Source organism: Cottoperca gobio, chromosome 5 (assembly GCF_900634415.1).
Source record: "Cottoperca gobio chromosome 5, fCotGob3.1, whole genome shotgun sequence".
In the NCBI taxonomy this organism is placed as follows: Eukaryota; Metazoa; Chordata; class Actinopteri; order Perciformes; family Bovichtidae; genus Cottoperca; species Cottoperca gobio.
In genome coordinates, this window is record NC_041359.1 from 22,948,196 (window position 1) to 23,019,906 (window position 71,711).

A 71,711-nucleotide genomic window follows, 5' to 3' on the forward strand; every position below is an offset into this window, starting at 1 on the left:
GGAGATCAATGTATTTAAGTTAATGTAAGAACATTTCTATCCTTTCTGTGTTTTCTAATATCAGGAAAGTTATTATTACACATTAATTACAAGGACATGATTCCATTTTTATTCACAATTCAGGACCTTGTAGTGGAGAAATACATCTTTTATACATTTCTTCAACAAACTATATTCTTGAATCGTTCCTTTGTTCCATATAGAGCTGAGTATCAAACTTTAACAAAGTACCAACAGCTGGCATTTAAGCTACATTAATCAATTATTTATGTCTTAGCAATGGAATATTTTCTGTCTGCTCTGAGTGTTTTTGCATCTACCAGCTCATTGTTTTGGTTTTCTGGTCAGCAAAGATCTTTTTCATCTTGTTTCCAGGTGCAGGGCAGCTGTTTCCAGCAAAAAGCTGTGACAGGCACACGTTACATAACAAGCATCAAACTGCAGACGCACAAAAATGAGCATCTCGATGGTGAACATTTGGTGGCCTCAGAGCTAAAAGGAGAGAGTATTGGATTTACATTCATCAAAACTCCAAATTGATTCTATTCTGATTCTGATGCAGCATTAAGAAAAAGAGATGTAAAGCCCGATGGACACTATGTCTCACTGTCTGAGTGTGTGTGTGTGTGTGTGTGTGTGTGTGTATGAATGAGCATGCTTGAGTGCTGCACAGCTGACACGCCTGAATGCACGCTGCTGTGGGTTCCTGGTCATTGGTAAGTACTGGAGAGAATGTGCACACACTCTGTACCGAGTCACAGGGAACACACTTGCATACATGAGCTTGAATGCACACATATACACACACACACACACACATACACACACACAGACGCAGGACACGGCAAACAGTCGGCTCCGCAGCTGGTCCGCTGTGATACTGTAGCTGCAGGCAGACGTGAAGAATCCAGGTTGAGGTGGGAGATGGGGGAGGGGAGGGGAGACCCCGGGCTTCCCCTCTCCTCTCGTCTACTCGCTGTCCTCATCATGCCAACATTCACCACATGAGAGGAGCGATGCCTCGCAGCAGCGTGCTACCTCTAGTGATACCCAGCGACTGCCAGGAGAAGTGGCGCTTGTCATCCTTGAACTTACCACCGGTGAAGAGAGGAAGGCTGAGCCGCTGCATTCATTCACAGCTCTGCACATGTTCCCTCCTGCTCTGATGGTGTTTTTATATTGTTCAGTATTTGCCCTAAAACTGTAACTCAGTGTTGCCAAAAATATAAACCATGAGACGTATTGACATTATTTCTGTGCGTGCCATTCATCCATCTGCTCTTCAGAGAACATGGCTCTCTTGAGGCTATTCATAAAGTTCATTTGTCTGCATCAAGACTCTGTTCAGGGCTTTCATTGAGAGAAAGGAAAGCCAAGACAGCGTGTCAGAGATGGCATGTATCCCTCCACTGAAGCTAACAAGACAGTTCACTACCAGCAACATATGCTGGGGAACATGTCCGAGGTGTGGAACAGGAAGAAAATAATTCACTCATTTGACTTTTTATTTGTCTTTTACTAAAGCAGCTGACTGCAGGAACATTTAAATGGCTTGTCATCATGCTATAACTTTACCTGAAACCTCCCAGCGGCATGAGAGACGCTGTGGCCGTGATGTCAACACCAGGGCTCCTCCCACTGCTGCCCTTAGAGATGGTTTCCGTAGCAACCGCATGAGGCTGAGCAAAAGATTCACCCAGCTACAGTGACATTGCTGACTTTGGACTATTTCTGCGGTGCTTTTTAGGCGCTTTCCAGAAGTCTGTTTCTCTTAACCTTGACGGTCAAGATTAATGTTTGAGGGTAAAGTCAGATGCGTGTGTGTGTGTGTGTGTGTGTGTGTGTGAAGTTTTGGTTATGATTCAAACTGCAGCCCTGGCTCATCCCTCAGGTGTCCTGTGAGAGCTGCTGCGTCGACTGCAGACCACACTGCTCCATGAGTCTGAGCCAAATATGTTGGTTCCTTGAGTCACTGGAAAACAAAAACCCGAGGATTGCATCACACAGTCGCTGTCACTGTAAATCCCACAAGTCCCATAATGTGAATCTGTGCTGCAGCAAACACACGCTGCAACTACACCTGAATATTCATAGTGCTCTTTTAATGCCACATTATTTTGTGCACTTTGTAAAACATGAAAAGGGAGCAAAACCAGGATTTGCTAAGAAAGATATTCAGGGGTGGAGCGATATGCTGCAATAAGTCACTGCTGCATGCAATGCATAAGTCAACCGCTTCCCAGAGCCTCGCTGTGCATACAAAAAAGCGTATTGTTACAGACACACAATCGGTGTTATTTTTGTCCTCTCGCCCTCATACAGTATAACAGTATCTTATTACCAGCATGACCTTGGTGTAATGTAACCTGAAGTGTTCCTGTAGGAAGCACTTACCTTGACTTGAACTTCCCTCACTCATACAGACACATTGTGTTATGCAGCATAAGGGTATCCCTGCAACAATGACACTGACTCACTCACACACTCATACTGTCGTCCTTCTGTTCAGCATCAGCGCAGCTCTGTTTTTTTTCTTCTGTTGCAGCGGTCGTACAAATAAAGGAGCCGTATTATAAAGTGTGTTTCAGATAAATGCTGCATGCTGTAACTTCTGACTTGCAGATCAATGGGTTTTTCATTTCCACAGGTAACTTACTGGCATTCTGCAAACCTGCGAGTTTAGATAATGAGCTCGTGCAGCGGGTGTGTGCTGACTTCTGTGAGTTTATCTGGGAGAGCGAGATGCAGCTTGGCAGTATACCGCAGTGGACCAGTGTGTCCTTGTGTCTCTCCTGGCGTCTGGCTCTTTTCCAGTATCTGCTCTCAACCTGCTGGGCCTCAATCTGATGAGCACGACCCTCCTTTCCCTCCCTGTTTTCTTCTCCTCTCCTCTCTTTGCACAATGTTCTCCCTTCCTTGTCCTAACCCTTCTTTATCTCCATCTCTTCCTGTCTCTGCCTAAGATGTATTGTTAGCTCCAGGGGACACAGAGAAGGACACAGGGAGATGCATTGCTTTATGTTTGAGTACCTAAGCCACTTTTTCTTTCATTTCCTGCCTCCACTTTGCGAGCCAGGTCCCGTAGATGTACTGTATGTATAACCTTGCCTCTTTGCAGGGCACCACATCTCTGCTGAGGAGTGAGACTGGAATGACTCATCTCCCAGAGGGTTAAATAAATTGAGTTTCAGTGACGATGCATTGGGGAAAAAAGGTGTTTAGCATTAAGGTTAGATACCCTGAGGTGTGAAAGAGACAATCGTCAGAACAATGTAGGATGAGATGTCTTTAGCATACGATACTCATGACGTATATTATGTATCATAATAGGATGATTTTACATTTTCGAATTGAGTAAATACACGCAGGAGAAAGTTGCATCATGCGATCTAGAAGCAGAATGCATTAGTATATCAAAGAGTAAGCATGATATGCAGAGCTCATCTGTTCCATCGTATTGCATGTGGCCAGTGAAGTCGCTGGTAACCGGAGGAGCAGAGTCCAGTTGAGTTTTTGTTTGCAGCCTTTTTCATACTGTGGGTTTGTGTGTGTGTGTGTGTGTGTGTGTGCTGGAAACCTGTGGCTACTGCAATGCAGTATCAAGGAGCAAGGAAGTACAGCAGATCTCTAGAGTTCCTTATAAGAGCACTGCACTCAGGGGCTGAACAGCACTGACACTTGACAGTCAAAAACAAAAGGCCAGGAAGCCAAAAGAAGTATTCAAATATTGCCAATTGTAGACTATTCTTTATGCAAAATGTCTCTACATGTCGCTTATTGTGATTAAATATCAAACATCTGAGAAGTTACTCTTCTTTAATTAAATAAAAAAAGGCTTTTGTGAAAAAGAAACATGTTTATGAGTAAATCATTTTAAAAAGGAAACTTCAGAGATCAGGATTATCTTGAGTCTGACTGCAGTAAAACTAGAGGGATGTTTTACCGCTGAGAAGTTAAGATGGGATGCGTCAAGCATCTTTTTGTTTGCTTAACGTCTTCAATCATACAATAGGATTCAAATAAAACCTAAACGCTCCTACCTGTCGAATGAATGAATGGACAGCAGAGTGAAGGAATGACCTGTTGTTCTCGTGGATCGGTGATAATGACCCTTTAGTTACTAAATCCTCAAATGTATTTGTCTTGCACTCTTGTTCCTGTGCCAACACAACATCTGATGGAGCCCTGAAATCAATACCTCTTGGAAACAAAATCATCATTGACACCCTCATCTGCCAACGTTCACAATAACCCATTTTCCTGTCCCCATTTGATTAAAACATGCGCTGCATTTAGAGTGCTGGGACCCTTCACTTTTAATTAAAGCAAGTCAGCTAATGCAAAGTGTACTGAGGCTTAGAGCCTGCATTAACAGTCTTTGTAATGGGCCCCCGGATCATAAATAATGGCTGTGCTGTCATGAGGAACCTGGGAAATCCATTAGGAGATAGTGAGAGGTATCCGCATGTGTGGCAGCAGGCAGGCAGACCGACAGAAGGGTCGAAGGCTGGGAGCCGCGGTGGTCTCAGGTCTGCCAGGAGTAACCTTGGCAATGCCGAGTCTCACATAAATCATCCCGCTGGTCACCCCCCCACCCCCGTTTCTCCTCGTTCACCTCTTCCCCTTCACAACCGAGGAATTCCCGCTGACCTTTGGCTTCTCGGGAGGTTATTTCTGGCCACGGTGCTTTCCTTCCCGGCTCCAGCGTTGATAGCAGGGAGAGGATTTACTGTGGATCAGTTTGTTCTTCATTCTAAATAAAAGGGAGCACAATGATGGAGGTTTTGCTCTATTTTAGTCACCCTCCGATCTATTATTGATGAAGTGTGTTGCCAGGTAAAGGAAATACTGATGAAACCAGAGTTACAAGACAGAAAGTGAAGTGCCTTCTTATAATTCCAACAATTCATCTCAGAAAAGACACCTGAATGAGAACGACGTCCCCTCACACATGCATGTTAGCTAGATTGTTTGTGGGACAATGCTATTGGATGAACATCCTGAAATATGTACTGTTACTGTACTAAAATAGTTCTCCTGTTGGCCACTCAACCTTATAACAGTCTGATATTGCTATACTACAGTAAATGCTTATGCCTATATTTGGCATTGCAGTTTTAAAAAAAAAATGAACCAGCTGACCAACAGCAGTGCTGCTGAACAATGCTGGAGATGTGTACCCCTTTAAATTGTCCACACTGCAGATAAGGTAAGGAGTGGTAGGCTTCAGTGCGGATGGAGAGCGCGGTGGTTTTTTTTGTTTTTTTTGCCCTTGCCTTCTCCATCACACGCACGTCTCTTGGTATGCACAGCAGTGCCTGCATGCAGGTTTGACTAAGCTTTACACACCAGCGGCCACTTGCTGACTCCAGAAATCTTTCACCTCAAGAATAAACCCTCGCACCACCTGCCGAACTGACACCATGCAGGACTAACAATAAAGGCCGCTTGATTTGCATGTGGGGCTCTAACTCAGCGTAATTGCATAATCTTGTAGCCCACTACGTAGGGCGATTCTTTCATGCATGTCGTTGCAAGTCAGTGTCTGAAGACTGCTCACCGTGTAGTGTATTAGAAGAGTCACAGAACTGTGTCTGTGCACTAAACGTTGGGACGCACTTGACTTTGCGTGAGCGTATCTGCAGCGCAGACGCTTTGATTTGGTGGGTGTTGCTGTTGCATGTGGCGAGTGCATGGCTCAGTGAGAAATAAACATGGGCATTGTCTGAATGACGAGTGGTAGATTTATTCTCATACTGACATGAAAAGATGACTCATTATCGATGCATATGTCCCAGAACGCGTCTAATTCTTAAATCGTGGTAATAAGAGTATCTTTGTTCAAGACCTCTCCCTCCTCCTCGCCTCGCCTCGCTTTTTCCCCCTCCCTCTGCAGATGTTCACTCTCTGAGCACCTTATCAGGACCGTTTACCTTTGCGGCTGTCTGCAGCCACATCTCGTCACACAGTCACGCTGGCGTGGAGGGGGACAGCGGAGGCAGATCATTCTGCTGATCCCAGCACCTTTTGGTTATTAAGGGAAGCACCAGCACCTCCTTGATCGCGTCCCTCCTCCCTTTTTGCCCATCGCCATCCCACAACAGCCGGAGGAAAGGAGTCGGGGAGGGGAAAGCGAGGACACACCCGCACATACTGTACCCGGTGTACACGGCGAGGATGCTGCAGACAACATGAGGTGAATATCATCGACTGCCCCAAATTGGATTTTTTTTTTACCCCCTCTAAAGACGGAAGAGCTGATTGTCGCAGCTGGTTATTCACCTTCCTGTTCACCAAAGTCCAGATGTCTGCAGGTATGTATGTATGTATGAAGATAAAGCAGATCTGATTGTATGTTCTAAAGTCTTGGCGTTTTGTAGTTAATGCACTGATTTTCACTTCACTGGAAATCGTGATTATAGACAATAAACCTGCAGTTATAGATTTGATGTATGTTTCATACATCATTCTCCCACTGTGAGTGGAGATGATGCAAACAAGAGATACAGTGTTTCTCTTGGAACCTATTTCCTTCTATGGATAAATTATTTATAGATGTTTTTGAATATTTCAGAGACGGGCACCATTTCAAGACTAAAATGCTCAAACAAAACTAAACTGAAGTCAGTTAATGTGAGGCGTGTGTTTGTTTGAAACAACAGTAAAGCTGAGAAGCATTATGTACGTTTCTGTTTAGACTGCAGTGGTTTTCTATGATATTCTAGACAGGATGCTGTCTGTATGAATTTGGTGCCTGACTGCTGCATTGCCATATTCATGCATGGCTTCACTGCAAAAAGGTAGTCCCACTCATTACAGTGGATTTTGTCCATTGCAGCAGATCGGTGTCCTAATTTACGAGTGTCTATATGTTTTATATGCCGGTTAGCCTCTGAGTTTACCTGCATTGAAGCAATTTATATGCAAGGGGGATGGCTTATGCATATTAATTTGGCCGAGTCAGGGGCAGGAGTGTCATGAGCTGATTCATTATTGCATCGATTGCCTTCTCACGACAGTATAACTTTAAATACCTCATATCAAATGTACTGACATTGTTTCAGAGGGTCGCTTCAGTTTCGTCTATTTTCAGTTGTTTTAAAGCAAATTCCTGACACCTCTGGACAATACGAAGTATTGAGTGCTGAATCATGTCTCCGGTTTACCTCACCTTGTTGTCTGTCTTTGCTCTGTCTGTCCTGCATGCAGTCAGATCCTAGGTGACATCCTGTGGCCGTCAGGACTTTATGGTGTCGAGCCCCCTCCCTCTCCTGGCCCCTGCCTGCAGTTCTCCAGGCTGCAGGACCCAGACTCACTGAAAAGTGCAGGCCTCCTCCCCCTGCAGAATGACTGTTGCCACAGGCGACCCCTCTGACGAGGCGGCTACTCACCCGCAGGACTACGACCCGGAGGCCGACTATGAGTGTTGTGAGAGGGTGGTCATCAACATCTCAGGGCTGCGCTTTGAGACTCAACTCAAAACCCTCTCCCAGTTCCCAGAGACTCTGCTGGGAGACCCCAAAAAGAGGATGCGCTACTTTGACCCGCTGAGGAACGAGTACTTTTTCGACAGGAACAGAACCAGCTTTGACGCCATATTGTATTATTACCAATCAGGGGGCCGGCTAAGAAGGCCGGTCAACGTCACCCTCGATATTTTCTCAGAAGAGATTCGCTTCTACGAGCTGGGCGACGAGGCCATCGAGCTGTTCAGAGAAGACGAGGGTTTCGTCAAGGAGGAGGAGCGGCCTCTCCCTGATAATGAGTTTCAGAGACAGGTGTGGCTGCTGTTCGAGTACCCAGAGAGCTCAGGTCCTGCTAGGATTATTGCCATAATCTCTGTCATGGTCATCCTGATATCTATTGTCAGTTTCTGCTTGGAGACCCTCCCTATTTTCCGCAACGATGATGATGATATGCACAAGTCTGTAGTCTATTACCCTGAGACCAACACCACAGTCATCACCTATACGTCCACCTACTTCACTGACCCGTTCTTTATCCTGGAGACTCTCTGCATTATATGGTTCTCCTTTGAGTTTCTAGTGCGCTTCTTCGCTTGCCCCAGCAAAGCAGGCTTTTTTGGTTATATAATGAACATAATTGACATTGTTGCCATCATCCCTTACTTCATCACTCTTGGCACAGAGCTCGCAGAAAAGCCAGACGACGGTCAAGCAGGTCAGCAAGCCATGTCTTTAGCCATTCTCAGGGTCATCCGCTTGGTACGAGTGTTCAGAATTTTCAAGCTCTCACGTCACTCCAAGGGGCTTCAGATTTTGGGTCAGACCCTGAAAGCCAGCATGAGAGAGCTCGGCCTGCTCATTTTCTTCCTCTTCATAGGGGTCATCCTCTTCTCGAGCGCTGTCTACTTTGCCGAAGCGGACGAGCCCGAGTCGCAGTTCGAAAGCATCCCAGATGCGTTCTGGTGGGCGGTGGTGTCCATGACCACAGTCGGCTACGGTGATATGGTCCCAACTACGATCGGTGGCAAGATCGTGGGCTCCCTCTGCGCCATTGCAGGTGTGCTGACCATTGCCTTGCCCGTGCCTGTCATCGTGTCCAACTTCAACTACTTCTACCACCGCGAGACTGAAGGTGAAGAACAGGCGCAGTACTTGCAGGTCAACGTGGCCAAAACGGATTCAGCCGAGGAGCTGAAGAAGAGCCGGAGCGGCTCCACCGTCAGTAAGTCGGACTATATGGAGATCCAGGAGGCTGTGAACAACAGCCACGAGGACATTCAGGAGGAGAACCTTAAGACGGCCAACTGCACGCTGGCAAACACAAACTATGTAAACATCACCAAAATGCTTACAGACGTGTAGTCGTCTGCTATTTTCCTCCCTGTCACGGCGGGAAATGTGGAGCTGAGCAACTGGACGGGACAGGTGTACAGCCTGTGTGCTGGAAGAATCAAGGCAATAGAATTCAGGATGTTGATAATGATAGACAGTAAACAAAAAAAATATGACAAGACCATCCGCTCACTCCTCGCTCATCCTGACTTCACTTCTCACAACTTGCCCTTAAAACTCCTGATGACTGTCAAAATTTTTGCATTTCTGCATGGAGTTGGCTTTTATTTGTGTGTGTGTGTGTGTGTGTGGCTGTTTTAAAAACATTTTCCTGCCCACAACAGTAGTGCACATAAAGAAAAGATAAAGGGAGAAACACAGCAAGAACAAAAAGTATTGCTTTCAAAAAGAAACAAAAGCAACACAAGCCCTGCTTTAGTCCCCCGTCCCTCATTTCCCAAGGCACGCTGCTCTGCCATGCGCTTTCTGAAGAGCCCTCCTTGCGCTCTACATATGCTGCTTCCTGGAGCCAATGAAACAAAACTGTCTTACCATTTAGAAATAAGAGGATGTGTAAGCATAAAGCAAACTCACTCCAGCGCTGGAATGGCCTGTGGGTGACTTGTGACGAGGTTGGTGGTTAAGTACACCGCGTTATTTCAAGGATGAATGACAGCCATCAGCACTTAGCTCATGGTTCGACACCTTTTTTTCCCAGCAGACATCAGTATCTGATGAATGTCTGAGAATGGCCTTGCCTTTTCACTGCTTTGGTCTTACATGTACTGTATGTATTGCAATGCAAGCTTCCTTCCCTTCCATTCACCCAAAACTGGTCTTACTGCAGAGCTTTGAGGACAACTTGAATGTTTCTTCTTGTTTTGTTTGTTTTTCACAGTTTCACACACACAGACACAAACACAGACACACAGTACTTATTCAAATAAATAGATAGGTTAACTGTGACTTAACTGATAGCCGGTAGGTAGGTGCTGTTAGTAGTAAACATAGACGGTAGATAATTGCATGACATTTTTATCTGAAAGAGAATTTCCACTTGTTTCTTGACTGCCACTTGCTTCATCACACCACTGTATATTTGTCTGTACACTGCCTTCTATACAAATCCACTCTTTTAAAAGGATGCCTGCAGGTAGCTGTTAAAAGAACCTAAAGCTGTATGTTAGAGGATTTCTTAAGGAATAATCATAAGGCTAAATCCTTACCAGGATGTCCTCGTCGATATTAACATTCCATGTAGAAGTCATTGCGTTAAACTTTCGCTAGAAAACAGCTGAGCTGTGATTTCAGGCGTTATCTCACACTCTAGTTTTGGACATTAATCCCAGTTGCAGATGTGATAGACTTGCAGTGCTGTCTTTTTCACAGTTTTGTCACAAGATCACGTCCTCATGATCAAAATAGCAACGTTTAAGGATTCATGTATAGAATAATGCTTCCCCCCCCCCCCCCCCCCCCCCTAAACTGCCTTTTTATCTGGGTTTACTCTAATCTGCTAGTGTTGCATGACCTCACAAACATTCCTAGAAGCATGCATTTAAAATCAAAGAAGAAGCCAGACAAAAAAAAAGTATAATATATTTATTTCTTATATATATTTATATATAACAAATATGTATACAGACAAGACACATACTATACAGGACACATATACTTCTAGTGGAGAATTAAAAAACTTTAAATAGCAATGTTTAAGAAAAAAGGAAGAGTCTTCCACAATGCGCAGATCATTGCCATGTTTTGTTTTTAATGACAATACTAATTGTTTTGAGCACAGTGTTTTTCTGTTTCAGAGCCAAAGACACTCTCTTACTAGCCATTTTAAAAAGCATATTCTTAGCTAGTGAGTTTTAGCTACGAAAACTTTGCTTCACTTAGTATAAAAAGGTCTTCTGTGAACTAAGTGTTGAAAGGCAGGGTGTTGTTTGAAACGGTATCATCCCTAAGCTGAGCCTTGTATCAGAAAGATTTCCATTGATGTTAAATTGGTAAGAATTTAAATGGAGTCTGGCTGTCCCCTGAGATTTGATGCCAGAAGCTCAATCTGTCTTTAAAAGTTGGCATTAGGATGTGAATTAGGTTCTGATTCTAGGATTGTGTCCAGCTGAGATTCATCCACTGTTCCCTCAACACTGCCAAGGTAACGGTTAAAGGCAGTAACGTCAATATGGGGAGTGATCATTAGCAGCAGTCTGTAGTAGATATTGGCTAACATAGGGGTACTCTGACTTCACTCGAGTCTCTTGCCTTTCTTCATCTCTTCACAGATGTCTTCGGTAATAAGAAAGGGGATGGATTATTAGAAGAAGGTCCGTAGCAAGAAATGTCCGCATTAAATCTGTCATGCTCGGATGTCCATCTTTATTCTTAGGGTTTCATTCTGCTCACTACAGTCTTCAACTTGCAGTCGCAAAATGTTTTAACACCATCGCTGCCAATATGTGCTCAGGATGCCTCGTCCAACTGCCTGACACGAGGCTTCTGAAGTTGTCTCTCTGTCCAGATCTGTGTCTGCTTTCATGCATCTTGAGGGTTTTTAGAGAAGTTCAGTCAGTAAACTGGAGCCGTTCTATGTGTTGCTTTCTCAAGAGTAGCAGTTAAAGGTGGATTGAGATGTTAGAATGGTCTGTAACTCGAGGTACGACAAGATTTTGTTTAGCAATATTCCCATAATCCTTTGGTGGAGGGGTCTGTGTGGAGAACAAAACAAAAGAAAGAAAGAATGAACTTTAATGGACCTCCACAGTCCAATCAAGATCTGATTGATCATCAGTTGAGTATTGTTGCGGGTGTGTTGTTGCACAGCTATGTAGGAGTTGTCTGTGCGTGTGTGTGTGTGTGTGTGTGTGTGTGTGTGTGTGAGAGAGAGAAAGAGAGAGAGAGAGAAAGAGAGAGCCACAGAATGTCAGTGTCTTAGCCTGGTTGTACAGCTGCATTTATGCAACAGACATTTGCATATCTGTATATGTGAAGAAAAAAAAACACTCACAGTCTGACCAAAAATATTTGTCTATGCATGCAAATGCATTGTATCTCATTGTCTTCATTCCATTGTTTTGGATATATATATATATCTATATATAGATATATATCATAAAAGTTACAGATACATGCAACATTTATCTGTAATGTATGAAATTGGGCATGTCACTGTACCTCAGACATATTCACTGTAGCAACTCATACACTGGAGTTCACGTCGTAGTTGAACGTCGACAGTTAATTCTGCTTAAAGCACAAAGACGAGTAGAATCATGTACCTGCAGATTTCATCTGTAAAATATTTTTTATTCAGTGGAAACAAAGTCAACTAAAAAGATGTTGTGTTGCTTTATGGGGAGCACCACACCACAGTCATCCCTGCTGAGGGACCCACCAGCAGATCCGCTTCATGAGAACGACGCCCAACAGTGAATACACTGAGAAATCTATGCAGAGAACGATTATTAGCTGGTGGTTGAGAAGGTTTAAGAACGTTATGTTTTATTCCGACACCAATTACATGTTGGTCCTGAGAGCTGACTGCGCGTTGGAAACGAACCCTGCGAGCAGAAGAGACACACTTTGCAATATTCTGCTGCTGTACGTCAAACACTCGCACGTTGGCTGAATGTGAATATGAGCTTTGTGAACTTGTTTGTTTTTGAACTGCGACGTCAGCTCTTTGAGACAAGGCTCCTACATAAAAGAAACTCGTACATATGGGAAACAAGATGATCAATATGCAATCTGTATGCATGTGTGTGTTTGAGGACGAACGCTTTCTTTTCGTTTGACCCGCCCTCCCCCCAAAGAGCCTGATAGTGTGGCGTCCACTGAAACAATATGTGCAGTTGTCCACCCCCTCCCTCCCCCCCACCCCCCATTCCCCCCCCCCCCCCCCCCCACATCATAGAGGCCTGAAAGCATCCATCAACGTTGGTACAGTGGATAATGGATTTTCTTTCTATGAAATGAAATGTGAGAGAATAATGTAAATAACTAATGGATGACGGAGCAAAAACCATGTACTATATACTGTATGTGAAGTCTGGATTTAAAACATAGTATTATCTGCACTTTACAAGACAACAAGGACAATCTATGGACAAGAAAAACATGTGAAATTAAAAATGCATATAATCCTTCCAAATGATCATAACCCTGACGAAGTAATATCAATAATGAAGCCAATAATAATTCAACTGAAATGTTGTGTTCAGTGTGTTTTATTGTGTGTCACTTTTCTTTTGCTTGCAAATAATGTGATTTTTTTTGGTACGAAAAAGAAAAATGTGAGAGGTGTTTTTCAAATGTTTCTCCCGGCCTTCTTCCCTCGCATCACATTGTTCGCAAGGTATTCAGTCAGAAAATGATTTCAGCTGCTAATTTTATCCGAAGAGCGTCTACGCCGATGCAAAATGCCATGAATCGATCAAAGGCCTCTTTGTTGTTATTCTTAGGACATCCAGCGTCTTTGTAGCCATGGGCTGTGTGGAGGACATTTTCAAACGCCTCCTGGTATCTTCAGCTTCTTCCTCCCTTTAAGTGCACGGTATATGCTTCCTGCAGTTAAAAGAGAGAGCAGGGGGTTCTATTAATAGCCTTTTTGTTGAAGAAAGATAGGAGAAGGAGGAGGATGAATGTGAGCAGAGGAGGAGACGGAGAGAAAGGTGGAGGAGAGGAGAGAATTCTTAAAGTGAACTCTTAATGGCAGCACAGTCCATATAAAACATAGAAATTGCCTTTTTTTTCTTACAGGTGTTTATTGTTTGGAAAACATGTTCAGATCCATCTTCAATATGAGTATATATTACTATATAATGTGATATATCATAGCAATGTCTCAGGTGATGTTGCTTTGTTCTTATATGTGTGTGCTCACCTGTCACATCTACACTACATCTGCACTAATTTCGAGGTAGCTGGCGTCTTGTCTTGTGCTGCCGTCTGCTATCTTTAGTCCGCTTGGGGTTTAACTACAGCTCTGCATCGCTAGCGGGAACACTTGGGGGGGCCTCGATGCTTTAGCTACATCTCTGCTGTATTCATTAATCTTGCTTTGATCCAGCGATGCGGCAGTCTGCAGCTCGATCTGCTGAAAGCAGGGCAAACAGGGAGAGGCAGGCAGGCTGGAGCAGCGGGAACACAGGCCTGCTGCAGGTGGCCGCTGCTGCCTGTTGTTGTTGTTGTTAGTGAGGTGTTTGTGGGTGTTTGTCAGCGATGGTAGCATGCCCACAGGAGCACGGTTGAGCAGTCATACTGGCTTGTACTGTGCTTACCAGCTTGTAATTAGGAGGAAAGCGCAGTGGGACTTGTGCTAATCCAACAGGGCTGTCCTGGCACCGGACCACACCCGTTATTAGTTGTTCAGCTTTTTACACTCATCAACTCCTGCCCCGATATCAGCCACCAGTCGTCACCAGTGAAGCCCTGCTTCTTACGCACACTGTAACATGTGACTGGCTTCTGGTTGTTTGGCTTGAAGTGAAGATTCAAAATAATGGAGATAGATGTTCAATTTTATTTGGATCCTTGTTTGTGCAGTGATGAGGACAAATGAAAAAGAAAGCATTACTGCCCTCTAGGGGTGTTGTCGCGGAAATGACACGATGTACCTCAGTTTCTCACTCAGGTAAGGAGTGACACTAAAGAACGGTTTGGTTTTTGCGCGAGTACACTTGAAATCAGTGGTGGAAGAAGTATTCTTAGTAGAAAAGTACAATACAATACAAATGTACAAGTAAAAGTCCTGCATTCAATATTCAATCATCTGTAAAAAGTATTATCAACTAAATCTAAGATGCATAACAAAAGTAAAACTCATAGTATAAATGTGTAAGTATAAAGTAACATGCAATGGAAGTACCTCAATATTGTACTTGAATATAGTACTTAAGTTACCTTCCACCACTGATTTGAAATAAAATCAACCGGGTTATATTCTGCATAAATAATCTGCAGCTTCTCATTGGTCGACTCAGTAACTGAGGCTCTTCTGCTGGTGAGATAAGTAACCGTATCGGTGGGTTTCCAGACACAAAGGGACACATGTCCACGCCTGCTCCCTCCAGAGTCAAATGGACGATCAATACACTTATAGAGTGTGATGGCCACATTGAGTGGGAAACAAATACACACACACACACACACACACACACACACACACACACACACACCCTCCTCCTGACAAATGGGCTGGGTTGAGGTCAGCCAAGCATGCAGCCCATCTCACAGGGGATGGTGAACCTATGAGAGCACACACAGGACAGATGCTCCTGAGCTCATAAGCGCACACAAAACCAGGAGACATGAGTATTACGAAAGAGCAGACCAGTATGGAAACTGGGAGGAAACTGGAGGACAATGCATAAACAAAGTGGGAAGAAGTCAACAGGGTAACCAGCGATTATGAGGCTGCAGGAGTCGATAAGTGTCACCACCAGGTGTCAATGTGTGGTGTGTGCACCGTACACGACGGCCCTCTGACCCGAGGTGAGGAAGGCATTGAGAAACACAGTCTTCCTCGTCGTAGAAGTGAGTTTAACCTGCGTAATGGAGCTGTGTGTGTGCCAGGTTAGAGTTAGTTGAGAAGATTAAAATCACTCTTATCTGTATTTTCAGTATGAAGCCACAGAGAAAGCAAATAAAAAAGGTTTATTCCTTTAACTCTAGACACTAATATGTTATTAGAAAGTGTAAAAATCACAAGCTTGTATTAATGTATTACCAACATCTGCGTTATCTCTATATGTAAAGTATAACCACCAGCGATAAGGATTTCTCCTGCAAGCCATAATTCTCTCATTGATTATTTATAACTGATCTACTGTATAAAGCATTAGTAAATCATTTATTTAAAGCCATTCGACACAACTTATAAACAGGTCTTGTGAGAAAGCAGTACCAAAAGTCTTAGATGAATTATTTTCTTCTTCTTTTTTGACCATTTAACGGGATTCACAATGACTTCCACATTGTGTCTTTGAAGTGAGTCCTGGCTCCTAGAAATAAAAACACCATAAACATAAAACATTCATAAATAAAGGCAGCTCAGAGCATGAAAGCCCCTGAAAGCTTTAAATAAAACCCTTTAAGGTCGTCTGCTCTCTAGTGTATTTAAAAGGACAGATATTCACGTGATGGCTAAAAGATGTAGGTAGCTATGGTAGATTAAAACAACAAGTTAAACTTTAAACTGTACACACTTTGATCTTCTGTCCCCCTAATCTAATGTGTGTGGGATAAATCTAGATGATCTTTGATCAGGAGATAAGTCTCTTGATCACTTGTCTAAAGGTGAAGCTGCATCCTGTCTGCTGGCTTCATCTGGCGGAGGCCATTCCCCACAAGACGACCAGGGAAAGAACGTCAGAGGCTTTAAATATCCTTGTGTTAGTTAATATTTTATCAACATCTCAGTCCCAGGGCCTCTCCCCTTTTACATCCGACTTCCAACTCCATGCACAGGGAGGGGACAGAACATCTGTAATCTCTCCACTGCATGTTGTGTAACTTCATGTGTGCCGCTTGTGTGGCAAATACTCTGGCTTCTTACTGCTCATCAGTGCAGGAATGCATGTTCCCTTTATAGAGAACGTCTTCGCGCTTGATGTGTAACGCTGTCTTATCAGGACGATTGCAAGAGAGAAGAAACGTATGGCAAAAAATGTAATCTTGATGAAACAAGGACATTCAAATGTGCTTGATAAGCAGTTCAATTTAAAGTGACAAACAAAATCACCTCAGCAGCAGAAGGAAGGCAGCGTCACCTCGCGTGCGTGTGTGTGTGTGTGTGTGTGAGAGAGAGAGTGTGTGTTTGTGCTTATGGTGAATGTGTCCCACTGCGCTCACGAAGCGTATTCATTATGTATGCAATGATCTCTTGATGAAGAGCGGGCCTCACTGGGTGGTTGCCGCTGCTTTGTGCTCCTTTGTCCAAATACGCAAACTTAAGATGGAAGACGATGCCTGCATCAGGCGCCTTAATTATGCAAGTATAATAATACTGTTAGCCTTCTCTCACTGACGTGCTTTAAGTTAATCAGAAATGTTTTAAAGAAACCAGCAAGCTATCTTAACTCATTTGGAAGAGAAAACAAAGATGAACGGCATTATTACCCAAATAAAACTCTCCTTTGGAAACATCCAACCATCATACTTGCTGTAGCTGTGCACGCTTCTAGTTTCCCTGTGCTGTGAGGGATCATCACCTGCGCTTCAGGGTGCGTTCACTTTGAGATTTACCTCCAAAAAAAGAAGCGTAGCTAATGTAGGATTGACTGTCATCTTGTTTACCTTTCCTGATCACCTCACTACTCATTTGTTGCCCAATTTCTTACGTATAAAACACGTAATTATCCTTTAAATCGATACATGTGTGTGTGTGTGAGTGACCATAAAATCAAATAATAAAAAGTGAACGTCTGTCTCAGGAAGTGAGACACTGGAGCTGCCTGCTGACATAATGGGGTTCCTGGGTGGAGCGTTCCTGCCGGGGTAAAGCAACAGGGAGGAGAGATAGTGAAGGAGGTTTAGCAGCTTGCCTTCATTCATTATTCATGTTTGATCAAAGAGAGTGATGCAGTAGAAAAACCTCTCGGAGTTGGACAAAGCCTCAACACAAAGGAGGAAATTATGTTTTATCATGCATGTTATTACTACCACACGATTTAAAGTTTTACTTCAAACACAGGAACAAAGCTTCATGTTCTGCAGTGATTTACACAAGAACAGCGAGAACACTTCTTATCAATGCAGAAACAGTAACCACATGTAGTTTATACCAAAGCTTGTAAAGGCATATACAGGCCTCACATTACAAGGGTATGCATTATGTGGGAGGAAGATGGTGGATGTTCATCATCTTTACTATGAATACAACTGTTTATTAGTTTACTATGTTCATTGTTGAATGAAGTCCGTCAGTGTCATCAACAATAAATACCAGTTAGTCCTCGACTGTGGTCATAACAGCCCAATTATTTGTTTTCTAACAAGTCGCATTTTACGTTTCTGCAAAATGTCAACGTCACAAATACATTTCAGCCTCGTGTCACTCTTGCAAAGAGATCATGGATTGAAATGTCAAAAAGCTACAGACTAATGTCATGTGACTCAGTGACGTAGCGTCACATGACGTGGTTTCACACGGGACACGAACAGCCTGTGCTTGTTTGATGAATCCACCTCCCCTCCCACCCTAAAGACATGTATAAAATATAAATATATAAATTCAATGGCGACTGGGCCGGATGTTTTAGTTTGTTGTTTCTTTGTCACCCCTGGAGCCACACCACCACTAGCATGTAAACTAACTTTGTGACTGCTCAACCAAAGAAACGCGTCCATTTAAACTGTGAACACCTGCTGACTTTCAACTAAGACTAAATGAACAAGAGAGAGGGCAGAGAGGTGAACACACACACACACACACACACACACACACACACACACACACACACACACACACTCACAAACTGGCGTGTGACCAATGAATCCTACAAACGAGTGTGAAATCTGATCGAGATCCAAGCGAGAACACCTGGCAGGCAGACGCACAGATTCAGGACTTTACTAGCGATGAGAGAAATGAGCCCTGTGCTGCACAAACAGAACTTCACTTCAGTTTCTGTCTCATTACACTGATGGGGGACAGATGGACGGACGGACGGACAGACAGACAGACAGACAGACGTCGAGGTTTCAAGTGACACACACTGTCCTCATGTGAAGGTCGTGTGGATTGTGTTGCCGTTGATGCATTATTACAGTATTGCAGTTTATTTGTAATGTTATTGCAATTTATTTATAAAAAAAAAAAGGGGATCACTTGCTTCCTGTACAAAAGCTGAAATAACACGATGTGAACAAGGAGCGGCGTGAGGATTTGTCTATTCGCATGTTACTCAGACCGACAGAATCGATAGAAACCCTGTTGTTGTTCAAAACATCTGTCTCCTTTATGGAGTATTTAACTGTATCTGCCTTCTGTCCAAACCTCTCGCTTTGGAGAGATTTACCACTGCTCCTTAAGACTCTGTTTGGATATTTAATCTAAGAGGATGTGTGAGTGAGTTTAGACAAGCTTCTTGCACCGCTGGATAACAAGGTAAATTCAATTTAACGCTTTTAAATAATATTTAAATAGAAATGTTCCCGGGGAGAAATTGAGGCAGTTTTTTTTAATGCATGCTGTTAATTGTAAGATGTAGAAATAATAAAGGAAATGATGCTTTGATTATTCCTGTAGTCACAGGGCTAGTTGTCGTGTTGAATCCGTGGTGGATTACCCACTGTTAAACTAAGTGTCATGCGTCTGATCATCATCGTCGAATGTTAAAAAAGTTTATTTCATTGATAATTCCTCCCTACTATCATGTGTTGTGCTCTACAACAGGCCATATGGGAACACGAGGAGGAGGCTCTGTAAATCTGGAGGCTTTGGATGAGCTCGGCACGTCTGCAGCCATGGAACCTCCCCGTCCAACGGTGAGCAATGTTGTCGAAAATAGCAGGTGGTGCATGGCATTCATCCTCCCTGCGTGGCTGCTGGGTGGAGTGTATCGTCTCACTGCTTGTGGTGGTGCTTTTAAAGAATCCACAGTGTGTTGCAGCATCTACCGCTTGTTGTTAAAGGATGTGTTTAGACGTGCGGGGGAGAAAAAAAAAGGTTTGTAAAAAAGGAGTAATTTAATCAGTGAGTTTAAAGCACTGTGAGGATTGCAGTGTTAAATGTTGTGGCTGCGCTCTGATTGGTTGTGAACGCACGCCTCCTCCCCCATCGTGTCGGGTCCAAAGAGTCACGCAAGATTAGCACTTGTCTTTTGATTAGTGAAGCTGGAAACAATCCAGACATTTCAATTAAGTCTGTAGTATTTAGTCCACACTGTTTATCTGTGAGGGTGATTCTGCGGGCTGATCTCCTGTGTTTCATAATCTCCTTAGTGGAGTCAAAGTCCTCCGAGTCAGCTGCAGGCCAAATCCTCTGTCAAAACAATGAAAGGAACCGTGCGCGCACACAGGACGGAAACACTTTGTAATAATCCAGAATTTACTCACAGACCAGCTGATTAAATTCCCACTCCTCTAAAAAGAAACGTGTTTATTGTCGCTTTACTCTGAAGTTTGCACAAACATCCTTCACACACACACACACACACACACACACACACACACACACACACACACACACACACACTCACGCGGGGTCAGAGTTTGAAACGAGAAGGAAAGTTTCTCTGTCATCACTTTAAATCTGAATTGAAGACGTCTAATCTGGAACTTGAAACCTCCAGTGCACACAGACTGATACAGCAGTTACACTTTTTAAATGAAAAATATTTGATTGGATATATTTCAATGAGGGGAAAGAAGAAGGACTAGATGTGCTTCTTTTTACACTTGTGTCATTGTAGTAAAGCATTTTACAGTATACTGTACTGTATACTGTTAGGTAACACGTAGTTAAAGGACGTGTTGAACTCTCTTCAGGACTTATTGCCTTCATTTAGTGAAGAGAAGACAGGAAATGAGAGAGAGAGGAGGGATGACATGCAACAAAGGTCCACACTGAACTGAGTAAAGGAGCTTTTATGTACAGCACGCTGCTCCAGTTGCCTGCGACCTTCAGTAGTTAGATCTAACACTGCCGACGTCTCTTTGTGAATGACAATCACCGCTGCAGAAACTGCTTGCTCTTTCTTCTGGCTGCTAAAGATTTGACATATTTCAGAATCTTGATTTGTCTGATTGAAGTTGTTTTTTAGTTGTTTGTCAGGGTTTAGATTTCTCTTTGTTGCCTTGTGTTATTTTTAGGATTGTATTTAAATGTTTTATTGTATTGTCTAATTGCATTTTAGTTTAATTCAGACTTTGAGGTATAAGTTGTATCATGGGTCTCCTGCTGTGTGTCGTTGTTGCTGCCTTATCTCGGCCAGGACAGTCTTTTAGAAAGAGATTTTTAATCTCAATGCGGCTTTAAGTAAAAAAGACAGACTCAAAGTGGGGACATTGCAATTACATGGTCAGCCTCTTAAACCCTCAATCCCTCCCCTCCTTCTATGTCCCCATCTAGATATGAAAGTGAACCCACAACCTGAGACGCCTTGATCACTTCCCCTTTAAGTGTTTGACACTGAATCCATATGAACTTGTGACATGTGATTTGAGCTGCATGTGGTCTTCTCTACTGTAGCTGTTATAACCTTGTATGCTGCTGACCCAACCTTGTATGTTATTTCTAATGAGAAGAACCTCTGCCGCAATATATAGGATTACTAGACTGGAATAACCAGCTGCCTTTACAACTGCTATAAGATTACCAGGCTGGAATATCTAATCCGTGCTACCTGACGTGTACTTTGAAATCCTGTCCCCCTTAATGGATGAGCATATGGGCTTTTAAGATAGAATTACTCCGATCATGTGCACGAGATGAGAAGCCCACAGATTGTGTTACTTTGTTACATTTCCAAAGACAAACGCAGAGTTTAGGGAACGCATTTAGACTAAACACCGAACGGAGCAACGCTTCGATCTATCAGAGATCTTCATCAGGCCATAACCAATCACTGTGTACACACACACACACACACACACACACACACACACACACACACACACACACACACACACACACACACACACACACACACACACACACACACACACACACACACACAGGAGTTTGTGCTATGAATTGATATAGTGCTTTCTAGATACACAAAGACGCTTCTTCATCCGTGGACACTGTTTAAAAAAATAAAAGAAAGAATAGAAGATTACAGTTTTGACGGGTTATGAGCAGAGTAACAATAAAAAGGAGAGGAGGATAAACATTATACAGGACACATTTATACTTCATATACTAATTAAACTAAATAAAACATTTAGAATGCAGGACCTTCACCAGTTAAGTATGTTCACAGTGTGTTAATGATACTTTAACTAAATGATCTTGATCACTACTAGAGTTTTAATTTCCATAAACACATATTCCTATCAGGCGTCCATGACTTAAAGTCCTCTGCAGCATCAGTAAAGTTAACGCAGAAGCACGCTGATGGAGAAATTGCTTTGTCAACACTGTTAACGAGGAAAGGTGACGGTGTTATCGGGGGAGGGCTGGACGCAGGGAGGGATGGATGATGGATGGAGGATGGACTCTCTGCTACCCTGTCAGGAGTCCTGAGACGATGTGACACTGCAGTAGCTGCAGTCCACGCCATCCTGTAGCTCATATCTCCTCCATTAACCTCCCCTCTCCCTCTCTTACTGACACAAATCGTTTAGCTGGGGAATGGATCGATTATTTACCCTCTCAGTCTGACTCGGGCAGTGTATGATCCCTCCCTCACTGTCCGTCTTCCTGTCTCTCTTCGCAAATTCTATTATGAAGGGTTTAAGTGTCGGGTCGTGCCTCAGCTGACTGCGTTCTCAATGACATGTCCAGGACATTGCGGGATCGCACAAGGAAAAGATCCCTGTATATATATCGTGCATGTTGAGCTGATGTCTGTGTGTGCACATGCACGTCGCTGCACTCCGCGTGCACAGGTGCAAACCTGAATGTACAGTATGTCTCAGGTATTCATTGATGCACATGTGCATGACGGTCCTGTGAGGACACATAATGAGATTCCTGGAGGTGACTGTGTGGGATGATGTATAGCAAAGTCTTAAAACAGCCTTCTGTGACCTTGAAGCCATGTGCCCGCGCCTGCAGTGGTGCTGCTCACGCCGCAATGTTACAGGGGACCAGCAGGCAGCCAACTTCAGGCTGCAGCAGGAGGAGAGTGAGATGAAGGAATGATTTCTGACTTCAGGCAACTGGTTCTCTATCAGGTAACACAATATTCAACCTATGTTGCCAAATTGGCCGCCCTTCTGAAAAAGTAGAAGATTAACTTTGATTAAAGGTTGTGCTCCTCGAGAGAGGACTGTACTAAACTAAGGAGGTTAATTTGACCTTTTAAATAGGCTTCTTACATATGTTTCAAAGCCACACAGCTGTTTTAGTTTACGAACCTTCAGCAGCTGGCAGGCGCAGAGGTGCTGGAGTTGGCAGGGACAACAGGAATGAGAAAACACTTCTGCAGGTATTTCTTGGAAAATGTTCACTACACTATGAACGGTCTTACAAATCTATACCTCTAACACCTCTAGGGGAAATGTGTGCCCAGAATAAATGACCTCAGTGAAAACTTCAAGTATTTATCAATGAAATTGATTCTAGTGTGCTGCCTAATGCTTGTTTTTCCAAAGAAGAATTGGCATGTGTTTTTTTTTTGGCGTACAGGACTGTTCTCTCAAAGAAAAGAAAAGTTTGATTGAGATCTCAGAGAGCTAAAAATGTCACAGATTATCGGTATCACTAAGAGAAAGCTGAATCCACTGGGCAGATGTGTGCGGCTGCAGGTATTGAGAGCTATGAGTGCTGTAACAGGAAGAATTCAGTATAATCCCCAAGGTGAGGGTGGATTGGATGATCCTGCATGTGGATGCTTACTCTGCAGGAAAGAGGGGAAAGAGAGGGTCCCACTCTCCCCTCGCCATGTCTAAACAGCGATTGGCTCCTGCAGGGTAAATCTCCTATCAGACAGCCACCTATAACATCCTCACTTATCCAACTGACGGAGGAAGGAGCAGGGGGAACAAAGCCAGGTGACCCCCACATCCAAAATACAGTGAGTTTCTTGCGTGTGTGTTTGTCTCTGTGTCCACGCGTATGCATGTGTACGTTTTTGTAGGTGTGTGTGGTTACCTCTGCCATCTCTGGTTTCGTGTAGGGTGTTAAATTACCCAATGGGAGCTTTAATAGAGCTAGACACACTCTTGATTGTGAGTCTGGATGAGGGAGACATTGAAGGGAGAAAGGTGGAGCAGAGCGGAGCTGCCAGGCAGGATAGAGAAGGCACAACAACTTCTGTAGAGCCGGGGACACGGGTGAGTGGTGCGGACATACGCACGCAGCTGGATTTACACTTTACACTTAAATGAAAGATATATTTGCATGCGTTTGTGGGTGCTTGGATAAAGGTAGTGATGTCAGTTGATCTGTTATCTGTTATTGCTGTGTGACATGAGGCTGAGTTAGCTCAGCAAGAAGTTGCTTTTAGAAACAATTAGTGTCTCAGATGAGTGTAAGATCCAACAGCACTTTTCACTTCTCTGCATCTTCAGCCGTCCTTTCTGTTGGACTCAATAACACCTCTCTGCTGACATGGCACAATCGATACATTTATTTTTTGCACTAACCGTATCATGACGTCCTTCGATACGAAGATACAATCCCATATCCTGGACTGTTACGTTATCTGCTTCAATGGAAATAGAACCAGATGAGTCTCTCTGAGTGCGCAGGGCCCTCGGTGTCAAGTGGACACAGAGGTCGCAGCTTTAAAGCGTGTGTCGGGATATGGTTACCTGTCTGAATCACAAATGGAATGATAAACAGCTGCTTAGAGATAAAGTAAACGTGATGCAGATAGACTACCGCGAGCAGGGATTAACCAAAAAGTGAGTTGTTAGACGTAAACGTGAGGAGTGTCTGCATCCAGTCAGAAGTGAAAGCTCAGATGTTTCCATTAGGAAATCAAATGTTCAGCAATAATACTACCTATACCCCATGTAAGCACTTCCACAGTCGAATGTGCAGTGCTTGTGTTTTTAGTTCATGGTACAGAATTGGGGGAGAGACATACCTGTACAAGCACAGTGTCAGATCATTCTCTGCTGATGCAAACTCCAGCGGACAGAAAAATCTCTCTACCAACATTTTGACGAAATATAACATAACTCTGCTTTCCCCCCCCCCCCCCCTCTTCTACAGATTACACCGAGGACTGACTCCAAACGTAGCGCACGGCTGCCTGAATGATAACCTGCCAGGATCTTCAGCGTGGCACTGGTCGTGGTGCCCCCTCCGTCTCCTGCACTCGAACCAGGCTGATAGACGGAGCTGTGGCTAGCGACAGGACGGACGATGGAGGTGCCGCTTGTAAATTTTGAGAACATGGATGAAGTCGGCATCAACCTGGGTGACCCGAGTGACTCCGGGTACCCGACTTCACCCCCCTCAGAGGCCCCCGATCACAATCTTTTAATCCACCGTCTGAGTTCTCCTCAACAGTCGCCACACAGAGGACGACGTAGGCATCAGTCTGCTCACGACGGGCTGTCGCCGTCCAGTCCTCCATCTCTGACCGCCAAAGCAAACTCCAGCAGTGGCAGTTTGATCTCTAATCTGAAGCTGCTGATCAACAGTGAGTCTCCCACTGACAGCGTCTTCAGTAAGATGGCGAAGGATTGCTACGAGAATGAAGATTTATTTGAAAGACATTGCTTTGAAGAGAAAGACGAGAAAGTTGTCATCAATATTTCGGGCCTGATGTTCGAGACCCAGCTCAGCACCTTGAGTAACTTCCCAGAGACGCTGCTCGGTGACCCCATGAAGAGGATAAGATACTTCGACCCGATGAAAAACGAGTACTTTTTTGACAGAAACCGCCCGACTTTTGACGGCATTCTGTACTACTATCAGTCAGGGGGGAGAATCCGCAGACCGGCCAATGTTCCCTTAGATGTTTTTGCTAATGAAATCGTTTTCTATGAGTTGGGTCATGAAGCGATGGAGCAGTTCCGCGAAGACGAAGGGTTTGTCAAAGAACCGGAGGTCCTTTTGCCCACCAACGAACTCCAACGACAATTCTGGCTCCTGTTTGAATACCCAGAAAGCTCCAGTGCAGCCAAATCTGTCGCTCTGGTTTCTGTGTTTGTCATCGTCATTTCCATCGTCATCTTCTGCCTAGAGACTCTGCCAGAGTTCAGAGAAGACGCTGACTTTCCCCCGGGTTTAACCCAACTCATCAACGGGACCACAGGCGGCTCTGCTCATCCCGCCGTTAAAGACGTGTTTGCGTATTTAACAGACCCCTTCTTCATTGTGGAGACTATTTGCATCATTTGGTTCTGCTTTGAAGTCGGTGTTCGTTTTGTGGTGTGCCCCAGCAAAAGGGATTTCTTCAATAACATCATGAACACCATTGACATCGTGTCTATTATTCCCTACTTTGTGACCCTAGGAACGGAGCTGGCTACGACCCCTGACGAGGATTTGAACTCTAGTCAGAACATGTCCCTGGCAATCCTGAGAATCATCCGACTCGTGAGAGTTTTCAGAATTTTTAAGCTCTCCCGACACTCGAAAGGGCTTCAGATCTTGGGGCAGACCTTGAAAGCCAGTATGAGGGAACTTGGGCTGCTCATCTTCTTCCTTTTTATAGGAGTCATCCTATTCTCAAGTGCCATCTACTTTGCAGAAGTGGATGAGCCCCAGACGCAGTTTGTGAGCATCCCCGACGGCTTCTGGTGGGCTGTGGTGACAATGACCACTGTGGGGTACGGAGACATGTGCCCCATCACAATGGGAGGCAAAATGGTGGGCACCCTCTGTGCCATTTCTGGTGTCCTGACCATCGCCTTGCCCGTCCCTGTCATCGTCTCCAACTTTAACTATTTCTACCACCGTGAGACTGAGCAGGAGGAGAAACAGGTGATGGATGCAGCTGCAGAGGCTGCCCTGAAAATGTCAGCTGCAAACAAGTATGGAAGCACACCATCACTAAACAAAAGTAACGGCACCTGGCAGAATGAGAAAAATGGCACACACTGATAGAGAGAATATTTATACCCATCAAGGGCATGAGAAGCACATGGACAAATCAAACATATTCAGTAGTGAGAAGCACTGCGGGTTATCTTTCTTGCTTTTTTTTTTATGGCAGCATTTGTGCGAATTCTGACAGTATTAGTAGACCCTGTGTGGTGGTTACACAAGTTGTCTGTCTGCTTGCTGATGTGTCAAAGTGCAATTAACACAACTCAGCAACTACTCTGTAAGTTAACTTTGTGTAGAAGACCTGAAAGGTATTATTATCATCTTTCATCCAGTGCAATTTGAAGACATTCACCTTGGAAAAAGGAGACTCTTGGAGTAAACAAGTGAGAAGTCAGTTGTACATTTGAGCAGAACGTCCTTGTGGGTCTGAATGACGGTAAGTTTATACCTCAAAAGAAAACACCGTTGTGATAATCGTAGCATTTAGACTGGAAGTATACTCAGAGCTCATATTACATCACATTTACTCTTTCGTATATTCAGCAAAACCTAGATAGAACTTGGCATGATGTTCAAGGTCAGGCAAATGCATCCAGTGTAAGGCATGAGGACATTAGCGCACACATTGTCTTATCAGCACATCTGAAGTTGTGAGTGCTCATGACACAGCGTAACAATATCTGTGTGGTAAAAGTTGGCACGTCTCTTGTAGATAAGCTGCAAAATATAAATCTGCATTACCACTTACTGTATTATAGTGCATGCAGTAGTTGCGTGCAGCTTTTCAAAATGAGAAGTTATTTTTACCTGCGTAGTTTTCATTTTTATTATTTCGCATTTGGCACCAGACTAGAACCTTCAAACTTATTATCATGTGAGTTTAAATCTAAAAGAAATCTAATCAATTCATTGCACTGAAAGATTTGTTTTTCCACTTATCTCTTGAGCTTTACACCAAAAATAAAACATATTTCTTAAAGTGTTTAGAGATGTGACATAAGATGTGAATCGAGGAGACAGAAGAGCAACTTTGTATTTGATCATTTCTCCAGTTACACATGTTCTCTCACTTGTATTGCATGACATAAGGTTTAACTCTTATTATCAGTAACTGAAAGTTTGACATATTTAACATATTATAGTCTTGCAATCATATAGTGATGCTCATTATATTCCATGTGAAAGGGAAAGCCAATACTTTAACTGGATTTGTGAAATGATGACGTGTGTCTGTCGTCAGGAAATTAGTCCTATATATGCATGCCACATTTCGCTCTTAAAAATGTACTGTATGTGAGTTTATTATACATATAAATACAGCTTGTATGTGAGTTTATTATACATATAAATACAGCTTGTATGTGAGTTTATTATACATATAAATACAGCTTGTATAGAATTGGCAGTGGATGTAGTTGTAACACTCAATGCCTTCTAATAATCCTACAATATGCAATAATGATGACGTGTGGGTGGACAAATAAGTTGTGTTCTTCACCCATGGAAAGAGCAATACTTGTAATTAATTAAAAGGAATTGCAATAAGGTGACATCAGTTAGTCACGTTAGTACTCAGCACTTTACTATGTTATGTTATGTGCCTTTCATTAAACATGTATCCGAACTGTGAAGTTTCCCTCTAATGATTTCATTTAAGGGAGGAAGTGTACTTGTGACACAAAGCTAATTAAAAGCCTTCAAACTTTTTCTCTGTTCAACAATAATAGTGATAAATGGAGCTATAAGTGTCTGTGCGTGGCTGCAGAGCTGAATACTCATTATCACCTCATGCTCTGGTGTCATGATGGCATCCCTGTCTCTCTCCCTCTCCTGCCTCTTTATCTCTCTTTTCAAAACTTTTTCTCACCGAGTCCAACGTGTCACATCTCAAGAAAGAAAAAGAGCTGTGTTAGTGTTTCTTATATCTGACGTTGTAGTGTAGACGGCAGACTGGAGGGGCAGACATGTTCTCGCTGTGTGTTCTGTAACAAGCCTGTTATTTAATTAAGAAGTGAGTGAGATTCAGCACGGCGAAAAATAGAAGGCAAGCTCAAAAAAAAGGGGATGATCAAACCACGCAGGAATGCAACAGCTGACATATCGAGGAGGTTTTGTTGTTGTCGGCGATATCGACCAAATTTTCTTTCTGTTCGTAACAATTCTTCACTAGACGGAGAAATTGTGTGAGTGCCGTGAGCTTAACGATGCCTTCAAAAGCAAAAGCTGCAAATTAAAGATGCAGAACCAAATGAATCATTTATAAGATTATCTATCTTGGCCTCCAAGGCTGGGAGCTGGCTGCTTCACTTGATGCTTCTCTGTCCAAAACTGTCGAATCAAAGACGTATTCTCAGTGAACATGTTAAAACAATATCTGTGCACATTGTGTGATTTTAGATTCTCTGAGCCGACTGAGCGTGCTGTAAGTCATTTCCTGCTGGCTGTGTTTCTGCAGTCTGTTCAGAGGCCTGCTCGTTAACGATTGGGTTAGCTGGCCGCCCTTTTCCCCTGCTGATCACTGATCGTACAGCGATACCCCCAAAGACGAGTCCTGATAGCATTTTAGCATTTAACAGACAGGTGGCACTGGCAAGGTCAAAGCTAATGTGAGGCTGCTGTCATTTATAATTCATCGGGTGTTCCACGAGGAGATCAAATCCATCCTGCCTTTGATGAAGGTTCACCCCAAGAAATCCATTCAAAGACCAGCAGAGTGTCCAATCACTGTGACACAGCAGAGTGTACTGCAACCCTTAATGGATCTAAAAATATCAGCGTTGCACGACTCTGTTCTTCCCTTCACTCTCCAAGTCGGCGACAAGCTGCCTGAAGAGAAACAAAGGATGGCTCTCGCACGAAAGCTCAGACTGTGAGTCTCATATCAGTAGATTGGGTTTCTGTTTTGTCAGCAGACACTTTATAAGTCAACTTCAGACGTGCGCAGACAGCAGGCTGTGTACTGTAGTTCAAGCCCTCCAGAGGGCAAAGTCAAAGTTGGAACTGGGCAGCTTGTGTTTGTATTAAATCTCTCCGAAGTCTCCTGTTTCTTCTCAGTGACACTAAGTCTCCTGGATGCAGGGCAACACACACTGTGGCGTCGGGCTGCATCACCTCTGTCGTGACCTTGCCATTACATTTTTGATCAAAGTGCGAACACAGTGCTGGGGAGTGACAAAGCAATCCTCATGGGTTTCATATTGATCAAAGTTCAGCACCTACAGTATTACATGGGCCATTGATTCTGTGCCCTGACTTTGCTGACCAAGAACATTTCCACATGGGTTTTGCGTTACTGTCATAGCTTCTTTATTGACTCCAGGGCTAAAATGATTAAAGGGAAAAGCAAAACAATCTTCACCAAAAGGGAAAGGGAGCATTATGTCAAATGAGCCGCATGTTTTTGGCTCGAGATGAACGAAGCCTGTGAGGCGCTCCATCTGCTCGGGACGGACAGGTGGACACACCCTGCTTCTTACCGGGAGATCAGGCGTCCTGACGCAGTGTGATAAAACACTCGTGTTTGGGAAGTAATTGTGTTTCTTGTTTTTAGTTTCATTTGCTTCACCCGTGCTGGAAATCCCTGCTCTCATCGAGTCATCCTGCATGTCCTCCCCTTTATTGCTGTCTCAAAACACTACATGAATCAACTTGAATATATCTGATTATATTATCTGGATAATAGTTCAAACTGTAAGTTTGTCTTTTTCCTCGGTTATTCCTTTAATGCATGGATCTTCAACAGGGGAGGGGGGGTCCCTGACCCCTAGAGGTTCCTCAGAGTTAATGCAGGGGCACCAAATAATGTATTAAAAGGATGTTTTTCTGTATAAATATGCCTATTTGTTCAAAAACATTTTGTTTTTATTAAATGTACACAGCATTGATGATCGTCAATCGTGCAATCACGTGAGCTATGTTGAGTCACCGTGAGCACCTTTCCTCAACCACAAGCTAGTGGCTAAATTATTATTATATAGCTTAGTTTATGCACCATGAAAAGGTATGTGTATAGACGGCACCCTGCACGTTATTGTAGGCGCAGTTTAATATGCAACTCAACTTCAACTCTCTTTCCACAAAGGGGTCTTTTGCCTGGAAAGCGTTGAAGACCCCTCCTTTAATGGAAGGCGGGTGATATCTATCTCAGATGTAACTTCTCATGTCTGTCTTTATGGATGTTTCTCAGGAAATATAAAACTATGTTACACAATAACATATTCTCTCTTTACTCTCTTCTTTTAGTGTTAGAACAAGAAACTCTTTACTGACAGTTCACGGCAGAAGGACTTTGTTCCTCAAAACTTAAATTATTCATAATGACATTTTGGTTTTCTTTAATAATTCAGAGTGGCTCTCAATATATGAAATATTTCCTTATAATTAATATCATAATAAATCAATAAAACATACACACAAGTAATTCATAATTTTGGGTTTATACATTAATGGAGACATTTTATTCTCCATTATATGAACGTGCTCTGCCTGAAATGCACCATTTATCATCATAAGATTGGAGAGTGGAGTCCCAAGACGGAGAGGGCGAGTAATGATTCAAGGAGATAAAGATTTATGACGGGTAACTGCACAGCGACTGCTCAGCTGCAGTGCGTCAGACCCGGAGGTCAGCGGCCAGTTTGTGAGCCGAAACGTGAGTCCCACATATGCCCTGTTAACACCCATGAAAAATGAAGAAGGTGACCTGAAGTAGCCTCGTACCTGGGATCAGTTCAGATGCTCTTCACATCCACAGCCAGAAATGTGCATGACTATTTAGAGAGGCAATAATTATGAGTGTGCCGAGAGTGTGAGTCATCCAGCTGTAGAGCGTTACAAGATGAATCTGGAGCACGCAATTACCTTCATTATTCTGACAATGGGACAAACTAGTGAACTTTGGGAAAAGCTTCCAGAATAAAGACAGTCCTATATTTAGACTTTAGTATTTAGTTATTTCCTCACACTCCACAAACGGGAACAAGTTCTAGTACCAACACTGCAATATAAAGACACCTCATTACAAGTTAAAGGTCCGCTGTGAAAATGCCACTTGTGTAAAAGTACATACAAATTATATTTAACGATATTTAAATCATGTTTGATAGGAAAACTTATTTGTAACTTTTGTTTTGTTCTTTTTTGTAGTTTTATTCTGCTTTTCTTCACACTATTTAAAGATCATATCATTGTTTTAATCATTGTAATTATATTACTTATCTGTTTTAGTTTTATTCGCATGCAATTTGTGAATCACTTTGTAACCTTTGTTTAGATAAGTGCTATGCAATTAAAGTTATTATATCATTACTATTATTACTATTATTATTATTATTATTATTATTATTATTATTATTATTATTATAGATGGCAACTAAACTGCTAAATGTATTGGAGTAAAAATGATTCATAGTGAAGTTTTATTATAAAGTAGCATGAAAAGGTATGTTGGCGGAAGTGGTTTGTGTTTAGAGCGACACCTTGTGGCTTCTTTGTGGTATTACACTAAAGCAAACCGGTGTGTGTAAATGTGTTTAATTACATAATGAAATATCACAGCTGCAGAATAAGCTGCACGTCTCACTCGTATTGTTGCTTTTCGATTACAGGAAACGTCACACGTTTCCAGTAAATCATTTAGATAAGGGATCATTATAAATCAGATGGTCATACATATTGTTGCTCAATAGGGAAATAAGCAAGAGGACAAGCAGAGTTTCTTTCTGGGAAAATAGTTTTACTGTGATGACATTCAACAACATAGCACAACTGGAAGAAGTTATTCCTTATCTGCAGACTGAAGGGGAAAGTCAGGATTACAAAACGTGTAGAAATAGTCTGAGCTGGCAGCGTGTTGCTCGTCGTAAATGTGTAACACAATTACAAAAGGTAGAAATGTTGATGAATTTATTTTGGTTATTAAAATACCCTGAGTGAAACTTCTTTTGGTTTTGGATATAAAAAATGAATTAATCAATCATTTAAATAATTGCTTTCGCTGCAACCTGTAATATTATTACATACTTGTACAATATATACCATAAATAAACCTGATTATACATGCAGTTAAAGTGAAATGTAATTAATAACCTTCACATTACTCAAAACATCTTCATTACATTACATTACTTTTGTCCAAAGCGACGTACAAAAAGTGCAAACAATCATAGATACAACTCCTAACAGCAAGAATCTCTGAAGACATACTAATCCATCAGTACATAAATATATAAGAGCTTCTGGCTACATTATTTACCGAAGGCATCATGAACACACACTCCCATTGTGTGCTGTTTACTGAGGGTGCCATGTGAAGAATATGTCTTTCTGTTTTTATTATGTTAAATGTTGTACACACACTGTACACACCAATGGATGTTGGGTATGAACCATTAGGCCTACCTGAACACATTAACACACATGTAACACTTTGTATTCAGGAGCATGCCCTTGATGATAGTGCGCATATGGTGCAGCATGTTTTGTTGTGGCAAGCTCGTGTTATTTATATTTAATTCCTAAATGTATTCAGGCTGTTTAAACATGAAGACGCATGCGTGTCTTCTCAAAGCCGGTCTCTTATAGGAAATGGCATCCGCAGCTTTTACTTCCTGAACAACGTGGCCAAACCCACCGGGACGTTTACACCGAGGAGGCCGGCGAAACCGTAAACAAGTGTCACATACTCTGACGCTCGCTTCTTCCATGCAAAGCAGGAAGAAGACTCTTTTTCCCGTCCACCGCCCACTGTTATTGAGTGGAAATGTGACGTCTTGTGGCTGCAGGTGAGGAGACATGTCGTAACATGGGCGGAGAATGTGAGCAGGTAGAAGCGCTGAGAGAGAGAGAGCTTCAGACACATCCAGGATCTGATCTGTACCTACACGGACCTGCAGAGAGACACACACTTCTTCTGATGCTGAAGGAGACCAGGTGAGTCCATACATACAGCAGCTTTAACAGGACATATTTACACGACATAGTTGTACACTTCTTCACATTAGTGTTTAAAACAACATCACTGCAGCTCTGATATCAACACTGTGATAGAAGGACACTTTCTGGTCCACTTAAACATTTTAAATAAGTATATAATGTAGTAAACACGTGTTTTTTATCAACGATATTAACTGCTTTAATAATTTATTAATTGTTTAAGTTATTTTTCAAGCAAGAATGAGGTGGCTCCAGCTTCCTGGTTGCATAACACTGATAATAAACTGAACAGCTGACAAACCAGCTGTTCGGATCAGTCAACAATAATTAGCTTATTAATTGATACTCCTTAGTTTTAACCTCATTAAAGTTTAGGGCTTAATTGAATTATTATTGTTCATTATATTATTAATCTGCTGACTATTTTTTGATTAATTGTTCATTTTGTCATCTATAAAATGCCCAGATCTTCAAATATCTTGTTTTGTCGACACTCCAAAAACCAAACATATTCATTGTTTGGCATTTTTGCTTGAAAAAATAACTCAAGCCATCAATTAATCGACTGATCGTTTTAGCTCTGAAGGCTTTTTGCTTGACTGGAATTTGCCGAACGTTTGATGCAAAACAATCTTGTGACCTATTGTTGTTTTCTTTTTGTTGTAGTCTTCCCACCATGGAAACACAGGCAGAAAAACAAAGGCCTAACAACGGCCAGTTGATTTTTGTGCCTCACAAGGATACAATCCGTCTGCTGGAGGTGTACGTCACGCGCAGCCTCAGCTTAAATGACGGGACATTGGGGCCCAGGAGGGCCAGGAGCAAAAACAAATGGGTTACAATGCCAAGAAAGCTAAGACGACACTCCAGCGACCCTTCCTTTTACTTGAATGATGGAATAAACAACGATGAGAAGATTGGTACATTTTATCCGGGCGAACCTTCCCCAGAAGAGCCTGAGAAACGTCCTGAGGAATCAGAGAAACCCACCAAAAAATCAAAGAAGAACAAAAAGCCGTCCTTTTGGAAAAGTTTCCTCGGTTTTTTCTCTCGGAAAAGTAGCGAGGAGAAAGATGAAGAGCAGGAAAGTCCACCAGAGATGCCCGAGGACTCTGACGCGGTGATCACCGGCCTGCCTCCAACTCCAGTCAATTCACAAAAAAAACGGTCCATGAGAAGGAGATCCATAAAAAGAAGGTTCTCCAAAAGGCGGCTATCTCTGATAAAACCAAATAAACTTGTTAAAGATCTCAAATATGATGACATCACTCGAGTTGATTGTAAGTTTGAGGATGAATAACGTCTTTGTTTAATGGAAGTTAGTGGAAATGCTGTTTTTTTTGTACATTAACAAATAATTGTTTCTTTGCAGCTGTCGTCAGCGTGGAACCGACGCACCATTACTTCGAGACGGTGTCGGAGGTACTGGAAAATATTGTCCACGAGGTCCAAGAAAAAGAGGAAGTCAAACCTCTCTCTGATGGTGAGAAACAGTTTCTCTTTGCATTCATTGAGCCGTGTCACGTGCATGGCAATATTAAACGCAAAGAAACAAGCGTCACAGTTTAATCTCTTCTGTTTTCTTTCAGAGGAAGTAATAAACAGGATCATTGCTCTGACAAAAGTGGAGGGGGATGCCATCGACGACAAGGTTGGTATTCATTGCTGTGTGGGAGATATTCACAGGTTAATAGCTTCAAGTGCTTCAGAATTTGGTTATTCATAAGATTATACAATTAGTTAATAATTAAAGAACGAACGATGGTCAACGTACGCAGCGTTTTTGTGCTTCAGCAGTTTCAACAGAAAGCTAAAGCACATCAATAAAACATAATGAGTGTTGTAAAGTCAACATCATAACAAGTAAAAACTCCATTACAGAGCCTATTGTCAAGTAGAAACAACTCCTCATCCGTCTGTGACGTAATATTTAGTAGAGTAGCTTTGCCATTTTCTGGTGCAATAGCTTTTCCTTCTAATCTGTCCTTCTTCACCTCGCCATGCGCAGAGTCATTCATCATCATTTTTCCCGATAAAGAGAGGGTGTGCCCGAGAGATAATAATTGTGAAAGTATCGAGAGTCTTGAGGCCTGCTATCCAAACACAGTGTCGTGTGCGTGCTTTGCTATTTGGACTGTAGGTCGGACAAAACAAGCAACTTGATGACATCACTTTGGCCTTCAGTCAAATGTTATTCATTTCTGGCACGAGTGAACGTTTAATTTAGAGGATGTTGTACAGAGGAAGTGATGATGAAAAGGAAGCTTTAGTGGAAGTGTTAAATGTGTGATCAACAGACATCATATATGTTAGTCACCTGCTGGAATGATACATATGTATTTTCTGTGATGCGTCATAGTGTACTTCATTTACCGTCCTCTCCGTATCTCCTCCAGCTGAAAGACAACCCCACCCTGAGCAACTTCTTCCAGGGGATGTCGTACGCTTCCTTCCAGAAGTTGGCCGACGCGTATCTGGAGACAGAAGCATCGCCGATCCACAGTCCTCCCACTGTCCTAGCGACGGCACCGGAGCTGGTGAAGTTGGCCTTCACGCTTGACTTTACAGCCAGGATAGTCGGGCTCTCCAGACAGAATATAGGTCACATCACCTGCCTGGGGAACCGTTATCTAAATGACCGATTTGAATACCAACAGGTAAGAATCACACCTGCTGGAAAGTGATAACACCGAGAAGACGTACGGCTTTGGAGCTCTTGTCTTGTGATATTTAAACCATACCATTCAGTTTGAATTAAATTAGGTGCAGCATTTGAACAGTCACAAAAACAAACGGGCACACCAACAGGTTATTTAAACTCTTTTGTTGTCTTTGACAGGCATGTACAGATCATCTGGACAGCGATGACTGAGAGGAAGCAAGAACAGAACCACGCTGCACTTAAAGAGTTCGTCTCTTCTCGGCGCCACAGATGTGGTGAAAGATTGTGTTGCAAGCTTGAATTTCCCCTTTTAACACAGCGGGCTACCTGAGACCAGCTTTAAGCTTGTAAACGACCAACCTTTCACCATATCGTTAGATTTTTACTGTTCTGTGATAGAAAGCTTGTGTACTTCTGCTGTAACAGGATGTTTACTGAAAAAACTGTTGACTGACTTTGGTAGATTTGAGTGTTGATGGAAGATCAATTTAAAAAGTAGTTTCAGACTCACACTGATGATGCTGTTTACCAATCCACCGTTGAGTTCTACTTTCTGTACGGCGATTTGTAATGATGAACAATGTAATAACCTTTGTATATAAGCGGGACACCTCTGTGCAATATTTTAGTTAAATTTCTAAGAATTCAAATTGAGCAAAGCTTTATTTAATAGACAAACTGAAATGTGACATGATTATGATATTGGTTTGTATGGATGCTGGCATTCATATTACAATCTCAAATAAAAGATATTTAATTCAATGCTTAAGTTTGTTTGTTTTTTATGAAACCATAAGTCACTGTCAGGCTTTTCTCTTTGGTAACTTTGGTCTCTAGAACTGTGAATAAATTTAAAATCAAGGCTTGCTAATGGCCCTCTTGGCCTCACTCCATGTGGAAAGTGTTCATCAAGCACAAAGACTTTTATTCCAAGACATCCACTCCTACACTGGAAACCAAATGGAGTCTCTGTTGTTATGGCTGTTAGTAGTGCTGGTGTTTGTTTTCCAACCTGGGGTAGGGACCCCTGCAAGAGGCTGCAAGGTCAATTTGAATGTTTGCAAGACAATTAAAGACAAACAAAATGATGTTTCTTTTTTCAGTAAATCACTGGATCATTTTACCTCATCAGTTTTCTAGAAATCAAACACGACTATACTTGCAATACTTAATTTGAATGACCTTACTGCTGCCACACCTCTGTAGTACTCACTCTACTACACGCCTTCTGAACATGCAGAGAAAGAGCCTGCAGCGTGGGAAGGTTGTGTTTTCTTTTAAAAATGCATTCCTGCAAGATGCCAGCAAATGCAGCATTCGGATGCCCAATGTGGGTAGATCAGCTTAACACAAAACAGACGAGCTCTTGTGCGTTTCCTCAGTAGATAGTTGACAGCATCTATAATAGATTCATATCCGCCAGGTAATTATGTGACATGACAGTCTGTCAGTTACATGCTTAAAGCATGCAGTGATGACTCACCTGTGCCGCAGGTCAGAGGCCTAATCAGCACAACTGAGTATCGCTTTAATAATATTCTGCAGAACTAAAGGGCTCACAAGGGATTCCGGTGCATCCAGCAGCACCGTGCAACACATACGTCAGGGAAAAGAGGGTGAAAAAGATGTTCTCATTCACGGCCATGTGGAATCTGGTGTTCATCTGAATTGTGAAGCTAAATCTTTCCATACATAATGTTTCTTTTCCCAGCATTAAAGACGACGTCGAGTGTAACTTACTTTATTATCACAAATGCAGGCGACTGTTAGTCAGTGTGGGAAGTTAGAAAAATATTTGAGGTGCAACTTTTGCCCACACTGTATTTACAAAACTGTTTGGTGACTTAAAAAAAGAAAAGTAGTAATTAATGCATAAAGTTTAATGAATTGAATGAGGCTTAATATATTAGGATATTGACCTAAACTGGTAAATGTTTTGTTCACTGAGATTTGGCAATGTTGGCAAGTTCAGTGACTAAATAAACTGTCACACAAAGGTGAATTCAAATGAAATGTAAATCATAACATGACGAATTTCCCAGCAAACTGTTGGCTCATAACAAGGAGAGCGTGGGTGTAATTAAGAACTGTATTTAGTTTGAGCTTTTTGAGGAACGTTGCCAAATACAAAACCTAACCTCTCCAAAAACATTTAAACTCAAGTGTCTCTGTTTCGCTGGAAATAAGAATGAAGTTGTGAACTGTAGTTAGACATAACTTAGTTACTATTGACCATTAAAGTCCTGTTTGCTGCTGTTCACCAACACTTTTAAACACAATTACAAAACATTAACATGGGTCGTTTAATACATGAGATGACGGCTGAAACCGTCAGCTAAGTATAAAGTGGCAGCTGTTTTGAGTCGCGGTAGTGTCTCCGTTACAGTTGGATCATGGTTTGTCCCTTTAAGCCGGAGCCATTATGTGGTTTCAGCTTTCTGGCCAACAGCAGGACAGTCGACTGACCGCATGCAGGGTCTGGATTGCCTAATGATGACAGGTTGCCCAGTCGAGACTACTTTTAGCCGACAACAAAATAACTTCAAGCCTTGAAAGCCAGACAATTTATTTCTAGAACCCTTAATGGAGACGTCTTTGGGAATAATTACCTTTGCACTGTCATAGCTTGTGAGTTCTACTTTAAAGTGATTAAAAAAGGACAAAAAGACTGTGTTTAGTGTAAACCTTTTACATTTTTATTGCTTTTTAAAGGCAGAGAATGGAGATTAATCAAAGAGTCCAAAACCCATATCTTCATCCGACTCTTCTGATTCCTCTTTCTTCTCCTCCTTTTTTTCTTCCGCTGGAAACGAGACAGAGAAAGACAACAGTCACTACTACAGACAGATGTCAGTAGGAATATGTAGCAGCCCTCATGTCCTATTTAGACAACTTTGTTTTAGGACTGCTAAATGCAAGCACACATTATTTCAAGCAATCCTACATACACCCATTTATCAATTGAAGCTAAGAATGAGGGATATACATACCAGCCGCAGGCGTCGCAGCAGCCCCAGCAGCAGCGGCCCCAGCAGCAGCAGCGGCAGGAGCTGCCACAGCACCACCTGCTGGTACGGAGGTTAACTTAGAGAGGCCTGTGGATAAAGGAAAGAAACACTTTTTAGCCATCTTTCATTACGACATCTTGAAATCTTGAATGCATGTTCACTAAGAGGCTTTACCTGAGTTCATGACTTCATTGAGGTCTTTCCCGTTCAGCTCCCTAATGACCTGCAGAGAAAGTTAAGAGTCAACTTCAGCCACAGAGCATCTCCAGGGTCATAAAACACATCAGTTAGTGTAATTGCATGATAAAACTGAGTTAAATGAAATACCTTGTTTAAGCGTTCATCATCTGCCTCGATTCCTACGCTGCCCAAGATGGCTTTGATGTCCTTTGCAGAGGGGCTGGTGTTTCCACCGAGCACAGCCAGGAGGTAAGCGGCCACGTAACGCATTCTTTATCGAAAGAAGAGACAACACAAAATAATAGGTGAACAATTTGTGTGCAACCTTGCAAGCTATGCAGCTCTGGTGTCAAGTCTGAGGGACTAAAGTAATAGAAGAGACACCCCGTGTCTCAACTTAAAAAGGGTTTAATTTGTTAAAACCAGTGAGTTCAAATGAACAAATAAAATAACCTAAGACGTCTTGCCAATTAACTAAGTAATTGAATATTCCCTGCAGCTCTAATAGTGGTATAATGTACGACATAATAATGTACTGTACGTTTCTTGAACTAGTACAAATGTCTTTCTTTTTATTAAAAAAATAAAAAGGGCCCTAAATGTATAAATAACCTGCAGATATTCTTGATATTAATCACTCTTGCATCTCACTTCAGCGCTTACCATCACCACTAGGAGGCTGGAAATGCATGCTTTCCACACCGCAGGGTTATTTTTAACTATGTTACGACATCGTGAAGTAAACACTTACGCAAACATAACTTGGGCATACAATTAGTTACTTCAAAACACTATGATTGTTCTGAATATTTTATCAGTTATTATTTCTAATGAGTGAATATGCTTTAGCTTTCCTTACATTGAGTTCAATCACACATGGAGAGCAAGACACGAATGAAAAGGTGTTATGAGTTTGCATTTCATTATTTTGGAGCTGTACTTCCTTCTGCTCCAGCAGTGTCACACTGTGCAGCTGTGATATATATATATAATGTATATAGTGCAGCAGAGACAGCATGGCGGCCATTGTTTTTCACTGTCCTCCATGAGTGACAACACCTTCTACTCGAACTACGCCACATTTTTCAGTTATTTAAAAGCACGTGTCAACTAAATGTCGCATTAAAAACACAGTTAGACAATATCTAATCGACACACGGTTTACATTATTCATTTGTTGACTTACTTTAAGTCTTAACAGACACGAAACGTCGGTCACGCTAGAAAATCCAGAAGAGGGGAAGAGGAGGGGCCGGAATTTGTAGAGGAGCGTAATGCGTCGATTTCATTGGTCCATTTGGATGACGGATGTGTACGTCAGCATTTTTGACGAACCAATGAACGCGTGTAAATACACGAGTGACACAATTAAACCATTATTCACGAGCACTGTATGTACTTAGTGTTCAAATTACAACTGAACACTTTATATCACAATATAAAATAGTGTGTCATTAAAGTGATTTATTTGATTATTATTGACTGTTTTATTATTTTTGTAATAAGTAATAAAATAGAATACAGGCTATAAAAACAGAATACTATCCATGTGACAAGCTAGAAACATAAAACAGGTTAATCTTTTTGCACTAAACATCATTTAAACGATTATCAGAATTGTTGCCAATCAATTTTCTGTCAATCAACTAATTGGTTAATCGACTAATCATTTCAGCTGTAATGGTGTATAATGTTGGTAGTTTAAGTCATATTCATATTTTATAAGTTCCTCATATGCTTTATATGCAAATATCTTAATTTGTAAAGTAAGTGGGCCTAAATAAAGCTGTAATATAATTGTAGTGGAGTAAAATGTATAACATTTCACTTGAAGTTGAAAGAGGTATGAAAAGAAAATAGTAAAGTACAAGTACCACCACTGCACGTATGTAAGAGTATTTTTCTTTCTTCCTTCCTTCCCTTCCTTTTCCTTATTCTTCTTGATTGAATCATTTAATTAGTGATCTGTGTTTGTTATTTAATTAAGGCAACCTGGCATCTTGTAAAATGGTGTAACATCTACCGTATGTAAACATTTTATCTTACAATCTGAAAATAAAAGCAGATTTATCTTTGAAACATGAGAAACAGTTGATTTCATCTCTTACAGCAGTGGTAGAAGAATTTATATATTTCACTGAAGCAAAGTATAGCAACACCTCAATGTAAAAAATACTCCTTTAAGGGTTCAATGTGTACCTGATCCAAAGAAATAGGAGGCAGTATTTCTCCTCTAGACTGCGTCCATACAATTTCTAATGTTCATATTTTAGTTGTAGTAATTTGTCATATTTATTATTTAGTTTATTTTAATTTATTCTTTATATAGTGTATTGTATTTACTCCTGTGTAATGCCTGTCTGCCAGTCAGTGGGTAAGACTCTGAGAGCCGGTCAGAAAACACTGCTGTCTTATAATCTTCACGTGGCGCTGATCCATCTGTGTTTACTGGGGCACTGATGTTAACCGGGGGCTTTAGTCCGTGTAACGTTACATTAGTTTGTGTATTGGACTAAATCCAAAGTGGCAGAAACTAGAAAATGACCCGCATATTCGGCTCGTCTTCCCGGTGGCGGCGCAGCCAGGAGAGCAGCCCCGTCGCTGAAGGAGAGAGGTCGGACGAGCCAGCAGCCTCCGTCACACTCGAGCTAACTGCTAACTGAAGCTACTCGTTTCCCCGGAGCAGACTGGCACTACAGCGTCTCACTATCGCCGCTAGAGGAGCAAGTGGTATTACACTGGACGAAGCCCAGCGAGTCAGTTAGCATGGTAATGTCAGTAGATATCTCTGCAACACAACAAATAGAAGTCTTAAGGTCTTAAGTCTTAATTCTATTAAAAATAGAATTGTAGAAGTATTCTCAGTAAAATGTACTTTAATAATTATTACTAATGCATTTCTGTATCTGTAGCTTTTTAATGTTGTAGCTGGTTGGATATTATGTAACAATTTGGTGGGTTAATCTATTACAAAGCGTACTACAAGATGATTTTATCATTTGTATGCAGTGGTGGGCCGTCAGGGCCAGCAAGGCCTTCTCTGCTGGCCTAAACATCATCAGAATATACATTTAATTTTTATATTTTTTTCCACAAAGATGTATTAAATTATTCCCCATAGTCTATTCTCTTCATTTCATAGTTTTCCTCTTGGTTGCGCTGCTTCCAGCCTCAGATCGAGATTTGGAGGTCTGGCCTTTATGTTAGAGCTTTTATCCAATCATATTTCAGCCATGATGTGTTGCCAGGGTCCAAGAGATCTGCCCTGAGGCCTTCAGAATCAACAGTGCTGTCGCTTAAAGTGAACGGAGACAAAACTGTGGCGATAACCAATCCGATTTTATTCTCGGCCTTAAAGCGAATTAAAACTTATGGCAGAAATGCTGCTGGACAGACTCGGCTTTCAGCATGAGCCTCCGTGTCTATAGAAAAGGACTTATTGGTGGAACTGAAACGCACAGATGAACTGTACAACAGAGTCATTGAAGTCTTCTTGAGGAAAGAAAGGAGGATGGATTTTGTGTTTTGGTGAGTAACAAGCATTTTGTTTTTTGACAAATATATAAAATGTTTGATGCTTCTGCAAGAGATGTAGAGATGTGTGTGGCGCACTGCTCAGCTGTGCAGTAACAGTACTCAAGGAGACTTGAATTGTTTTGGTTCAACCTTTATCAAAGTGGACTTTCAAGGCTAGGAATACACTTTCACCACTGTTGCAAATATATCCTCATGAACAAATGCAAATTATTTGTTTGTTTTCTTGTTTCTGTGTAGCACATCACTGAAGGCCGAGGTGGGAAATGCACGGCCCGCCACTGTTTGTATGTAAACTAACCCTTCAAAGTAACGGGTAACTATATGTGTCAACAAATGTAATGGAGCAAAAAGTAGGCCTCCAAAATATGAAGTTTAAACTAGCATTTAATGGAAATACAAGTAACGTACAACGACCTCAAAACTGTGTATTACCTGAGAAAACCAGAGGAGGAGATCTTATCATTAATGTTGCAATGTCATCAGAACATCTTCACTTAATACACAGAAGAAGAACAATGATCAGAAGGTGGCGATGCTACAAATCGTGTGTGCAGTATGTGAAAGAATAATGATTCGGTTACTTGCATACATTATTATTTATTAATTCACCATCAAAAAATATAGTTCAGAAATCGTTAATACATTTCTGTATCTTTAGTTGAGATGGAGCTATAATTATTTACTGGCCAGTTGTAATACCACAATGTAGAACACACACACACACACACACACACACACACAGAGAAGTGATACCACGAACAAGTGGTCACCCTCCATTAACAACCTACAATTCAAACAACTCCTCCTGCCCCTCCTGGGTGAAGAGCCAGTCGAACAGAAACAACACAGCATCCGACACAAGCCCTGCGATTACCTTCACGTTTGTCACGTACCACATTTTATAGGCAAATTCTCCGATTAACAAGGTGAAGATCAAGACCAAGAACCAGAGGAAGATGCGGTCTATATAAAAGTTTGCCTTTTCTCTGAAGGTCCACTGCTGCCAAGGCATCGCTTGGCGGGCTTCAGAGTATCGAGCAAAGTGTAGCAAAGCTTCGTAATGGCTATCCAGCTCTTCCACCGGAGCCTCCAGGTCGTTGCCACCCTCTGCCGCGTCTGTGTCGGCCATTTTACTGTGGCTCTGGTACTGACAAATTAAAGTTTTCTTTGGTTGTCTGAGAATATTAAAATGATAACATTTTACAATTAGCTTTTGGAAAACTAAAGTACTGATAGTCTGTTATGAAGTTTCACAAATGTTTGCTTAGGATGAATGTAAAGGGTCTTACCTCAAAGACGATTAGTGTAGGATGAAGATAAGATGCGCACACAATATTGAGACTCTTGGCTTTTTTGTCTCAACGGTCACTTACACCATGCTTGTGCCTCTTCAGCATTCGGCAGGCCACCAGCCCCAGGAGTGTGTAGTGCGAAGACGGTAAATGCCAAGTTGGTGAAGCAGCACCTCCCTCACTAAGACGAGGGCTGGGGATTAGACCACACTCAGCAGTTTCAAATCCCTCATCAAGGATGAAGGTGACAGATGGTAAAATACGTATTGATATGTTTGTGAGAGAGGGACAGAGATAGAGAGTGAAGCTTTCAGACAATGTTCCTGTGAAACTATTCATACTTAGGGTGGGGACAGCATACCTGACATGTGAATGTACATGAATATGGGAGAAAATAATCTGTAATAGGCACACTAAACCCACATATCAAATGACAAAAAAAACATTTAAACATGCAAATTCTAAACCAGATTAGATCTTTTTTTCCTTGTGAGTTATTTGAATGGAAGTAGTGTGACACGGACTGAAACCAGGCGGAGGTTAAACTGATGACAAAGCAGAACTGACGCAGCTTTCGCAGAAGCTTTGGAGTTGGAACAAATCACTTCAGCATAATGCTCTCTGGGTAATTTACTCAAATGCTTTTAGAACCTTTTCAACACCATGCGCCGCTATTGAAATATGGCTAAAAGTAGCTGAAGCTCAGGCCTGCATCCTGCGATAAAGACGAATGGCAGGATTGCTTTAATGTTACCAGAGCTTTGTTCCATTTGGTTTGGTGGCTTTATGAGTAATTTGGATTTCAGGCACTCTGCTGTATATGTAATGGTTTTCTGTGAAACATTAAACTTCAGAACACACTGTACTATATTGATTTTACCCAATAAATCTTCCCGTTTGGACTCTTCTGCTTTTGTTCACGTGACTATAAAAACATCCAAGCATTTGCAAATTAATTCTCCGTGCTAAATCTAACACTGGCAGCATGGCTCTGCAGGCGATGTTGGTCTGTCTGGTGTTCAGTCGGTCCATCACTTTGGTCCAGATTAAATATCCCAGCATCTGTGTGATGGATTGCCATGACATTTTGTACAGACATTTATGGCATCAAGAGGATGAATCCTAACAACTTCTGTGTCCTTCTGACTTTTTTATCTAGCACCACCTGCCAAACACCAGAATGTTTGCATTGTCATTGTGAGCACACTCTTGTTTTCCATGTATTTAAATGGTCGTAAATGTGAAATAAGAATTGTAACATTAGCATATTAAATGAAGAAGCAATGCATTTTTATTCAACAAGCTTTTTGAACATGAAATGTTTGTTTGCATCACTTATTATGTCGACAATATATCGTACAATTCAATATGAATCAAATAAGGAAGCCTTGAATGAAAACAAAATGATGCAATTAATATAATTTTTGTCTTGATTGCAGGCTCGTTTTCTTAAAATCTAACTGTGTCAAATAAATATGAATGTGTCAGAGATGAACTTGTCCCACGACTCAATGAAGTGCTTAGTTTGTAGTGTTTGTTAATGGGTTGATAATCCAAATATCACTTAATCCCACGAGTGTCATCGACGCACCATCTCACTGCTGCAGTTTTACATCCACTTTCTCCGTCAGTGCTGGTGTGCCGGTGGGGCACGGGGTGGGCTCCGTGGGTTTACATAACATGCAGCGGCGAGTGATCTTTATCAGCGTGTCGCGGAACATCTTTATCCTGAACGCATAAACCATCGGGTTAAGTGCGGAGTTCACATGGGACATGAAGATGCCTACATACATGGCAAACTTGGGTATGGAACACGTTGGGCAGAAGAAGTCAATGCAGTTCATGATGTGTATTGGCAGCCAACACACAGCAAAGAGAAACACCACCAGCGCCAGAGATTTGGCCAGCTTCAGTTCCTTCCGATAGTACCTTTCTGCATCACACGTGGCTTCAGCACGGCGGTTAAGCTGTCGCCGGATCACCCTGAAGATCTCCGCGTACAGAGCGATCATCACGGACAGCGGGACCACCACCCAGCCGAAGAAATTAAAGTACACCATGTAGTCCATCCTCATGACAGCCGTGAATTCACAGACAATGCTGCTGGAACTGCTGAGGTTTCCTTGAACATTGCGGTTATTCCATCCAATCATTGGAACCAGTCCAGTGAGGAAGGAGAGGATCCAACACAGACATACTGCCACATATGCTCTCCTCTGGGTCACTATGGTGCTGTACCTGAGAAGCAGATGAAGAAAAAGGTTTTTTAATAACTTTAATGCACACAGGCATACTTTACGACAGGTGCCAGCTTTTGACATCAGGATCCAACTGATGAACAGAAAGTAGTATGGGCATCTGCCAAATCCCTTCTCAAACTGTGCCTATGTAAGTTATTTAGGCAGACGGGGACATTTTCATTTGCTTAAAAGCTTTTGATGTCCAGCCCATTTATTTGCCCGTGGATGCAGACAGCGATATATGGTGCCATGTCAGACATCGACACTAAGAACTACCTCCTCTTGATTGACTCTCTGAGGCTAAAAGCAATAAAAAAAGAGACGATTGCTTCTACTTTGTCTGTTCTTTTGCTCTTCTGAAATATGTTGAGAGTAGGATTATCAGAAAATGATGGGGTTTTGCTGTTTGAGGAAGAAATTCAATTCAATGGTTCTCAGACAATTTTGTAATATAAATAAAAGTTACTTGCTTCGACTGGGAAGAATGACGTGTTGTTTAAAGGTGCTTGTGAATAAATAGCATTTATATCTATTATTGATCAAAAAGCGGCAATGGACCGGAACAGACAATCAGGGGATAAAGAAGATCCGCTTCTCATTGCCCTCAGTTATGAATATTTTATAGTTTTTACTGTAAACAGACTGTAATACCGCTCTAAACTGTCATCGTCCAACACAATCATCTCTATTTTCTTTAGAGGATAATTCTTAAATATTCAATAATTCTTTAAAGTATAATCTATAATGCAATAGTTTCATGCACTCTATTATCTTTTTATTTAAGTTATTGTTTTACCTCTTTGTCACCAGCAACATCTACAGTACAATAACCAAGCCTCTTATGATGATATCCAATCGAGCAATTAAACATTTTGACAGCAGGTCGATTATATTACATCATTGCCATGTTCTTAAGAAATTAAATATGTTAAGTTTTATCATTTTATTGTATTTGCTCTTTAGTTCATCTATAAATGCCTACATAAAGAGGCTGACAAGGTGCTCAGTGAACTCAGAGCTTCGGGCTCAGTACCACGTGGAGCATGTGATTCCTCGTTTGCACAAACATCTTCTTCTGTCAACATTTGGGATTCCTTAACTACAGAACTCAAACTACATCCTGACTGGGATGATTTTAAACTCAAACTGGAAACACATACATGTACAGTAGTCATGAATGATCAAGTACATATGTTTTATGGTGCTTTATTTTAGGAGTTTGTGTCTTTGTGTGTTTTCTTATTGAGTTTTGTGTATAAAAAATGCAACAGTTCCTTACATGGTGGGAATCTTGACACGCAGATATCGGTCGATGGCGATAGCCAGCAGGGAAAGGATGGAGCTCTGGGTGATGATGAGCAGCAGGCAGGACAGGAAGAGGCAGGTGTAGAACTCAGTGTTAAATCCCAGACTAATGATGATAGCCAGGGGGATGACCAAAACCCCCACAGCGATATCAGCCACGGCTAGAGATACAATGAAGCAGAAGGTGGTGTTGCGGAGAGTCCGATTCACACACACAGCCAGCACCACCAGCACATTCCCCATCACAGAGGCCAGGGCGATGGCTGTCTCAATAGAGATGTACATCATGTCCACATGCTCCCGACGCTTGATACCAGGAGAAGAAGACATGTTTGCTCCTCACAGATGCCACTTACCTTTACTAAGAATATAAAAATAAATCAGAATTGGTTGTTGAAACTTCTTGCCTCCACTGGGGGGTTTCCTTCAGAAAAAACATCTTCCATTATGTTCTCCAGCTGAAAGAAATGAACTTTTCTCTTCTCTACTTTGCCAAATTTACACAATGAATTGCCCTTGTGCTCCTGAAGGGATGTTGGATGATTAATCCGCAGCATGTTGTTCAAGCTTTGCTCCGGACTGAATAATAGTGCAACAATACTCTTCTACATCCTCTCTCTCTTAGTCCCTCTCTCATCAGTCTGTGAGAACAGGTCGTAAAATCAAGGGGAGGGACTTTGCTTTCTGCGGCACCCTGCAGCATTCATTCTGCTCACATTAAGTGTTTGTATGTGTGTTTTTAGAGGAGGAGCTGTGGTCTTTGCGTAATATTTGGATGTATCTGGATGCATTTTGATAAGGGTGTTAATATAAGCTCTCAACTGAAGATTAATGTGCATTAGAGCTGATTCTGCTTTATTACAAATGCATCCATATCAGCATGTAAGTGAGTGCAATATGATTGAGTCGATATTACAAAGTTTGTAAATCTGACAGTATTTTAACTATAACATGTCCGGCTCATCCTCATTACAATTCTTTAAGAAGCAAACTCGAGGGATGCTTGTCGAAAATGTTTGTGTCATCGCCAAGAAAGAAAAGGCGTGTAAAGAGTATTTCCCAACATGTGAATCCACTTCTTTAAAATATTTCATCACACTAATTAAGGGCATTGTTACAAACCAATGATATCAATATTGTATTGCTGTTGTGAATGTTGGATGACATTTGATTGGATTATTGTTAGAATTCATGATCTTTAGTATGACTGAAGTCTCTTCCTGTCTTAAGGATGACATAAACTTTGTAGACATCTAAGAGAGATACGTGGGGTTATTGGATCTATTATGGTGGTTGATGTTCAAATCATCATTTATTCAATCAACTAACATTAGTAAATTCATATTTCAATGCAGTAACTCTTTTAATTAGAGTTCTGTACATAAGAAAACAGTGTAATAATGTATTATAATGCTTTAATGTGCACATTAAATGGTTAAATTGTGGGTTTTTTTAAAATAGTTAATAAATGTTTTAGTGCCGCTGTCACAGTCTTGCATTTAATTTCGATGGTGCATTTATTTTTATTTCCAAACCTTCTATAACGTCTATAACTATAACTTGGACTCTGCAGGGTAAAATTGCAGGTAGTAATAAGATCCACAAATTCATTTACTTCTAAAAACTTAATCTAATTGTCTGTCAGAGAAAAGAGTTTGGCAGCAAGTATCACTGAGCAAGCAATCAATGAGATGGTCTTTAGTTGCTTAAGGAAGCAAATTCAGTGTCTGCCTGTAAATGTATTCAGTATGATCACTTTGCTTACATTTTTTGTGAAGAAGAAAACGATGACTCATGATGATGTTTTAGGTAATTGCTTATATGATCTCAGGCTCTGGTCTATGCAATGTTTACTAGCTGACACTGAATCAGTTTTATTAGACCTCTGTCATCACACATGCTTTCATTAGTTTAAGGGGATTATCATTTCTGAAGACGAAATAACTGTAAATGTCAAAAATACTGCAGTATCAAGCATATTGGTTCAGCACTTAAGAGCTCCACCACACTGCATTCCTTGTGTTTTTTATTGTTCACCCATTTTGTCATTGTGGTTTGTTTCATTTTGTCCATTACTGGAAACATCAATTACATTCGTACCACCAATTATTGATGGTAAATTATCAGTATCTAACCTTATCAAATATACATATTAAATATGTTGAGTATATAGGGTTTCAGCATACCACCCAATACATAAGGATTATTATGGCCTCTATATATGAAGATACAAGACAAATGCCATTATTAATTACCATATAGATAAATAATAATTTCCTCCACTGATATTCCTCTACAGAAGACTCCACTTTGATGTACCACACAACACGTCTTTATCTATAAAGAGAAGTACAGTGCTGGATACTGTCAGGTAAATTAATCCTGATCTTCATTAATCCACACTGGAAAGACTATCACATGTATTTGTCCTACCTCAATCAATATGTATTACGACACTACGAATATGTTTCTGCACTATTATGTATTTTCTGCACAACTATGTATTACAAACATAATAGGGGCACTTCCCCTTTAAGAGTAACAGGTCAACAAACCATCACTTCCGGACTGCTGACGGAGGAGCGTGTAGGCGCCAAACTGGGACCAATGAGGAGAAGGTCAACGCCTACTCCATGTATTAGATGCGAATTTTCAAATGTTTGGACACACCTGGAGCGGAGCCGTGAGACCGCAACGATGGGGCTTTTTGAGCCATGCGGTCTATGGAAACGGCGACGCGAAATGTGTCCTCAGCTGAGAATATTTTCTTTGTTTGACTTATTGCGTTAAATAAATATATAGATTACATCAGGAGATTGCTGTTTTGATTCGACATTTAAGCTCCGAGTTCTTCAGCTTTTTCCTACCCTTTAATTGGCGTCCCTGGGTGGGCATCCCGAAAGGAGAAGTGAAGAACGATCGCCGAGTATCGTTGACTGGTATTCATTGCACGTGCAAAAGATCAGGTGAGGGTGAACACCGGTTAAAAACAAATATTCACTGCAGGTAGACTAGGAAAACTTATTAATGAATGCCAGCAACAATGTTCGACGGTCATAGCTAATACAACTGCTGTTAAACGATAAAAAGCAATCCTGAATGTTGAAATACAAGCGATAAGAGCAAGCATCGAAGATATTAATGATGTTAACGATATGTATGAAAAGCCTACGGAGGGTTCCAGCGTAGTCTGGTTAGGGCCACGTGCTCATATTACTCAAACAAATCCCAGAGTGGGTGTCCGGTCTGGTACCGGATAAAGCTTATGGTAAGCTTGCATTGATATAGTTTAATACGAAAACACCTAAGGAAGGTAGCTAAGAAAGCTTAGTTAGTTTAATGTTAAAGAAGTCCTTTGGCAGGCAGATAGGTATAGTTTAATTCAAAGACTTAAGGGAAGCGTGGCTTAGAAGCTAGTGTTGTTTACCAAAGAAGAATAGTGATTATAATCCTGAATTACGTGAGAACCGATGACGATCGCCTCATAGTCTCAGATGTTGTATATCATCTTCTTTGCGGCAAGCATAGTGTAAAACATGTAAAGATTTGTGTATTGTTGTATTGCTGTGAGTAAAGTGTGACTAAAGCAGGCCTAAGGCGAGGCTAAGCTAGCGTTGATATTTAGCTAATGCATTGGAGTTTGTAGAACGGGTGAAAACTGTTCAAACTGACTGGGGGACGGTTGTGAAATCAAAGAGAACCGTGGAGTGTATGTGAAGTAGTTTTAAGTTGGAAAAACGTGAAAGAAGGAGACGTTTTTGTGAAAGGCCTCAGAGATTAGGACCAGCTAACGGTGGCCACGTGATGCTGGGTCGCTAATTCCGCCTACTTATGAAGTAAATTGTGATAAACTAAACCTTGAGTCTTATGCTGGAGCAGTTTTGGGTGGAAATAAAATGCATAAGTGATGTAGTGACCGAGTGATTAAAACCAAAAATGCGAGTTTTCTCCAAACTGGAAGGAGAGAAAATTTAGAACAAAGAAACCTCCATTTTCTCTTCATCCGGTGGGAATTTAAAAAACCCACATCCGGTTGATAGCTAAATGCCTCTGGTGGACAAAATTGAGACTACAACTAAAAGTTTATAGAAACTTTACAAAATTTAAACACCTCCACCTCCTGTAGGACGGCAATTAAAGCGCACCTAAATTTAAAACCGTGCACCAGCAGACAAATTGGTAAATTACAATTAAAATCCAATTGAATTGAGGAAAGCTAAAGAGAAGACAAAGGTGAAACCAGAACCCCAGACTGTAGACCGGACGTGAGAAAAAGGACTGACGTGAGAAAAAGGACTGACCAGAGAACATGACTCCCCAGCAACGGGGATCCACACTTCCGGAACCAGGTTGTATATCTGCATTCACACACACTATCATAGTCAATTAAAGGAGGCTGAATTGTAAAGTGTAGAAAACTGTCTCTTATATGTTTTTGAGAAAACATGTTTAATAAGTGTGTGGATGACAGATATGTAGACTTTTTGTGTAATTCTGGAGCAGACAGAAATGATTAGAACAGAACAGAGCCGCAAAATACCAGCTAATGATAGATTACGTTCAGAATAATAAATAATAATAAAAGACTTTAGTCAAGAAGTGTCAGCATAACTCATTTAACACACACGGTCACGGCTTCTTTGTATCCCTCTGTAAAAGGCCGGCGTGATTCCCTCTTGGATGGCTGTCCGTTCCCACCTCTCCCAAAAATATTCAAACCTCATGACATTTTGTGAAAGACTATAATCGTCGACAGACGAATAGTAGGGAGATAGAATCTTCTGAGAGTTTAGTCTAAACAGTGTAGGGAGCTAGAAGCTCCTGAGGGTCCGATCGTAAATGTCATAAGGAAGAAATATGGTGAAGAGAGTTTGTAAGATAATAGGGAATGAAACAGCTGACAAATTATTTAAGAAAATAAAGTTTTGGTAAACTCATCTGTTTTAGAAATACCAGACTATAAGAAGCCTTTTATTTAAACAGCAGACTTCATGACATTAGTATTAACACAGAACCATGGAGATAAGAGTAGACCAGTGGTTCACTACTCTTCACAACTAGACCCAGTAGATAAGGCAATGCCTGACCGCACATGAGCAGTAACTGCAGCTTCAATGGCAGGTCAGGCCTCTGCATCAAGTGTTATTCAGGCCATTGACTTTAACAGTGACACATGCAGTGTCAGTTTCGTTTTCACAACCGCATCTGACTATAGAATAATGTACAACTTTGATCCATCTACATTATTTCCAACAGCTGAGGACGGAGAATCACATGACTGAACGACAGAGACGGACAAGGAACTTCACCAAGACCAGACTTGACTGACGTTCCCTAAGAGGAACCAGAGATAGAAATGTTTGATAACAGATCATGTAAAGTAACCTAGAGGATCCGAAAGTGACAAGATCTCTGTAGTGACACAGACAGACGTATTAAAAGCAGAAGCTCTACCCAATCATCTGTCAGCAGAGCAGCAGAACTGATAGCATTGACAGAGACATGCAGATTAAAGAAAGACAAAGTTGTAAATATCTACACACACAGTAACTATGCATGTTCAACATGTGTTTGCTCAACAAGTACAGCATAAAGGTATGGTAACATTGATTAACAAACATATTACTCACTCTAATAGAAGACTTATTGAAGGCAGTACAGCTACCAAAGTATATTGCTTTATATAAAGGCACAACACATATGATAAGAACTGATCCAGTTTCAGTAGACAACAATATGTAAATGAGAAGACAAACACACCAGAACACAAGACAGAGATATTGAAAGAGATGCAGCTATAAAGTAAGAACAAGCCGTTTGGACTAAGAATAATTACATACGAGACAGAGACGACTGACGAAAGAACACTTGACCAGAGAAGAACTCAGTACGACCAAGAGCATGTATAAATGTGTGTATTGAGACACGGTATTTGACCATGTCTCAAAAGGGGGAGTATTATATTGAGTATTATATTAATAAGAGTATATTCATAGCATTTGATTCAAAGGCCAAATGCCGACTCCAATAAAATCCATGCAGATGTGCTGAAACGGATATTCTGAACTAAATAAATATGAAGGAAATAAATATAGTTTAACGATTATAGACGTGTATAAAATGAGCTGAAGTATTTCCAACACATACAGTAGACGCTATGACAGTAGCTAAAGTGTTTACAGCTAAATGAACTGTAAAATAAGGTAATGTGTGTAAAGGATGATGATAATAATAATGATGATAATAAGCTTTATGTAAGAATTGCAGGTCAAAGTACTTGCACTGCAAAGACATAAAACATTAGACAGAATAAGAACATTTACGGTACAATAATCAGTGTTGATGTAAATAAGTGTGAAAGACTAATGGTATAAAAGAACACTGGAAATCATGCCAAGTTTCCCTATCTGTGCCGGGAAAACTATCAGAGCCATATTTAGAAATATACCACCATTTGGAAAGGAAGAAGAGGGAGAGAAAAATATATCCTGGTGACACATACATATATCACCACTCCTGTGAGAGACACTGACTCCATAAAGCAGAAACTGGACCTCTTCGTGGTGAAGTCTGACTACACAGGGAGGTGGTACCCATAGGGGCGCTTGTCTCACCATCAGTGAAGATTCAACAACCCAAAGTTTTAGAAGGGGACTGTGACATGGGGGTCAGAGTCATCACAGGAGGGTGAGTATAGCCCTGTACACCTGAGACTGCACAACCACATCAAATTTGATTTCTGTGACATAATAACCTGTCCCTCTCCTCTAACAATATGCAGAACAGGTCAGGTGGGCAGAGGAGCACGTCTGCCACGGAGAGGAGTGACATGTAAGAAAATAAATGATTGTGATCCATTATTCCTCACCATCGTTTCATCGCATCCCAGAGATTAGAGACTGTTTGTTTTAGGCAGCAGAGGTTTTAGGAGCAGGTCCACAAGGACACTTTAGGATAAAGGTAGAAAACAAGAAGACTGCAATCTCCAAGCAGTCAGTAGGAAAGGATATAAAGATACTACAGTAAGAAATAGAATAGCAGGGAGACAGGATATGTGGAGAAGAATATGTGGCTTGACTGTAAACTGTATACCACTAGCTCAGTAAATATATAGTGTGTGTGTGTGTGTGTACCAGTCAGGCCCCTCCTTGCTTTAAGCCCAGTCCCAGTAATACTCGGACCAATAACAGAGTAAACCTGTCTGTTAACAATGATGCACAGTGTAACAGAACCACTCAGCCCAATTTGCAAAAATCTCATTAAGAGATTTCCAACTCACAGAACCAATAGCACAAGACTGAAATATGTGCATTGATGACACTGGTCGAGCGTTTCTATGTTTGGCCCACAACAGGTCAAACTCTTGTGAGCTTGAACTCGCCTGAAGAGAAACACAGCACCTGGGGAGAGCTTCAGCTCCACAGCATACAAGAGATGCAGTAGGAGTCCCCCGGGGAGTGCCAGAGATCAAATTGGAGCAGGTTTTGACTCATTGTTTTTATGATGGGCAACTACTAATAAGAATGTGGACTAATTACATTCATTGCATCTAACAGAGGTTTATTAATTATTACAAGGGATGCCGTTAAGGGACAAGCTGAACAACAAGCAGCTTCCAGCTTATTGACATGATAGAATGTCTTTAGACGTGCTCCTAGCAGAGAAAGGAGGTGTGTGTGTGCCATGTTGGATCATCCTGTTGCACAATTATATCAAATAATACTGTTTCAGAGAAATCAGTTACTAGAGCCTTACAAAGATTGACAACATTATATAAAGAATTAGCAGAGAATTCAGGGGTAGAGAATTAGTCTGGTGATGCTATGGAAAGACGGTCCGGGAGATGGAGAGTTCTCATGTCACTGGTATCTTCAGCATTAATAGCTATATCAATATTAATTTGTACATTATCTCCACCGATTTATATTTTGTAAATATTTATGCATTTTTTTATATTCATGTGCCAGCTAACCCAGAGCAAATTCTTTGTAGGTGAAAACCTACATGACAAGAAAGATTATTCTGATTCTAAATACTTACTGTATGTGGATGTTGTTATATACCATAAATTAGAAGCCGCATGACGAGATTGATTGATTCCACAATAACAAAACAAATGTACACGAGTATCAGCCCCTCTCCATAGATTTATGCAATTTGATAGAACTAGCCTGATTACAGAACGGAATTGCATTAGACATGGTGCTAGCTGAAAAAGGGGGTGTCTGCAAATTGTTTGGCTCTGTGTTGTACTTTCATCCCAAATAACACAGCCCCTGATGGATCCTTTACCAGAGCTTTGAAAGGACTTGACCGACTCAGCAAAGAGCCAGCATCAAACAGTGGGGTACTCATAGACTATGATATAGAGCAGGAACACGACAGCCAGGAAGATGATTTCGTGTGAATAACTCTACAAAGTGTTCTTTGCTGCCATACCGAAGCCACTGACTTTATTGTAGTTACAGTCTCTCAGTCGTATACAGATATTACAATCTTATACAGACATTAAAAGTTTACTAATATTTACTGTCTTTTACTGGAAGTGTTTTTTATTATACTGAAGCTAATTGTCTTTATGCTGGAATAACAAATGAAGTTCTTTGGTTTTATACAGAAGGTATTTTTATGACTGGAATAAAAACAAGTGCACTATGAATGTATTCTTGTATACCATATGATGAATTTGTACACCACTCGGTGCCTTATATTTACTGGAGATTATACACACCATAAATGGTGTGTAAAGGGGGAATTGTCAGGTAAATTAATCCTGATCTTCATTAATCCACACTGGAAAGACTATCACATGTATTTGTCCTACCTCAATCAATATGTATTACGACACTACGAATATGTTTCTGCACTATTATGTATTTTCTGCACAACTATGTATTACAAACATAATAGGGGCACTTCCCCTTTAAGAGTAACAGGTCAACAAACCATCACTTCCGGACTGCTGACGGAGGAGCGTGTAGGCGCCAAACTGGGACCAATGAGGAGAAGGTCAACGCCTACTCCATGTATTAGATGCGAATTTTCAAATGTCTCGGGACACACCTGGAGCGGAGCCGTGAGACCGCAACGATGGGGCTTTTTGAGCCATGCGGTCTATGGAAACGGCGACGCGAAATGTGTCCTCAGCTGAGAATATTTTCTTTGTTTGACTTATTGCGTTAAATAAATATATAGATTACATCAGGAGATTGCTGTTTTGATTCGACATTTAAGCTCCGAGTTCTTCAGCTTTTTCCTACCCTTTAATACTCTCAGGTATGTCACTAACATATTGGCTTACTTAAACTTGTAAAAGAACATCAGCGTAAATTGGGCTTTGTTCCTGTACACTGGATGTAAGACCAATATTTGCTTTTTAGCTAGTTTGGTCTCGTCAAAACGGAGTCTTTCAGCCTGCCTCATGTTTTTCTTCACCACTCACTGACCCTACTCATCACTTTGTCATTTTGTGTGGTGGGGCCTTGTCCCCTCAAACACTCATATATACAGTTGTGATGCTACCATATAGGCAGTGGAGGAGGAAGTAATACCACAGTGTAGAAATATTCTTTTACAATTTGTGCAGTCAAATTAGTTTTTTAGGATTTGGAGAATCTTAGAGGATGAAGAATGGAGACACTGTTCATTAAGGATATACCCAGTTGACCTAGTTAGGAGACAATTTCAGTTTGTTGTGGTCTGTGTTCTTACATCAGTGGAAAACAGCAGTGAGTCAGTTTTAATTCAATAACGTTATTGAGCCATTTTTTAGATTAGATTATTTGTGTAAACATGTTATGTTTACTAAAATGTTTGTCTTGACTTAAACTGACTGCAATTTGTTTCCTAAATCTGAAAATGTCCCTTTAGTAGTTTTAATCTCAACCGTTTAACCTAGACTAATTGATCCAAAGAGGGAGGGGGTACTGTTTTAATGTATCCTGCAATGCTTTTCCGAATAACAGCAACATATATTCTGTAATACTCAGAAAGTATACAGTCTGTGTCACAGTAGTTTACTGTGTCTGGCAAGCTGCCTATCCGTTAGAAGTAGGCTACTCGCAATAAACACAAATACTACTTGTTTCAACGGAAGCCGAACTGCCGCCAACAGCTAACGTTAGCCACTTAGACAAGCTAGCTAGTCAGCTAACGCTAACGTCATGCTAACACTGATAACAAGATGCTAGCTGCACCCCTTTCCCACTGTGAATAACACAAGTTCAAGCAGTACACAACACCAGACAGCTGTAGAGTCAGAGAATATACTGTGTCTGTGTATGTGAAAATAACATTTGTGGTTACATGTTGTGCACTTCATACATAATTTGCTGCAATAAATGTGTCCCAGAGTAACAGTCTTATTTCTCTGGAGGGTTTACATTCTTTATTGTATGAGTTTTTTTAATGGCCCTCGTATTTTCTATTTTCCCAGTCAATAATGTTGCCATGATGCTAAAGCAGCCGCATACCAATAGTCAACAACAATGGCATGCCTCCCAGAATTGGCAAATACTATTGATTTAAAACAAGATGTGTGGATGCTGGTTGATCTCGTTGTTCCCTCTTTGTTGAGTGTTGTTAGGGATAACAATTGCTTGATAAAAGCATTTTCAGCAGGAACTGCCCAGTTGATACTGCTGCTATCATCACTTTAATATTTAGCTCTCATTTTAGGCATTTTTGAAAAAGTTTAGATCCGTTCTGGTAGCATAACCCTACATTAATCACGACATACAGAGCCGCCCTCCCCAAATGAGCGTGAGAGAAAACAAAATCAAGAGCATTCTCAGAGTTTAGATAAGGATCAGGATGTGAAAAGCACGGGCTATTTCTCAGAGACTGTATCCAGTGCGTATAAGAAAACAAAAAGTCATATTATTGTGAAATATGACTGTGACTGACGATGATAGGAAAGTGCAGCACAATACCAGTCCGCACTTACCTGACTGTTCCACTGCCTTTGTAAGAAATTAATGGATTTATAGTGACTTGTTGACCGTGATGCTTACGGTGTGAAGGTGGTTAACCTACCTTACAGGCTCCAAGCCCGTAGTTACAACACAAGAAGTGCCTAACATGGTCAAACATGTCAATAATCACAACACCTAACATTTCTATGCAGCTTAGGTTACTTAAAGCTACGTTTGTAAGCTGATAAAAATATACTACAAGTGTTGAAAGTATTTATCTGTCAAGAAATAAGTCTAATTTCCTCTTAACAGAAGTCACATGAGGGCTCTTATCGTACACTTTGTTTTGTCAACCACAGCATACCCATTTTTTTTTTTGTCAGTTACAGCACAGCATTAAAAGTTGAATTCTACCATTCAATGAAAAACAAGTATAGTTGCATAAGCCTGCACAAATTCCAGATACATAACTTGCATGCAAAGTAACTGAGAGTGTCATCATAACTTAAAAAAAAAAGGACTTCCTCAAATGTTTCACAAGACCGAGATGAAGGATAAATGGTCCAGCACATTGAGGTTCAGATCCAGACACCATTACTCAACCATTAGCCAGATAGGAAGCACAATGGCTGTGGAAGAAGTGATCTACACGTTGTTGGAGGTGCTCATTGCTGTCAGCTGCTGTCTTGGTAATATGTTGGTTATTTTATCACTGTGGATCAGTAAAATCAACCAACAGCCCACCTTCTGCCTTATTGTCTGTCTGGCTGTGGCTGACTTTATGGTTGGCTGTGTGGCCATACCGATGGCTGTGGTGGTGGACAGACGAGTGGACACTTCATTCCACAGCTGTCTCTTCATCAGCTGTGTGGTCGTTCTGTTGACACTAGTCTCAGTTTTGTCCCTCACGGCTATTGCGGGGGACCGCTTCCTCCGGGTGTATATCCCTCTCAGGTAAGACCTTTTCTAGATGGTTTAATGTGCAATGAAAAGTTAAATAGTGCTGCTAAGTATGACTTTGAATCATAAGCTTTACATCTATATCTATTTTGTCTCAACCTCATCTCTAATCCTGTCATGGAGTCTCTTTGTTGTAACACTTGACCTTACTATGTTGTTTATTCTGTACACACGACGTCTATTGCACGTCTGTCCCTGTGATTTGATTTGATGTAACCCTTTTGCATGGTTTGCACTATAAAAAAAGATATCATTTGTATGTAATTCGGAATTTTACTGTCCATTATTTGAATACACAATTGATTATATCAAAATTAATGTGTTTTTTCTTTTTAGGTACAAAAGGACTGTAACACAGAGACATTCTTGGCTTGTGGTTGCAGCATGTTGGCTTGTTGCAATACCGCTGAGTTTTGCTCCCATGCTTGGATGGTACAACCATGAAACTTTGTCCAATTCAGTCAACTCTTCTATTCGCTGCGAGTTTATCGCTGTGATCCCCATGTCGTACCTAGTTTACTTCAACTTTTTCCTCTGCACCCTGACACCTCTGTTGGTGATGATTGCACTGTACGGCTACATTTTCTGCACCATTCGAGGAAACCTCCGTGAGAAACCAGGAAACGGTGCCCAGAAACTGTCTCAGAACTACCTAAAGAAAGAGAAACAGCTGGCAGGATCTCTGTCTCTGGTCTTGGCTTTGTTTGCCCTGTCCTGGCTCCCTCTCCACATTATGAACTGCATGGTTTACTTTGGTGGGCAGAATGATGTACCTGTTAAAGCTTTCTATCTTGGCATCCTGCTTTCTCATGCTAACTCGGCTGTAAACCCAGTTGTGTATGCATTCAAAATACAAAAGATCAAGACGGCATATCAGAAGCTCTGGAGACAGTATATCTCATGTGGAGAAGAAAATAAAGGAACTCAGACAAGCCAGACGTCAGACAACAATCCCAGTAGTAACATGAACGATGTAGCCAATAATGAGTGAAGAAAGATTTCCGTTTTTGTTTGATTGACTGTTCAATTAGTTAGTTCAGTTACAGTATGTGAAGTGTAATACAATCCAAAATATACCTTACAATAATCACATCGAGCCTTTTACACTGAAAGATCTGTTCTCTGGTATGTTCAGGAGTGTGTGTGTGTGTGTGTGTGTGTGTGTGTGTGTGTGTGTGTGTGTGTGTGTGTGTGTGTGTGTGTGTGTGTGTGCGTGTGTGTGTTGGGGAAACTGTCTTGCAGAGAAAGAGGGCAACTTTCACTTGTCTTAAAAGCTTTAGTTTAGTTTCACATCAGTGTTATTTTTCTGTTTCTAATGAAGTTCCAGTTCTCTATGTTTACTTCAACAGAAATAGAGTGTGTTGGAAATTACTTTCACTATCTTTGAAAAGGAATTTAGAAACCTGGCTGTCTTGAACTGATACATTCAGACATCTTAAGTATGAGTGTCACTGTCATCATTACTTTTGGAACATACATTTTGTAGCGCGTACACTTGACCTTTAACACACCTACAGGAACTTCAACAGAGTTTCTGAAATAAGACAAAACAAACAAAAACCAACATAATGAAAAAGTCAAAGAGCCGATGATGAGGAGCTGATGATTTTTAATAGGATCAAATGTTTTAGTTTCCTCACTATTACCGTATATACAGCTCTATTTTCTTCTGTACATATAGTACATAATGACTCAAACACAATCAAACACAAGTTTAATTTCAATCTTTTAGTGAGCATTTACTTCCTGCCTACCATAAATAGTTTATGTATATTTACGAGCCACAATTATCAGCCAGCATGTAACTCATTTAGTTAGTCCAGGGGTTCTCAAACATGGTTTACACGCTTACTATCATTTGTATTATATAAATAATCCTGACCTGTTTCATAGTGATAAACAGAAACACATTTTAATTTGAATTATTTTTGGCCTCACGTCAATGGTCCCCATCTGTAGATATGTACATTTTAATGATACACAATTGCATAATATTAGTGCCACGGACCCCAGGGGGTCATCGGACCTCACTTTGAGAATCACTCACTTCAAGCAGCTCACCGTGCAGCTAAGATATAAACGTGTTTTTATTCTGCAAAAGCTTAAACCACAATGTCTCATTTCCTATTCCTGCATGTGTTCGACTTTGACTGTGACAAATTAAAAGAACTATCCATCAGAAATTAAACTGATATCAATCTATCCATGAAGTGTTTAGTTTAGGTGCTGAGTGCAAGTCCACACAGCTTAATAACTAACTTTTTACACACTTGTTTTATAAAGTGATTATTTTTGTAACCTTTATCTTACTTTACGTTAAATGCGTGTGACTTGTGTCCTGTCGAAGCAACAGGGAATCACAATGAGTTTATATTGTCTTTATTTGATAACCAATGTATCTGATAAACATCTCTTGCTGTCCAGTTAAACATAAATGTTAATTTAATACTTAGTAATGATGCTGCTCCCACTTTAGATTACACTTGCCTCACAAATTAGTATCACTTATAACAGCTTATAACAAAGATCTCCTAAGCTAAGAGAAGGGGCGGAGACAATAAGAGAAACAAATAAAATAAAATAAATATAGATAATAATAATAATAATAATAATAATACACTTTATTTATACTTCACCTTTCAAAAACAGGGTTACAAAGTGCTTGACATGAACCATGATTGAAATAGTTTCGATCATTTCCAGACTGATGATTAGTCTTTGGCCACAAGATGGCGTCAGAGTGGCTCCTTCACCAACTCAGTGTGAGCGAGCTTCAATCCAAGCATTCATTGTACCTCTCAAGAAAGGTAATAGACTGTATAGTTATCACCTGAGTAGGATTGACTCCATCCCACAAACTATACAACCTACTACCTCACCTTGCTAGGCTCAACTTCAGGCACTAATGAATATCAAGACTTTACTCGATATGTGCCAACTTCAGTACGTGTTAGAATAGACCAGTTCCCTCATTGTGTCTGGTACTTATATAAAGTCTTTGTTGTTTCTGCAGTCTTCTCCTCAGAGGCGAGGGACAGGTTATCTCTTAAATCTACTTCACTCCATGTGTGTCCGTGAGCTCCTTTATCCACGGTGCCTCCCTTGTACAGACAGGCTTCGGCTTCACAGCAGATCAACCTGTCTCCTCAGGAAAGACAGTAGATTGTATAGTTATCTCTGAGGGAGGACACAAACCCCACAACTATTCAATCTACTACCTCAACCTTAAGGACAGATACTTTTACAGGTAGCCGTGGAAACTTGCCAGTCGAACTATGAAGCAAGAATAAAGAGAGAATGAGTTAGTTTTTAGACCTGGGAGCAAACAATGGTTGAACAATATTTTCTAATCTGCGTAGAGCTGAAGGTTTTACCTCGTGTAGTCCTTGCTGTGTTTATTAGCAGCGCTTTACAGAACTAAGGAGACTTTAAGAATTTGGACATGTACTGCAATTGCATCCAAAATAACATGCACATATACACATTACCCCCCCGCGGAGGAATGAGGTAGTCTGGTAACAGTTTTATCAGGAATTACCTTCTAGGAGCAATTGTCTCTCCAGACTTACCACATTGTAGCCTGCGTTGTAAACTCAAGGCTCGGTTCAGCAGGCGTACAAGCAGTGCTACTTTGTTTATGCAATGCGTATCTGATCACTGGCTTTGGTCTGCGCAAATGTATTTGGCCAGTGTTTAAGAACGACTATACTATACTGGAAATGTGTCAAATATATGTTACTTTCTTAATGACCTGCCCATTAAATACAAAATACACTTCTGTCACCACAGAGGGCTTACGCTCATGGAAATGGCTTATAATTAAGGGCAGCTGTGCCAAGAATTAGTACCTATTTTACACAAAAACTTGGCTTTCCAGCTCCACTTCCCAACAAACAGAAAGAAAAAGCTCAGTTTAAGCATGGTTCACCCCAGTTCAATCCCTTGTGTCTCGACAACAAGAAAGCAAAGGGAGAAAGATGGAAAATGGCAGTACCTCGGCCATCTTAGCGAGTCATTTGGCACCTGTACCCAACATCTGTGGTGCAACCTGTTAACTTCTGCCTCCTCCCTCCACTCCCTATCCATAAGATATCCCGTTTATTTCCTCTCAAGTAATGGTAAAGGGGATGTTGAGACTACCAATGTTTAATTGCTTGCTCATAAATTACTTCAGAGAGTTGATTGTTGCTGATTCCCAAATGTGTGCCAAGATATCCTGCGAGTGGTTTTTGTTTTTCGCTTGATGTGTTTCAATAGAGGAGCTAAAGGTTTGACTTTAGAATATTGCCCTTTTTGCTCCGTGTGAAAGCCACTTCAAGTCCATTGAAAAAGGAGTCTGTTTACTGTGCCAGCAGCGAGAGTCTGGGACACAAGCTGGGCAGAGCTGTCTGGGCCCCGACAGAGTCGTACTTTGGCTGAGCTGACTGAGCCCAGACACTGTTATGGTAGACGACGATGGTCAACCCATGCAAAGGCTAGGACGCTTTGCATAAATTAGCATGTGAACCATGGTTGCTGAAAAGCGGCTGGGCAGGTCATTAACATTCTGAATTCCTCTTTGGCCTAATTAATGCTGACAGTGATTGAAATGTTTTGGCAGGCTATGCACATTGGGGCAGAATGAAAAGGCACAAGGGCATCAGAGAGTGGGAGGCCTTAATTGAGATGTTGAATTAATTAGACAGTAAATGGTATCAAACTCTTCTAACTGGCTGGCCCAACGCAGAGGGGATGGAGTGAAAGCGAGAGTGGATTCAACTTTTGTACAAGAAAAGTTGTGTGTGCTTTAAACAGCAGTTGTTGTGGTGGTGGACCATGACTGTGGTTCAATGGTGAAACATTGATAACTTTTAGAATCATCTATTTGTTAGGATATGTTTGCAGATCCGTCTTAAGTAATTAAAACTATGAAACATAATGATTAGACTAGTCAACGCAAACACAAATGAAGTGTTTCCTTAAATGATTAGTTCAGTTGATTTAAAGAAGTTGTGATTCCCAGATGAATACCTCAACCACATTTCAGTAAGGCATGCACAGGTGCACCTTTTTAGTCTTTCTTACCTTGATTGTTTCCAAATATCCTGTTTGTGATTTTAACAAAAGCTGCTATAAATAACCTCCATTACGAGTCCGCACTACAGCAAAGGCTCTTTTTCTTTACACTCGGAAATGATGGTTTGACTTAGACAGTATATCCCCAAGCTGCAGATGATAGGAAAAATGGCTGCTGTGTTGCAGAGTATAGCGAAGGAATAGTGTTATAAATCCATGACCTTCATGTAACGATCAACGTGTCAATCAACATATCGCTGACACGGCCATTCACTGTTGCTTCAGAGCAGCTCGTCTAAGAGTGGTAAACGTTCAGCTTATTAAAGATATCCATGTTGTCAAATGCCCAGGTGCCGAATGAACTGAGCATTTAGTAGATGGTCCATGGTGATCGGCGGAATACGGGGGAAAAGACTGAGGTTGGTTCTCTTGTGCGGCTCTCTCCAATATTTGGTGCCAAGAAATGGGCATTGTCTGCGTGCCAAGCTGAATCTCAATGAGACAAAAAGGGGGTGATGTCGTGGATGCAGCATGGCAGAACCCACCACTGAGGGGGGAGGAGAGTATTGGCAGCCAAAGCAATGAGACGATGCCATGTCAGAAAGGGGCTATGATACCACACAATAAGGTATGGTGGCATAGCTTGCTGCCAGATGCTCAGTGCGGTGTCCGTGCTACACGAGCTAGGAGATCTAGAGAAAGGTCCATTGTTCCATAAGTAGACTTTGTCCATATGTTAGATGGAGGTATCAATTGAATCTCATAATTTGCGATTGCATCCTGTTTAATAAACTCGGGTCAGCAGGAGTTTACCTCCACGCAGCAGGCTGACGTGCGTCTTGACGTCTTTATTTCCAAACTAGGCTAATTGTTATTCCAATGGAGCATCAAATAATTGCATTAATACATTACAAAAAGTCAATTCTAAATTTAATCCAGAAGAGTTGTCCTGTCCACTCTGCCTATGCACCGATAGACATCAAGTGAATTAAAGTTTCAGAAGATACTGAACTGATTTTAAAGTGCGGAGCTAATCGGCATACTTGCAGAAACTTCTACTCGAGAGGATTGAGGATTTCTTTGGTGCTGTAACTGACCATGACAATGTTACTCCTCCTGGAAAGCCAAGTGTTTTTGTGTATTTGTATTTCGGGTAATTCAGTTGTGTGACCAGGAGGCGAGTTGTGTGAGCAGCAGATTATTTGTTTGATGTTGACTTAGGTAAAGTAAGAGGTAAGAAGACAAGAAGGAACGAAAGATCATCTTGATCTCATTATCGGACATCGCACCACAGAAACCATTAAGATATTAGTTATCAGCCTTTGGAAATGCTGCTTGACTGCATGTTATCTTCTGTTTATGGCCAGCAGTTATGTAATGAGTCACGGTTTACTTTTTAATCCATTCACCATCATGATGTGTAAACTGTTAATTATTATAATTATGTTAATACATTACTTTATTGTATTCTGATCAAAGTACAATGTATCAGACGGGCAATGCTTTTCATGGTGTTTTATTAGTCATGAGACTTTTGTGTATTTATGGTGTATATTTTCTTTACGAGCTGTGGAAGCTTCTTATCTCTGGGTCTGTGTGTCATATCCGTATTCTGCTGCATTTACCTCTCAGTGAAGTACGAGAGATGGATCGTTACGATACGCAACGTTAGCAGCTTGATGTCAATACGAGTGCCTGAACATTTAGGCAATTTCAGGAGAGTGTTTTTAAAGTTGGTGAACTATTGTCATACGTGGCTCTAGCTTGTCACGGGAAACCTGCCAATCCAATATTCAACACATTAAAACAAATGCAAGGACACTGGTACAACATCTGGACCTTCCAGATGTTATTCTCAAGATGGATCTCTCATGTCATTTGCTCAAAACTCAAAACTGGCCCTAATCAAAATAATCAGCTAACAAACAGGAAGAGCTGAACGTGTGTATGCAGTATGACCTGATAAAAGCAACAACCAACAAAAAAAAGAAACTTTGATCCTGGTAACCACAGAGTCACTCTAACCAACGGGAGGACAGAAACGCAAATAGCGGAGGATATGGCTTTCCAAACAACATGTCATCAAGCAAGTTCATCTGAGGCGAACTGGGGGGGAGGAGGAAATACGTAGATTTTCTCTCTTGCTGCCTATCCTCTCTGCGCCCTCCCCCTTCTTTTTCTTCATTCACCCTTTGTGTACAGTACAGTATGCCATAATCTGCCCTTATCACACACTCAAACACAAACACGAATGCTGACTCGACTGTATGCAAACATAAACGCACACAGCTGCACACCAAGTGGCCAAATGTTTACACAGCCAGTTCACAATAAGTCTGGTTGCTTAGTATGGGAGTGCAATCTGCAAAGTCAGAAATTCATTTAATAACGTTTTTATAGCTTTCGTGCCTCTTGTGGTTAACCCCCCCCCCACTCCCGAAAAGGTTTGATATAAAACCGAGACCCTGCAATCTTACAATGCAAGCCCCTTCATGTATAGAACAATGCTTGCAACAGAGGGATCTGGTTCATACTGGTTTGTGAACAGGTCTATCAAAGAAATGATGTTAGGAAATGATACGATTTGTCTGTATGAGATACAAACCACACATTGTTTTAAGATGCTTATTCCACTCTTGTGGGATACCTTTTCCTTTTGTGGTAAGATAAATGTAGCCAAACAGTAGCCACAGTACAGCTGAAGGATATTTTGTGTTGCCTCTGGTGCAGATTTCTCGCACCTTCGTAGCAACCCTGCAACACAGAAACCAGAATGTTTAATCAAAAGGGCTAAATGCCTTTTATCTGAGAGAATATCCTGTTTGAAACTTGGAGGTAATTATTGCTTTTGATGGGGTGTGAATTGTGTGTTCGAGCCATTGGAGTCGCAGTGTCTTTAGGCTCCGACTTGCAGTAAATTATACTTAAATGTTGCTTTTTACTAGTCTTGTACTTTAAGAGGCAGTAAGGAAACCACTACAATTTATTTTTACTCGGGGCATGTTTTATCGTACAGGGCTATGTAAACACACTGCTCATTACAGTAACTATATTCAAATGCTTCGGTCATTATTTCTTAATGCATTAACCGGAGAAACAACAGTATTTTAAAACTAAATCCCAGTGTGTCTCGATTGCACGGCGGTGGAGATTTAGGCATTGTGTTCGTTGCAAGCAAAGCAGACACGTGTACAGTATGGAAGGTGACAGTAAAAGACAGGTAAAAGTGCAAAAGAAACGTATAAAGGGAGACTTCAGTACAAAGAAGAATATCAAGGCCGAAAACAGAAGCATAATTAAAAAAAGAGAAATACCTGGCGGTGAGTTTTTTGTACAGGTCAGGCTAGTGTTCACCCGCAGAGAATTAGGCCATGGTGGCGGTGTAAAAAAAAAAAAAAAAAAAGGCGGGTTAGAAAGGAGACAAGAATGCATTTCCACATCCCTCTCTTTCGCCTGCAAGACGAGGGAAAGGCTGAGTAGTGTACCAGCAACCCCACTTGAACAGGGGCTGGGGCTTGAGAGCAGATTCTGGGCCATGCCCTCCTCTCTCCCTGCCCACTTTTGCCCCGCTGCCAAAAGGGAGAGACGGTAAGGAGAAAGGGAGGCAGGAAAAGAAATCATGAAGTCACAAAATTGTGCTTACACGGCCCTAGTGAAGACATCAAATCCTCACAGAACTGATCTTTTGCTTTAAGTTACAGAGTTAACTCACCACCACATAAAGGGGATCAGTCATATGAACTGTAGATTATGTGTCATCAAAAATACATCTCACTTGACAGTAGGATTAGGAGCTGGGAGGGGGGGGGGGGAATGAAACAGACAGAGAAATAGGCTCGGGTAAAGAAATCAGAAGTGATACTTACATGCTGTCTTGTAACAAAGCCAAAGGGTTTGACAGATGTATCTACAGTTGGTCAAACACTTCAGTGCCAGATATTCCTGAAGCATTCCAGAGCAGATGAGTTAAAGGCTTCTCTCAGAACCGTGCGGTAAAGCCTTTTGTCAGCAGTTGGCACCATTCCCAGGTAGTACATGCCTCATAGTTCCCATTTTCAGTAGTCACTCTGGACGTCTTTAGTTGTTCTGCACCTGCCTGTGTTTTCTTTCGGAGTCGAAAATATTGATAACTACTGATTTAATTTGAGTGTAGTAGTGAATGTAAACCAGTGGCTCTCGTCAAGTAACAAACTGTGTCATGGAGCTCTGAAGCCAAAATAAGGGCAAAGGAAAGGATCAATGTCTGGGAACAAGCTAATCCAAAAATAATGTTTCACCAAGAAATAGAAGCAAATAATCCAACGTGCGAGTCCTGAATAGTGCAGAACAACACTTTAATTTTCAAATGTGTCCTCGCCACAGACACTCATTAGTATCTCTCCTCAGGCAATATCCAAGACAGCTTCCTGTGTGACGTCACTGACTCTTCACTCTTTTTAAGTCCATACTTATACTTTAAATCCTTTCTCTCCTCATGCCGTCTTCTTTCCAGAACATTTCTCTACATATCCTTCAAGAATTTGTAGTTTAAATGAAACAAATGGCGAGCATGAACCGTTATGCTGACACCTCAGGCAGCCTCGAAGAAGAGCAGAGGAGCTGCTGACAAATCTCAACTCTGTCTTTCTCTTCCTGCTCACGAACACTCCGCTTGTAAAAGTTTCAGCTGCAAGGATTTGGGTCTGCCTCTATTGGCACCGTTTCAAAAAAGCACTGCCTGTTTCAGAAAGACGGAGGGGACAAGTCTGCGAGGGGAGTGCTGGCTCTTTGTACTCTCTCTCTCTCCTGCCAACCTCTCTCTCTCTCTCTGGGACTCGGGGCAGTGACCCCTCCCAGGACTTTTACTCTCTGCTCTCAGGGTAATGCCACCTCGTGCCAGAAGGCATCTGCTCTTCTGTTAGGGATCCACAGCTTTCTGGATCGCTCTGGAGAGGCCGTTCACAGACACACACACAGAATAGGAAATGCAAGCTACAGCACTATTTCCTGGATACTTTGTCCTCCATTTCAGATGTGTGTCAAGCTCTCACGAGGCTCAGCGCTGCTTGTGTTACAGTTCACAGAGGGTTTTGGCTGCTCGGGGATTCTCATCTAACCTTCCACGTTGCTTTCTTCTCACCACTTTATAAGACTCATTTCTCATGCCTTGTTTTTCCCCGCAACATGTACACACACTCGTGTATATAAGGTGCACACAATTAGGTGTATGTTCCCTAAGCCATTGTTTCACAAACCCAGTCCCTTGTGTTATTCTCATATTCCAAGTGTAAGCTCTACCACTTATGGTGTGCTCGCTGTATTGTAAAGCTTCTCTGTGCAGGTGTCATATAGAGGACACAGTTCTCTGAGCGCTGTGTACTGCCAGGAGCAGACAGGAAGGAGATCTGTGTGAAATATTTGCCAACACAGATGCTTTTGTTACCCCAGTGTGGCCAAAAGTTAAATAATGACAGGACTTATGACAGTGCAAACAGAAACAATGCTAAAAAATGAGTGTAAGACTTTCTTCTCTGTTTGGACTAAAGGCTGTGTGTACTTCAGAAGCACACTGACCCTTCGCACAGTTATCTACACAATAGGGAAATCACATGACCAACTGTAACATGTAAAGATTATGAGAAGCAACTGCTACAGTTCTATCTACACAATATTATGTGGAAACATGCTCTTCTAGATGTTTGACACAATAAACTGCATTCAAGCACTACTTCACCGCCAAAATGATCATTTGTGTATCAATTACTCCCTCTGTGTTACCTTGAATTTGTGAAGAAACCTTTGCTCGCATACTTTCAAGATCTCAAAAAGGAGGAAATTCTTGATGAATTGATGTAAACGGGTGTTTAACAGTCAATAATGGTCCATCATAAAGACCTCAGATTATCAGTACCAGCTCTTCAGTCAAGCGTCTACTGAATATCATGTGTCCATGTGCGGGACACTGCACATGTGACGTGCATCCGCATCCATGTTAGAGTACATCTATGTTAGAGAACATCTATGTTAGAGAACATCTATGTTAGAGAACATCTATGTTAGAGTACATCTATGTTAGAGAACATCTATGTTAGAGTACATCTATGTTAGAGTACATCCATGTTAGAGAACATCTATGTTAGAGAACATCTATGTTAGAGAACATCTATGTTAGAGTACATCTATGTTAGAGTACATCCATGTTAGAGAACATCTATGTTAGAGAACATCTATGTTAGAGTACATCTATGTTAGAGTACATCCATGTTAGAGAACATCTATGTTAGAGAACATCTATGTTAGAGAACATCTATGTTAGAGAACATCTATGTTAGAGTACATCTATGTTAGAGAACATCTATGTTAGAGTACATCCATGTTAGAGTACATCCATGTTAGAGTACATCCATGTTAGAGAACATCTATGTTAGAGTGCATCCATGTTAGAGTGCATCTATGTTAGAGAACATCTATGTTAGAGAACATCTATGTTAGAGAACATCTATGTTAGAGAACATCTATGTTAGAGAACATCTATGTTAGAGTGCATCTATGTTAGAGTGCATCCATGTTAGAGTACATCTATGTTAGAGTACATCCATGTTAGAGTACATCCATGTTAGAGAACATCTATGTTAGAGTACATCCATGTTAGAGTACATCCATGTTAGAGTACATCCATGTTAGAGAACATCTATGTTAGAGTACATCCATGTTAGAGTACATCCATGTTAGAGTACATCTATGTTAGAGTACATCTATGTTAGAGTACATCCATGTTAGAGTACATCCATGTTAGAGAACATCTATGTTAGAGAACATCCATGTTAGAGAACATCCATGTTAGAGTACATCCATGTTAGAGTACATCTATGTTAGAGAACATCTATGTTAGAGAACATCTATGTTAGAGTACATCTATGTTAGAGTACATCCATGTTAGAGAACATCCATGTTAGAGAACATCCATGTTAGAGAACATCCATGTTAGAGAACATCCATGTTAGAGTACATCTATGTTAGAGTACATCTATGTTAGAGAACATCTATGTTAGAGTATATCTATGTTAGAGTACATCTATGTTAGAGAACATCTATGTTAGAGAACATCTATGTTAGAGTACATCTATGTTAGAGTACATCTATGTTAGAGAACATCTATGTTAGAGTACATCTATGTTAGAGTACATCCATGTTAGAGAACATCTATGTTAGAGAACATCTATGTTAGA

The 71,711-nt window shown here is 41.2% G+C and overlaps 6 protein-coding genes across 6 annotated transcripts; 4 read left to right on the forward strand and 2 right to left on the reverse strand.

The window, feature by feature from the left end:
• The first annotated feature begins 6,028 nt into the window (after positions 1-6,028).
• On the forward strand, positions 6,029-13,054 carry LOC115008403 (potassium voltage-gated channel subfamily A member 2). Its single transcript, XM_029431993.1, has 2 exons — positions 6,029-6,314; positions 7,210-13,054. The coding sequence occupies exon 2, from the start codon at positions 7,347-7,349 to the stop codon at positions 8,826-8,828; it is 1,482 nt and encodes a 493-aa protein (XP_029287853.1). The 5' UTR covers positions 6,029-6,314; positions 7,210-7,346; the 3' UTR covers positions 8,829-13,054.
• A 6,076-nt stretch (positions 13,055-19,130) lies between these two features.
• On the forward strand, positions 19,131-26,677 carry LOC115008400 (potassium voltage-gated channel subfamily A member 10-like). Its single transcript, XM_029431988.1, has 2 exons — positions 19,131-19,289; positions 24,631-26,677. Exon 2 carries the CDS (start codon positions 24,784-24,786, stop codon positions 26,470-26,472), a length of 1,689 nt encoding a protein of 562 aa, XP_029287848.1. The 5' UTR covers positions 19,131-19,289; positions 24,631-24,783; the 3' UTR covers positions 26,473-26,677.
• A 6,337-nt stretch (positions 26,678-33,014) lies between these two features.
• On the forward strand, positions 33,015-36,777 carry LOC115008410 (uncharacterized). The gene is made up of 6 exons (XM_029432014.1): positions 33,015-33,348; positions 34,018-34,631; positions 34,724-34,834; positions 34,941-35,002; positions 35,748-36,008; positions 36,191-36,777. Exons 1-6 carry the CDS (start codon positions 33,221-33,223, stop codon positions 36,221-36,223), a joined length of 1,209 nt encoding a protein of 402 aa, XP_029287874.1. The 5' UTR covers positions 33,015-33,220; the 3' UTR covers positions 36,224-36,777.
• Positions 36,778-38,686: 1,909 nt separating this feature from the next.
• rplp2 (ribosomal protein, large P2) lies at positions 38,687-40,518 on the reverse strand. Its single transcript, XM_029432029.1, has 5 exons — positions 40,388-40,518; positions 39,349-39,472; positions 39,196-39,244; positions 39,004-39,108; positions 38,687-38,816 (listed from the first exon to the last, which is right to left on the reverse strand). Exons 2-5 carry the CDS (start codon positions 39,469-39,471, stop codon positions 38,740-38,742), a joined length of 354 nt encoding a protein of 117 aa, XP_029287889.1. The 5' UTR covers position 39,472; positions 40,388-40,518; the 3' UTR covers positions 38,687-38,739.
• A 4,848-nt stretch (positions 40,519-45,366) lies between these two features.
• LOC115008412 (adenosine receptor A1) lies at positions 45,367-47,905 on the reverse strand. The gene is made up of 2 exons (XM_029432016.1): positions 47,550-47,905; positions 45,367-46,268 (listed from the first exon to the last, which is right to left on the reverse strand). Exons 1-2 carry the CDS (start codon positions 47,903-47,905, stop codon positions 45,626-45,628), a joined length of 999 nt encoding a protein of 332 aa, XP_029287876.1. The 3' UTR covers positions 45,367-45,625.
• An 11,171-nt stretch (positions 47,906-59,076) lies between these two features.
• LOC115008413 (adenosine receptor A1-like) lies at positions 59,077-61,636 on the forward strand. Its single transcript, XM_029432017.1, has 2 exons — positions 59,077-59,442; positions 59,785-61,636. The coding sequence occupies exons 1-2, from the start codon at positions 59,114-59,116 to the stop codon at positions 60,437-60,439; spliced, it is 984 nt and encodes a 327-aa protein (XP_029287877.1). The 5' UTR covers positions 59,077-59,113; the 3' UTR covers positions 60,440-61,636.
• Positions 61,637-71,711: the final 10,075 nt, after the last annotated feature.

Excerpts from the sequence above, each read along its gene's own strand:
- LOC115008403 (XM_029431993.1), top strand. The coding sequence starts at position 7,347 with ATGACTGTTGCCACAGGCGACCCCTCTGACGAGGCGGCTACTCACCCG.
- LOC115008400 (XM_029431988.1), top strand. The coding sequence starts at position 24,784 with ATGGAGGTGCCGCTTGTAAATTTTGAGAACATGGATGAAGTCGGCATC.
- LOC115008410 (XM_029432014.1), top strand. The coding sequence starts at position 33,221 with ATGGGCGGAGAATGTGAGCAGGTAGAAGCGCTGAGAGAGAGAGAGCTT. Across the intron at positions 34,632-34,723 it reads TGACATCACTCGAGTTGATT|CTGTCGTCAGCGTGGAACCG; the intron begins GTAAGTTTGAGG and ends GTTTCTTTGCAG. Across the intron at positions 36,009-36,190 it reads ACCGATTTGAATACCAACAG|GCATGTACAGATCATCTGGA; the intron begins GTAAGAATCACA and ends TGTCTTTGACAG.
- rplp2 (XM_029432029.1), bottom strand. The coding sequence starts at position 39,471 with ATGCGTTACGTGGCCGCTTACCTCCTGGCTGTGCTCGGTGGAAACACC. Across the intron at positions 39,245-39,348 it reads ATGATGAACGCTTAAACAAG|GTCATTAGGGAGCTGAACGG; the intron begins GTATTTCATTTA and ends CTTTCTCTGCAG. Across the intron at positions 38,817-39,003 it reads TGCTGCGACGCCTGCGGCTG|CGGAAGAAAAAAAGGAGGAG; the intron begins GTATGTATATCC and ends TCTCGTTTCCAG.
- LOC115008412 (XM_029432016.1), bottom strand. The coding sequence starts at position 47,905 with ATGTCTTCTTCTCCTGGTATCAAGCGTCGGGAGCATGTGGACATGATG. Across the intron at positions 46,269-47,549 it reads CGTGTCAAGATTCCCACCAT|GTACAGCACCATAGTGACCC; the intron begins GTAAGGAACTGT and ends TCTGCTTCTCAG.
- LOC115008413 (XM_029432017.1), top strand. The coding sequence starts at position 59,114 with ATGGCTGTGGAAGAAGTGATCTACACGTTGTTGGAGGTGCTCATTGCT. Across the intron at positions 59,443-59,784 it reads CGGGTGTATATCCCTCTCAG|GTACAAAAGGACTGTAACAC; the intron begins GTAAGACCTTTT and ends TTTTCTTTTTAG.